At 36.9% G+C, this 72,089-nt stretch overlaps 1 protein-coding gene across 1 annotated transcript; it reads right to left on the reverse strand.

Moving 5' to 3' along the window:
- Positions 1-23,797: 23,797 nt before the first annotated feature.
- On the reverse strand, positions 23,798-51,996 carry LOC144762686 (uncharacterized). Its single transcript, XM_078647929.1, has 3 exons — positions 51,906-51,996; positions 47,461-48,417; positions 23,798-24,001 (listed from the first exon to the last, which is right to left on the reverse strand). The coding sequence occupies exons 2-3, from the start codon at positions 48,412-48,414 to the stop codon at positions 23,798-23,800; spliced, it is 1,158 nt and encodes a 385-aa protein (XP_078504055.1). The 5' UTR covers positions 48,415-48,417; positions 51,906-51,996.
- Between the last annotated feature and the right edge of the window lie 20,093 nt (positions 51,997-72,089).

Genomic DNA, 72,089 nt, shown 5'->3' on the forward strand with positions numbered 1-72,089 from the left:
CGGCCCGCGGCTGCTTATAAGTGTTGCTAACTCTTATTCATTTACAGCATGTTAACATACTATCACCATTCACTTTTTATGTACTAGTAACTATGCTGGTAATTTTGCTACTGATAATATGTGTACTTTTATTATCTAAGGTACTACGCCTGAGAAGACGGCATTAGTAAATAAACATTTCAAATACACATGTGTTCTTCTCAACTCCATGTTCTGGTTTCTAAGAAATATATAACGACCGACTGTTCATGAGTTCCACGTATCCTGAGGTACTATAAGTTCATATTCTGGATTGTCTAAACATTGAGAGTTTGTTATATCCAATGTGACACTGTACCTAGCTTGCTAAATAGTTTTTGATTACTAACGTGAGTTTTGGGACACCCTAATTCGCCGAGGTTCCAATCCTCTGTCCACAGTTCTGTGTGAGAACAGAAACCCTGCGACAGGGGCACCCCCGACCCTTGCTGGAGCTTCATCACACTTGCGATACAACTCCAGCAATGCGCCACCTTTACGGCACAGATACATCACGCATCTGTGCTGTTTTTGCCCCATGATGCGCCGCATTGTAAATGCAGCACACCATAGGTGACGGAACAGCGGCACAGAATGACTAACACATCCCTGGTGATGCGCCAGTCATCATAAATCTATCCCTATGCTTCTTATCTTGTTAGAGATGAACCGCCATATGTATCATCAAAGTTATTTGCATTTCCTAAATAGCGAACTTTAAGGAATAAATAGCGATTCTTTACCATTCCTAGTTTGCGATGAGCTATTTGCTAATTAGCCGAATGTAGCCCAATGAAGCCCAATGTAGCCCAATGTAGCCCAAAGATGGCCGCCAGACACACAAAAAAACAAATGTAGCCCAAATATCAGCCAGATGTAGCCCAACTATAGCCCAGTGACAGAATGACCAATCAGCTTCGCAAACCTACGTTACGCGAAGCGGAGCGCTGTTACAGATATATATCTTTTTTTGAACGTTAATTTCTCAAAATCCACTGGAGCACATATATTGAGACCTAGCAAAGGCACATCGGGCTACCAGTCCCTAATATTTTGCCAAGTTTCGTGCAAATCCATTCAGCCGTTCAATTATTATTTTAATTATTTTTTTTTGCCCCGCGGGGCCCTTTTAAAACCTCCACATCAAACCTAGGGGGTCAGCGAGGATCTACTATGCCCCCTTATAGTTATTTCCCCCTTTGTTTTGACCTCCTCTTGTCTCTCGATCCTACCGAGAGACAAGATGGCGGCCGCTACGGACTGTTTGGAATGTTGACAGACGCCGGAGAACCAATCAGCTTCGCTTCACAAAGCTCCGTTGCGCGAAAAGTCCGCGAACCAGAGCGCTAACCGGTCCGCTGTTACAGATATATATCTTTTTTTAAACGTTAATTTCTCAAAATCCACTGGAGCACATATATTGAGACCTACAAAAGGCACATCGGGCTACCAGTCCCTACAATTTTGCCAAGTTTCGTGCAAATCCATTCAGCCGTTCGGGCTAAAAGTGAGGCCAACCGCCCTATGGAAAACTCAATGTTAAAAACACGTTTTGGGACCCCCCTTTTTTCTCGGCCCCCACTGGACGAACCCCCCCCAAATTTTCAAGGGCTGCTCAGAAACAAAATGTGCCATTTTCCTGAAAATTTCAGCCAATTCCGTCCACAAACGCCAAAGTTATTAGACATAGAATTTTCAAAAAACCCATAGAGAAAAAATCCTAACTATATATACCTACTGGCGACCGCCAGTAGGTAATATATATTTATATATACATATATATATATATATTCACTGAAAAAAACATAGGTTTGGCACATGTTATAGTTAGGAATTAGCATTTAAAAAACCTTTGAAATTCACTGAAAAAACCATAGGTTTCATACCAGTTATAGTTAGCTGGACATTTCACTCATACAAAACCATAGAAATTCCCCCGTTATAGTTAGTTCAGTTAACTATAAATCGCGCGCCCGCAATGCACTGCTGATGACACTGTTAGTGTGTGTTTGGAAGACAGCATGTGTGCAGGACTGTATGGGTGGATGAGTGTGTGTATGGGTGTGTTAGTGAGTGAAAGACTGTCTCAATAGTGTCTTCATGAGTAACTACGTATGGTTTAATCTACTATATGTGAGTATTGATGTATATAAGTGTTTATATGTGAGAGTGAGAGATTGGAAGAGTTCCTGTATAAATAAGTATGTGTTTCTATAAGTGATTGTTTGAGAGAGTATGTGTACGTTTCTGTAAAAGTAAGTGTAGTGGTGTGTGTATAGCTGTATATGCAAATAAATGGATGTTCAATAGTTTATTTGCATGTGTGAGTATGTGTGTGAGTAACTCTATGGATGAGTGTTGGTGTGTAACAGGATGTATGGGTGTATGAGTACATATGATGAGTGAGTACATGTATGAGTGACTATATAGAACTGTTGGTGAATGAGTGGATGTGTATGTAGATGGTGGAATTACTGAATAGAATGTTGGAACTGGTATTGGTATCTCCATTTTTTTAAACATTTTAGTTTCTATTTTTGAATGTGTGTATCAAAGGTTATATTACGCTGAGAGGAGGTCTGCCACTCTTTCACAAGGTTGATGTAATCAGTTATGTCATTTGAGATGTCATCAGTGATGTAATGAGTGATGTAACTGACCACGTCATGAGTGATGTAATATGTGACGTCATCAGCAGTGCATTGCGGGCGTGCGAGTTATAGTTAGCTGAACTAACTATAACGGGGGAATTTCTATGGTTTTGTATGAGTGAAATGTCCAGCTAACTATAACAGGTGTGAAACCTATGGTTTTTTCAGTGAATTTCAAAGGTTTTTTAAATGCTAATTCCTAACTATAACATGTGTCAAACCTATGGTTTTTTCAGTGAATTTCAAAGGTTTTTTGAATGCTAATTCCTAACTATAACTTGTGTTAAACCTATGGTTTTTTCAGTGAATTTCAAAGGTTTTTTAAATGCTAAATCTTAACTATGACGTGTGTGAAAGCTATGATTTTCTAGTGAATTTTCAATATTTTCAAAATGCTAATTTGTAAATCATTATTTAGTTATAAAATTTCAACAACTTGCCTTTGTATATTGTAATACATTGACTGTATTATGTAATATGCAGCAGCACATGTAGTTTTTTATGATTCGCATAAAGTTGAACAGTATACTCTACATCTTCAATCCACATGTAAACAGTCAAATTTGTTATTTTTTTTTTTTTTGTGTTTTTCAAACGTGCGCGCACTTTTTTTTTTGCCCTTCGGGGTTCTTCAGGGACCCCCTGACAAGGTCTAGGGGGTCAGGGAGTCTCTAACCTGCCTCATTTTCATGTTGTCCACTATTGTTTTTGAGTGACTTTTGCTTCGGTGGTGCGTGCACCGTGCACGCACCTCGCGATTTATTAAAAAAAAAATGTTTTTTTTGCCTGTCGGGGTTCTTCAGGGACCCCCTGAGAGGGCCTAGGGGGTCAGGGAGTCTCTTCCTTGCCTCCTTTTCATGTTTAGAAACTTTTATGAAAATCGGGTAAAACGCCATTTTGATGCGACGTGCGCGCACCCGAGCGTGCACGTCAAGTCTTGTGACTCGAAAACAACACTTTTCATTGGTTCATAGTAGTTTCTGTTCTAGAATCTTCATAAACCCCACCCACTTCCCTCACTATATGTTTCACTCTCTTGGGAGAAGAATCTTTCCAGCTTTCCACAGAGATTTGAAAACATGGCACAAAGACAGGATTCCTCTTCAGAATCAGATGACCAAGAATATCAGACTCCACCTGCTGTGGCCAGCACATCGACAGCACCACCATATGCCTCACCATCCACCTCACAATTGGATATAAGGCCATTCCTGAGTTCCGTGCACATGAGATGCAACATGTGCAATGAAATAATCATCTACGGGGAGCAGAGCCTCAATCTGATTGAACGTAGAATTCGAGTCCACCAATGCTCCCAGAGGAGATGATTTTCTTATTTTTCATTTACTTTGTTCCTGTTGAACAGTTTTGTCGTTCCAGTTTCCTGTTCCTGTTTAAAAAATATATATATAAAACTTTCAAAAAAGAAAAAAAATATATAAAACAACAAAACAAAAAAAATGTTATTTTCAGAACTTACTCACTTCTCCAAAAAGAGCTGTATTTCTTACACACTGTGTCATTCATTTTTTGAATGAATGTGTAGTGTATAAATGAATGACTGAAATGACTGAGTGAAGGGGAGGAAGGGACTGAGGGAATGAGTGAGGAAAGGGGAGTATGGTGAGTGAAGAAAGGGGAGTCAAAGAGTGACTGAAAGAAGGGGACTAAGGGTAGGGGAGTGAGTTAAGGGGAGTTAAAAAGTAAGGGAAGGGCAGTAAGGAAAGGAGAGTGAGGGAGGGGGAGTGAGAGAAGTGGAGCGGGGGCGGGGACAGGGAAGGGGAGTAAGGGACGGAGCAGGGGAAATAGAGTAGGGTAAGGGGAGTGAAGGTAAGAGAAGTGGAGTGATGGTGAGGGAAGGGGTATGAGGATGATAAAAGGGAGGTAAGTAAAAGTGAGAAGTGGGGAGTGAGGGAGAGAGAAATTGAGTGAGGGAAGGGAGGGACTTAGGAAAGCGTAGTGAGGGAAGGGGACTGAGGATTTCAATGAGTGAAGGAGATTGAGGGACAGTGAGGGAAAGAGAGCGGAAAAGACAAGAGGGGTCAGATGCAGACAGGAGGAAATGTAGTGGGGGAAGGGGAATGACGGTGGGTGAAGGGCAGTGACAGTTAGAGAAGGGGTATGAGGGTGAGGGAAGGAGAATGAGGAAGAAAAAGTAAAATTAAGAGAGCAGGAAAGTGAGTGAGAAAGAGTAGGGGAATGGTAAAAAAACAGAAGAAAGGAGATTAAGAGTAAAGAAGAGAGAGGGAAAGAGTAACAGAGTGGGAGACCAAGGGACTGAGAAGGAGTAAGGCAGTTAGAATAAATGAGACAGAGGGAGAAAGGGAAAGAAACATATAGAAAAAAAGGAGAGAGAAGGAGTGAACAAAACGGAGTAAGTGAGATGGAGTGAGGGAGTCATGAAAAAATAGTGAAGGAAAGAGTGACGTAAGGGAAGTGAGGGAGTGAAGAATAGTGAAAGGCAGTAACAGTGAGAGAAAGGGTTTGAGGGTGACGAAAGTGAAATGACAGAAAAAGAAAGAGATTTAAAGAGTGGAAAAGGGACTGAGAGATAAAGGAGGAGTGAAGGAAACAGAAAAGGAAAGAGAGGAAGAATGAGTGAGAGAGAGAGAGAGACAAAGACAGTAGAGAGAAAAAGAGGTAGAACGAGTGATTGACAGGGAGTGAAGCGGTTAGACTGAGTGAGACACAAAGAGAGAGGAAGAGAAAAATGTACAGAAGATGAGTGAGAGACTAAAGGAATGGGAGAGAAGGGGTATAAGTTTGAGAAAAGGGGGGTAAGAGAAAGTGAGAAATGTGGAGTGAGGGAGAGAGAAGTGGAGTGAGGGGATGGAGGGAGTTAGAAAATGGGAGTGAGAGAAGGAGAAGGAGAGCGAGAGGGAGTGAAAGAGTGAGAATTACAGACAGAAGGAAGTGGAGTGGGGGAAGGGGAGTGACGGTGAATGAAGGGCAGTGACAGTTAGACACAATGAGAGAAAAGGAGAGCAAGCAACTGAGAAGGAGTGAGGCAGTTAGAATGAGTGAGAGAAAGGGAGACAGGGAGAGAAACATGGAAGAAAAAAGTGAGGGAAGGAATAAACGAAGGGGAGTAAATGAGATTGAGTGAGGGAGTGAGAAAAGATGAGTGAAGGAAGGAGAGTGAGAGAAGGGGAGTGAGGGAAAAGTATTGAGGGTGAGTGAAAGGCACTAGCAGTGAGAGAATGTGTAAAAGAGTGATGAAAGGGGAATGAGAGAGAAGGAAGGAGATTAAGAGAGAGGAAAGGGGACTGAGAGATAAAGTAGGAGTGAAGGAAACAGAAAGAGAAAGACAGAAAGGGTGAGGGAAAGACAGAGAGAGAGAGTGAGAGAGGAAGAGAGGGAGAGCAGGTGACTGACAGGGAGTGAGGTGGTTAGACTGAGTGATACAGAGGGAGAGAGGGAGAGAGAAATAGAGTGAAGGGGAGTGTGGGACTAAAGGAATGGGAGTTAGCAAAAGTGAATGCGGAAAGGGGAGTAAGTGAAGGGGACTGACAGATGGAGTGAGGGAAAAAGAGTGAGGGGGAGTGAGACAAGTGTAGTGAGTGAAAGAGAGTGAGGGATGATGTGAAAGAAAGAGAGTAAGGGGAGAGTGAGAAGAGACTGCGCAATACAGCAACACAAGGGTAGTGATGGAGGAAGATAGGAAAGAGAAGTGAGGGACAGAGAGTGGAAAGAGGGAGTTGGACAAGGTGAGTGAGGATGAAGGAAGAATACTGATGCTGACAGAAGGAGTGTAAAGGTGAATGAAGGGGAGTAAGGAGAATGAGGGAAGGGGAGTAACATGAAGAAAAGGAAGGCGAGAAAGAGAGAGAGTGAAGAAATGGAATGAGAGAAAGAGAAATAATAGAGTAATGAAAAGGTGATTTTTGTTTGTCAAACTTACCTTATAAATAATGACAAGATTTTAAAACTTTTTTTAAAAAACATATAGTATCTGTGGAAGAAAATTCAAAATTGAGTTATAATACATATTTCACAATACAAATAAAGTAGGAGTGAAGGAAACAGAAAGGGAAAGAAAGGAAGGGTGAAGGAGCGAGAGAGAGGGAGACAGTAAGAGAGAAAGAGAGGGAGAACGAAAAACTAACAGGGAGTGAATTGGTTAGACTGAGTGGAAGGGGAATAAGGGAAGGTGTAGTAATTGAAGTAGGGAGGCGGATACCAGTGTAGAAATGGTTAAATGGTATTTATTCAATGTTACAGAAAAGAACTGGTGTTCCCATCAGAAAGCCAGGGAGCTAACTGACAAGCCAGAATCTAGACAGTCTAAAGCACAATATGACATCAGCAATTGTAGAATATACATCTTAAAGAGATACAATGAAATACAAGTAAAGGAAATACAACATATCCTCTTCCCTTCCCATGAGAAAAAAAAACAAAAACAAAAAAACAAACTATGCCCATGCCCACTGCTACACGGAACAACACTCACTCACAAACAAAATCTTGCAAGTACCTCGGTGCTCTCCTTTCCCTCTGCTCCCTACCGACTTCTACTCCACTTCCGCCATCCTCTCTTGATTCCAAGCCATGGCTATACTGAGAAAAACCAACCCCCTTTACCGCTTTCTTGTACAGAGCCACCCGCCTCAAATTCCAATGCTCTCCATTAAACAAGGTCACAAACCTCTTATGTACAGCTTTGACCTTAAACGGGCCTCTGAACTTAGTCAACCCAACACCAACACGTCCTGGTTTCACTTTCACCCAATCATTCACCGCAAAACTACACCTACTCACCACCTCTCCATCATCCTCTTTCTTCTCCCAAACACCAGAACTCAAACACTCCTTCATCCATGCCGCAACAAGTTTAGTACCAGCCGAACGCCCCCTCATTACACAAAAAGGGATCACCCCAGTCACACCATTCTCAGTGGTTCTAAAGGCCCAAACTAAATCATTAACCAACTCTCTCACATTCTCCCTAGATGACAGGGCCATCTGGATAGCGCCCTTAACCATACGGTTCGCCCTCTCAACCATGCCATTACCCTGTGGGTTGTACAACGACGTCCTTGAATGCACAATCCCACATTTCTCTAAGAAACTGACCATCTCCACAGAAGTTAATTACGTCCCATTATCAGTGATGATCTTCATAGGAAATCCTTCCTCCCTGAAAATGTCCTTCAACAAATCAATCGTGCATCTGGTAGTGATCTCCTTCGTAAACTTGACTACCAACCATTTTGATGAAACGTCCACAACCACCAAACCAAATCTCATATCATGGTTCAGTTGATAAAAAGGACCAATGAAATCAAGGCATATAGTATGCCACGGTACTCCTGGGTCTTCAATTGTTCCACATCCACTCTGAACACCGACCTTAAGCCTCTTCTCACTCTCCAAACAATCCGTACATCTCTCTACCCACTCAGAGATCTCCCAATCCATACTTGGCCACCAGAAATGCTCCCTCACTCTCCTCTTAGTAAGAGACTGCCCCAGGTGACCTTCGTGAGCTATCTTGAATAGAGTGAACCTCACCTCCTGTGGAGGAATAAACTTGTCTTCTTTTAAGATGATGAAACCTTCCTTGTCTAATATCGACAATTGTTCCAAAACCTTCAGATATGGGCGAAGAGCAGGAGATACACAACTCTCTCTCCTTGAACCTTTCACAATCATTTCCTTCACCTCTCTCAGTACCACATCATTCTCCATACAACTATTCCACCGACACCTACTCACTGCCCCTGCACACATATCCACCACTTCATCCACAGCCGCCACAGACCCCTCAGAATTGAGTGATTCCACCCCCAACTTATCTACCATCTCCCAAGGTAGCGGAAGTCTAGAAAGATCATCAGCTTGGCTATTCCTCCATCCAGGAATGTACTCCACACGATATAAATACTCTTGAATCCTCGCAGCCAGTCTAGCTAACCTCGCTGATCCCTTCCCAGCCCCACCAGGTGACAACATTTTTACCAATGGCTTGTGGTCCGTCAACAACCTAAACTTGAACCCCCACAAATACATCCTATAGTACTCACAACCCCATGCTGCAGCTATAGCCTCCCGCTCGATTATAGAATAATTCCTCTCTGCAGCTGTGAGAGTTTTCGACGCAAAGGCAACTGTCTTTATTCCAGAATCATGCATTTGAGCAAACACCGCACCAATCCCCAATGCGCTCGCATCCACTGTCAAAACAGACTTGCGTTTGGTATCAAAAGGTGTTAATATACCAGCCTCACATATTTCTTTCTTGATCTTCTGAAAGCAATCTTCCTGCTCTGCATCCCACACAAACTTGCATCCCTTGCTCAATAGCACCTTGATTTTCTCCGTCTTCCCTGCAAAATTCCTTACAAATTTCGCATAGTACTCTATGAGACCGAGGAAAGACCTCAACTGGTCCTTATCACATGGAGCCGGTGCACTTCTAATGGACTCCAATAGATCCCTCTTCGGTCTCACCCCATTTACAGACAACGTATAACCAAGGTACTCCACCTCCTCCACCGCAAACCTACACTTCTCTTTCTTCAACGTCAACCCCGCTTGTTCCATCTTCTCCAAAACAGCCTTCAAAATTACATTGTGTTCTTCCACAGTCTCCCCAAAAATCAAAACATCGTCTTGAAAATATACCACATTGCTCACCCCCTTCAATACTGCACCCATCATTCGTTGAAAGACACCTGCCGCAGATGCAAGCCCAAAGGGCATGCGTGTGAACTGATAGATTCCCTCAGTTGTTATAAAAGCAGTCAGTGCCTTGGAGTCTTGGTGCAATTTAATTTGGTGATATGCACTACGGAGGTCGAGCTTCGAAAAATACCTCCCACCCTTCAGCGACAACACCACCTCATTGATATTCGGAAGTGGGAAGTTGTCTACCACAATGTTTTGATTCAAGGTGCGAAGGTCCACACAAAATCTGAATTTGCCGTCAGATTTGGTCGTGATGACGACAGGCGAAATCCATGGTGATGTCTCGATTTGCTCTATCACTCCTTGATCCAACATCTCTTTCAGCATTTTCTTAACCTCCTCTCGTGCAATAAACGGAACCTTCCTGACCCTGTGTTGCACGGGTACAGCATCATCACGCAACACAATCTTATGTACGTACCCTTTCAACTCTCCAATGTGTTCTTCAAACAAACTTGTCATCCCTTCAACTATTGACTCCGCAGTTATATTGTCTACCACCATCACCTGTTGTTCAGCTCTCGGGTTGATAATGATATGGAGGTCGTACTGTTGTCCCCATCCCAAGATGGCAGGCCCTGACTTTGCTACATAAACCTTCCCTTTTGTAGAGCGACCTTTAAACAAAATTTCGCAAAGCATGTAGCCAATCAATTCTATGTTCTCTCCCTGATAACCACAAGGACTAATATCGCTGGGTAACAAGTGCACCTCTTTCCAATTTTCTAAGTACATCTCATTTGGAATTATTGTCCAAAATGACCCGGGATCGACCATTAACTCCACCTCCCTCTTTTCAATAACAAACTTCGCTTTAGGTCTTTCCCTTCTACCTCGTTCATTTTGACAAGTGTCATCACCACCCAAACTTAATACCTTACTAGAACTCTCAACGCTAGCCCCACCTCTGCATATTTCTTTTTTCTCTACAACTGCCACCTTCTCACTATTCACCCCTTTGCACATTCTGAAAAAATGACCTTTCCTCCCACATTTTCTACACACTTTGTCCAAAGCAAAGCATTTCTTATACTCTAAGGTATGAAACGTACTCCCACACCTATTACACATCCTTCCCTGATTTCTACTCCTCTCCCCACTAGCATACCCGGGATTACATCTTTTCACATTTTTTTCCTCAGAATCCACAGCTTTCTTATTTACAGCAGCGACCTCTTCCTATTCTACACAAGAGACTCCATTTCCATGACCACCCTCCTTTACACTATCCTTTTTTTCCATCTCCTTCAGGCACGCATTCGATTCCTCCACCACCTTCGCTATATCAATAGCTGCTTGCAAGGTAGGGTTTTTCGCTGCCCATAGTTTCTCCTGTATTTTTTTGTTTCTGCACTGTACTATTAACTGGTCTCTTATCATTTCCTCTCTCATTTCCCCCGAAATTGCATTTTATGGACAATTCACACAATCTCGTTACAAACTGGTCAACAGATTCCTCTGCTCTTTGCGGTTGAGTATAAAATTTGTGTCTTGCCATAACAATGTTTACCTCTTTTGAATATTGTTTCTTCATTCGTGTCTTTGCTTCTGTGTAAACATTTGTTATCGTTCTCCCATCCTGACTCAACCCCACAGGTAAGTACTTGAAAGAGTGCTGACCCTCTTTCCCAAGTGCACTTAATAGTAGGGCTTTCTTTCTATTAGCGCTAAAATCTTTCCCATCCAGCGCCTCGATGTAATTCTCAAAAATGTCTACCCACTCATCCCACTCGATGGGTGGATCTCCGCTCGTTTGTAAAAACATAGGCGGCATGATAACATTTTGATTCTCCATCACTGTTTCCTCTTCTGTTGACTTGTCTGCTCTTTTTTTATTTTTTTAGAGATTCTCAGTACACTTCATTCAGTTCTTCATATGCTACCAGCCACTTGGTTGCACACAAAAACAAAAACACAACTTCTTTGCCATTAAATGATATTGTCTCTCTCCTTTTGTTGACTCTCCCTCTTTTTATTAGATGAGTAGATGCCACCACACAAAGTACAAGTTAATCCTTCCTCTTCACTGTCACTTAGTTTTTTTTTTTTTTTTAGAAAGTCTCTTCCCTTTTTTTTTTTTTTAACTTATTAAACGACACTCACTTCCTTATGAGACACCTCATTTTGTTTCTTTTACCTGTATACCTTGCTTTATCTGCTCTCTATTTTTCCCCACTCGGCAGAGTTGGACTTCAATTCTTCTCTCGTTTCTTTCTCGGGAGAGGTTGCCTAGCAACCCGATGTTTTATTTTTTTTTTAAATGGCCGCCACGTTTTCCTTCCTCACGTAGTTACGTCACTACCGCTTCCTGCAGTGACACTCACTAAATTCCATAGATGGCTCTGCTTCCCTCAGCGTCGTTCTCCAGGTTCAAAGAATGCACACTGCGCTGAGATTCTCAAGTGAGTCTGTTGTTTGCTCGCGCTTCACCGCTCGAGCTCCATTTCTCCTTAACTTTTAAATAATGCTTTGATTCGCCGTGTATGCTTGCGCTCCGATTTCTCCTTTAACAACAAGAAATACTCCTCTCACGCATTGCTTCTCACACGGTCTACACGCCGGTTAACGTTTTCTCTTTTCTTCCTTAAATCTTTAAATAAACATGGCGCCACTTCCATTTCTCTTCTGCATTTCCCTGATTTTTTAACTGTCTTTCATGCAAATTGCAGTGTAACTTCACTGCTCTCACACGCAGAGTCTTCTTTTCCCACTAACTCACCAGCTGTCCATGTTGGCGCGTCTCAATCATTAGCTGCTGACTCTGTCCGTGTTGGCGCGTCTCAATCATTAGCTGCTGACTCTTCGTATTATGTAGTTTCCACTTCAGCTTCCTGCTTTTTTTTTAAGCCGATTTCTTCCTCCTCTTTTCTTCTTTATTTTCCAGCCGAGTAAACAAATAAATGTCTTGCGTGGTTCTTTTCACACCAGTGGAGTTCTCCTCTCTCTGTAGCTGTTCAGCTCCGCTAGCTCATCATCGGATGGAGTAAGTGAAAGAGAGTGAGGGTGAGTGAGAGAATAGAAGCAAGAGAAAGGGAATAGGACTGATGTACAGTGAGGAGAACATGAAGTGGGGGAAGAGGACTTAGATTGAATATAGGGCAGTGACCGTGAGTGAAGGGATATAAGGGTGAGGGAAGAGAAGTGAAGGAAAAAGAAGCATATTAAGAAAAAAATAAAGTAAGTGAGAGAGAAGGATTTATGGAAAGAGAGAGAAAAGAAAAGGAAGACTGTTGGAGAGAGAGGGAGATAGTAAAAGAGAGAAACAGAGGGAGAGTGTTGGACTGTAAGGGAGTAAATCAGTTATACTGACTGACACAGAGGAACAGACTTTGAGACGGATGGAAGAAAGGGGAGTGATCGAAAGGGAGTGACGAAGTAAAAGAATTGAAGTGAGTGAAGGTCACTGAGGAATGATGTGAAGGAAAGAGAGTAAGGGGGCAGTGAGAAGAGACTGATTGATAAAGCAAGACAAGGGTAGTAATGGAGGAAGATAGAAAAGACAAGTGAGGGACAGAAAGGGGAAAGAGGGAGTTGGACAAGATGAGTGAGGGTGAAGGCAGTGTACTGATGGTGAGAGAAGGAGTGTAAAGGTGAATGAAGGGGAGTAAGATGAGGAAAGGTAAAGGAGTAAGAGAGACAGTGAAGAAAGGATAGAAAGAAAGAGAAGTAAGAAAGTGATGAATAAGTATTTTTTGTTTGTCGTACTTACCTTATAAATATAATATCAGTGGAAGAGAATAAACAATTGAGTTATAATATATATTTCACAATACAAAGTACAACATGATTTTTACAATATGTTATATGTGTTATTTTGCTGTTCTCAGAATATATTAAATTTCACTAAAACAGTGAGTTCAATACAACTCATCATATGACAGGGGGCAAAAAAAACACAATAAAAAAAGATTGTGTTTAAAAAACCCATTCAACATTTTCATTAACAATGTAATAATTAGAAAAATACATATCTTAAATGTCTTTTTCAAACAGGAATTTCTTACGTAAGTTACAAAACATTACTACTTCTTTCTTATACACTCTAAATAAAGTAATGTCCAAACATATACTAATAACATTTACCCGAAATAGTCATTTGTTTGTGATACTATTCCTCATGGCCAAATAGTATCTGCAAAATCCTTAGTTTGGAAGTTACTTAATAGTTCTCTTAAGCGTCCGTTTCCCGACCTTCTGAAACAAAAGCACCCACATCTTATGGACCATCTAACAATGTTCATACCTCCACTCGATGCTATTTATCATGAGCATAGAACCTTAAACAAATAGCATGCTATCAGAACCTCAACATCATCTGGTATGCCGATCACACTCTGCTCATCCTTTATCTTACCAAGGAGCTGTACACCATTAAAAGAAACCTCTACAAGGGAATAAAAAATGTCACCAACATCTCCAACAAGTACAACAAATCTAAAACACCTCTGCCTCACTCATGATCAACATTTCCTCTAATTCTCATATCACTCACTATGTGATACACTTACACTACCTCTATGACAAGTACAAGTTTTTTTTAATCTTGATCACCCTCACTTACAAAGTAATTCTCAACAACAGATTAACCTTTTTTTACATCACTAATCTTCCTCAACCAATTGTTTTCCCTAAAACTTGGGTTGTAAAAACACTAGGGAAGAATTTGGTAAGTCAAAAGGCAAACGTTGTTTAAAAGTCAATTGAGTGTCATTACAATGAGTCCAGCCTTTTGCACATTTTAAGTAAGCTGTATAATGTCCTGATGTTGTAGAAGAACCATCATGTAATTGCTACAGTAACAAAAGTTCTTCCTGAAGCCTGATATTTGAGAAGCCACAAACCTTTTAATTAAAGTTGTCAATTTTGTTCCATCAGGTCTGCATCGTTGGAGCATTAAAATTATATACTGTCTATATCTTTGTATAAATAATGTTGATAACATTTCTGAGTTACATTGGGTAAAGACCATGTTTTGATTTGCTTCTCTAACTAGATTATTAAAAGTCACTGATTTGCAGTCTGGAAATGTCAAATATATAAATCTTTCAGTGTCTATTTCAGTACTACTTAAAAACGAACAATTATCACAGTCATGTTGCCATTTATAAGAAACACCAAATATATTTTCAATATCTATACCTTCATCTTGGAATACAACAAGCATATACATAAGAAATTCCAGACAATCTTGCTGAATATTCTGCGAAAATTGATTTACTCCAGAACATATGTCTAAAACATTTCGAATATCAGAAACACTTTCTATTTTTGTTTTATCACTGCTAAATTTCTCAAAGACAGAATTCAACAAACAAAATCTTTGATCCTGATTTTCAACAATCTGTTGCTGTAAAGCTTGAAGAAAAAAACAACATTAACCACCACATTAGCTTAGCAGTTGACACCAGAACTATTTTTAAACTAAAACCCAACAACCTCTTCAATACTATCCTTTTTCTTTTTGCTTGCAATTACTGGATCATCTATTTTTTTTCTTTTCTCTACAACCTTACTACAATTTTTCTCAAATCTTCTTTTCCGACCTACCACAACCTTTTCAAATAAAGGATATTGAGGTAAATTTGGAGCATATTCTCTTCTTAACCTATTATACTCTTTCATGCAATTTAGATCTGCACTAATCTTTGTCTCATCAAAATCAATCAAATATAATCCAGATAAAGTTCTGACTCAAGATAAAGCAACATATGCCATACCCTCCTTGAACACAGTACTTCCAATATTCACCAAAGCACTATCTACACTTAAACCTTGAGATTTATGAATAGTCACTGCAATGATGACTGAAATCGAATAAAAAATCATGGGGCATATTATCAAGGGACTTTATCTCCGCTTTTTTGGCTTTAAAAGCCAAGAAAGCGGAGATAAAATTATCTCCCTATTACCAAGCTGTCGCTAACACCAGTTAGTGACAGCTAATAGGAGATAGTGACCATCTTGGGCCCCGCTTTGCATGTCAGTGATATTTATCACTAATGACATGCAAAGTGGGCGTGCCAAGATGTTAGCGACTGAAAACAGTCGCTAACATTGCTATCTCCTATTACCAACTTTTGGAGATATTCGCGCTAAGCGCGAATATCTCCAAAAGCTAACACTTGCCCAGGAGCAGTTCTTAGCCATGTTATCCAATGGGAGGTGGATAACATGGCTAAGAGCATTTGCTCGATAATGCATGAATATCGCTGACTTTTCAGCGATATTCATGCATTGTGGCCGTTTTTTATCGCATTTGCGATAAACCTTGCTAATAGCAAGGTTTATCTGCGATAAAAATCGCCGATTTGCGGCGATAATTTTTGTCTCTAAACAAGTTAGAGACAAAAATTATCTCTATTGGTTGGTAATATGCCCCCATGTTTACAAAGCAGAATTCATGGTTTACGTTCAAGATTGTATAGTTTGATAAAATATTCTTTAGAAAACTACAGTTAAAAAGTAAAACAGTATCATAAAAAGCAACAGTGCGCAGAGGTTGAGTGGCCAGACCACTTAAGTTTAGGTAGTACAGTGTGAGGCACGGTGTGCGGACATACGTGCCACCTCAGCTGCACGCTTGTAAATAAAAGAGGAATATTCACTAAGTTTTTGTTACTTGAGATTAACTAAATACAGGTGTGCTTCTCCAATCCAATTCAACTCATTTAGTCACTGCATATGCCAAACAAACAGGAAACTGTTTTCGGCGGACATATAAATCTTTTACAAGCAAAAATCGAGTTGAACAACGACACAATCGTTGTACTTCTTCAATTTCATCAAATTAGATTTGAATAATTTCAATATCATCTCTATTTGGGTAATTCACAAAATCAACAACATGACCCATTGCTCCATTTACTAAACCTCTTTTCACATCTAAATTACGTCGTAAAATTATCCGACAATTTAAACATACATATAGATTATTTTCTAAACCAGCCGTTTTAGATATTGATTTGTCTAAAGAATCCAATTTTGACTTGAACTTTTCTGACAAAATAATAGTAGCTCCTTCATGCTCCATTCTATCAATAGCTTCCAATTACATAATTTCTTGATTTTCTAACTTCAACATTTTTTCATTGAAGATTGCACATTCTTGCAGAGTTGGCATTAAGCATATCACTGATTTATTTTCTGCAATTTTTCTATATATATTCTCTGCACCAACATTTTCCTTTGGAAACAAATTTGAAAGTAATCCTGCCTGTAAAGCTTCTTTGCCATGTTCACTCACTTTTCCAATTCTTTTATCTTCAAGTATACTTTTATAATCAGCATGCTCTGCCTGTCGGATGTATGACGTTACAACGCATACTTTTACCACGCCTACCATTACCACGCAATTTTTACAACGCAGGATCCATTACAACGAAGTACCATTACCACGCATGTATTTACAACGCAGATACCTTTACAACGCATACAATTACAACGTAAGTATTGGTAAGTATATAATATTTTTTAAAATGTAATTTAATTAAAATTTATATAATGTAATTTAATTTAATTTAATTAATTTAATTTAATTTAATTTAATTTAATTTAATTTAATGTAATGTAATTTAATTTAATTAATTTAATTTAATTTAATTTAATTTAATCAATTTAATTTAATGTAATTTAAATTTAATTATATTTAATTTTTACCCTGTACCCTTTTACCCAAAAACCCCAAACTGACCCTGAACCCTAAAAATACCCCTTTACCCAAAAACCCAAAACTGACCCTGAACCCTAAAAATACCCCTTTACCCAAAAACTCAAAACTGACCCTAAACCCTTAAAATGCCCCTTTACCCAAAAACCCAAAACTGACCCTGAACCCTAAAAATACCCCTTTACCCAAAAACCCCAAACTGACCCTGAACTCTAAAAATACCCCTTTACCCAAAAACTGAAAACTGACCCTGAACTCTAAAAATACCCCTTTACCCAAAAACTGAAAACTGACCCTGAACCCTAAAAATACCCTTTTACCCAAAAACTGAAAACTGACCCTGAACCCTAAAAATACCCCTTTACCCAAAAACTGAAAACTGACCCTAAACCCTAAAAATACCCCTTTACCCAAAAACTGAAAACTGACCCTAAACCCTAAAAATACCCCTTTACCCAAAAACCCAAAACTGACCCTGAACCCTAAAAATACCCCTTTACCCAAAAACCCAAAACTGACCCTGAACCCTAAAAATACCCCTTAACCCAAAACTGACCCTGAACCCTAAAAATACCCCTTTACCCAAAAACCCAAAACTGACCCTGAACCCTAAAAATACCCCTTTACCCAAAAACCCAAAACTGACCCTGAACACTAAAAATACCCCTTTACCCAAAAACCCCAAACTGACCCTGAACCCTAAAAATACCCCTTTACCCAAAAACCCCAAACTGACCCTGAACTCTAAAAATACCCCTTTACCCAAAAACTGAAAACTGACCCTGAACTCTAAAAATACCCCTTTACCCAAAAACTGAAAACTGACCCTGAACCCTAAAAATACCCTTTTACCCAAAAACTGAAAACTGACCCTGAACCCTAAAAATACCCCTTTACCCAAAAACTGAAAACTGACCCTAAACCCTAAAAATACCCCTTTACCCAAAAACTGAAAACTGACCCTAAACCCTAAAAATACCCCTTTACCCAAAAACCCAAAACTGACCCTGAACCCTAAAAATACCCCTTTACCCAAAAACCCAAAACTGACCCTGAACCCTAAAAATACCCCTTAACCCAAAACTGACCCTGAACCCTAAAAATACCCCTTTACCCAAAAACCCAAAACTGACCCTGAACCCTAAAAATACCCCTTTACCCAAAAACCCAAAACTGACCCTGAACACTAAAAATACCCCTTTACCCAAAAACCCAAAACTGACCCTGAACCCTAAAAATACCCCTTTACCCAAAAACCCAAAATTGACCCTGAACCCTAAAAATACCCCTTTACCCAAAAACTCAAACTTATAATATTTTTAATAAAATGATATACTTACCAATACTTACGTTGTAATGGTATGCGTTGTAAAGGTACCTGCGTTGTAAATACATGCGTTGTAATGGTATGCGTTGTAATGGATCCTGCGTTGTAAAAAATGCGTGGTAATGGTAGGCCGTTGTAAAAGTTGCGTGGTAAAGGTTGTACACCCTGCCTGTCGCATATTTTGAGTGAGTTCTGTATATTTGAAATATAACCATATATTAACATTTCCAATGCTTCCCATGCACTTTCTGGTATCTTCATGTGTAACAGTTTGAAACACTGGTTGTCCTTTCACAGGAGTTAGCTGTAGCAGATCTCCAAAAACGATGATGTGTTTGCCTCCAAATAACACATCATACTCTGTTTTAAGAATTTGTTGCATTCTTAAATGCACAAAGGCAAGCATTACATTTGATACCATGCTTACCTCATCAATAATGAGAAGGTTCATTTTTTTCAGGACTCTGGTAACTTCACAACAAGCTTCTCCAGATAGCTTGTGGTATTCTAATTTATTTTCGTGCTCTACTGGCAGCATCAATAAAAGATGTAAAGTAATCCCTTTAATGTTATGTGCCACCAACCCAGTTGGAGCGGTAACAACACATGAGAGTGATGATTCAGTTCTTTTCTGTAGATAAGTTGTAATTGCTTTAATTAGAAAACTTTTTCCAGTTCCAGCTTCTCCACTCACGTATAGTCGGACAGGTTTAAATGACGTACATGAGCACTCTTTTTTTCTCATGACATAAACCATGCTCAATCTGCTCTGTCACTTCATTGTATATTTGTTTTTGCTCAACATTTAGTTGTTTTTCCAATTCTTCCAAGTTTATTACATCCTCCTGAGCTTGTTACATTGCTCTTTCCACCTCATCCATGGAAGTGGCTGCTTCATTTTGGATAATTGGTCCTCCTAGTGGATCCTGACTCAACGAAGGAAAACTTTGAATGTCTTGAGAAATGTCTCTAGCAATCTCTTCTGCAATTGTAGCTTCTTGCTGTATTTCCTCGTTCAACATTTGGAGATAATTAGTAAAAACAGGACATTCTATAGCATTTTTGGATGCGTTGAATGAATCTTCATAACTGAGAAAATCTCCAAGTAGTTCCTGTTCTGTACGCCATGCCTGAAAGAGTTGCAAAAGAGCTAAATAGTAAAATTCCCTTTTGTCAGGAGTTTCGCAACTCAGTTTTCAATGATTAATCAAATGTCCTTTTCTTTGTTTCACCAGACATCCTTCAGATCCAATCACAGCATATACTCCTTTAATGATATCTTCTGTAATGTTCTTCTTAAAAGTATAGCTTTGCAGTACTTCATAGAGAAAAACGTTCTCAAGATGATTACTTCTATTTGGATAGTATGTATCCAACATATTTGTCTTCAAAATATCTGTACTGTTTGGTTCTCTCTCTGCTAAATACTCAATTTCGTGTACAGATTTCAAAACTCGTTTTTGTGTTCTTGCAAGACCTAAACTCACCCAAATGATTGTTCTAGATTTGGCATATAGACTTGCAGATGATAAGCGATCTGAACATTCATATGCTCCGATTTCTCGATGAGACAACATCTTCAAACTGTAGCTGTACAATTTCTTGCTTAGGCTCTTTTCATGAGAAATTTCTTCCCACATTTCCTTTAGTTCTGTCTTTTCAGATTCCGTAATGTAAGAAGTTACATATCGAGCCACAGCAATGGAGTTGTCTGCAACATATTGAATATCCATGTTTGCATTCCACATGGACAAAATGACTGGGTTATAGTCATTTATGTACTTTGACTCTTTATTTCTTCTTAAGTTATAGGTATTTTTCGGTGATTTTCGTGTCACAGTATGTCGCAAAGATGACATAAAATTGTTCACTCTTCCTTTTGATTTTACTGGTCGTGGAAATCCAAAACGACATTTTGTGTAGAGCTTGTCCGTTGATTTGTACTTTCGACGACAGTGTTTTCCACAACGATGGGTTTGAAACCGCAACACTTGATGTTTTAAATTCTTTTGTTCTGTGTTTTTAGGAACAGCACATGTAGTATACTGTTCAATAAAACTCATCACTGTGTCATCCGAATCTGTTCCAAATTTGGGGGCATCTTTGATCCATAGCAGCATATGTATGTGAGGAGCACCTCTTGGTTGATACTCCTTTCTCCAAAAGAAATCCAGAACCTCTCCAAGAGGAGGATTTTTTTTGTTTGTGATACAAGACATCATAGCTTCAAATCTATGATTGAAATACCTGCATACATTAACTGGATCCAAAGAGCACAATTCTCCAGGTGTCTTGCATTCTATATTTTCTATGTTTGCATTTGCCTCTCGAAGAAATTGAAGTAAATCTTCCCAAGCATACTCAGCACAGCTTAGAGTAAGGAACCATGTAGGAGTTCCCAAGTTTCTTAGCATACATTTCAATTCCCCATGACAACGGTACCAATACTCGTTAGTACCATGCTGACATGCCATGAGATTAATTAGGTGAGATTCCAAAACAGTGTCTTTCTGTTGGACTTTATTCATAAAGTCCCTTGCCGAAACATTCTGCAGACGTACTCCACTTTTTAGTATGTGGTTCACTGCATAAGAAAGTCCAGACAAGTCACTCTCAAACAGAAGATGAAACAAATATGGAATACATTGACGAAACCTTGGATCTTCTGCATATAATCTTGATGTCTGGTATTCAGATGCTGGTATCTGCACAGGTCGGTCATCGTATCGTCCACCTTGACCTGTTGGAAATAACTGAGGAAAACAACGAGCTTCCAAGCTTTCTTCCCATACACTAATGGGACTTCCTCTTGCTTCTTTCATTTGGAATAACTAAATAGCATTCCCCATTACTTCTTTGGAATGCAGTGGATGAACACTATAATGTTCATAAATTTGTTCACTTCTGGACACATCCACTTTTTCAATTTGTCCAGCTGAAAAATCACTGTCTTCTTCTACAGTTGTTTCCTCTTCTCCTACATATACATTTTTGTAGTATTGATTGTTTTTTACCAAATACAACGTTGCCTTTTTGACTTTCCTAACATCCGCTAATTCCTGCCAGATTTTCTTACTCTTTGTAGGAACGCCATTAACTAGAATAACTAGAGGTTCCTCTTCCACATTTTCAACACCAATTGTTTTAATATTTTGCTTTAAATCTAGAGGCAAATATACAACTCTTCCCTTTAATCCTCTCTGTAAATCAGAAGGAGGCAATTTCCCTGTCTTAGGCTCCATACGAACAATAGCCTGAAATGGATGCACACATTGAATCAGAATAGACTCCTACGTATTTAAATCCATCAGTTCAGAAGGAATATTTACCAACTCGAGATTATTATGTACAGCTCTAGCTGGCATTTTGTTTTCATTTAATTTATTATAACAATATTTACAAATACGTTGATCAGAACCCAAATCAAAACAATTCTCTACCAACAAATACGTTGCAAATTCCTTCCACTCATTATTATTCTCCTTTTCACTTTTTAAATATAGATCAACTAACCTGGTCTGATTTTTATAATGAATTCTTCTACAACAAACACAAGAAAAATTGGGCCTTTCTCCTGAAATGACCTTAAACCTTGTAACTTCTTGGTCAAAACTTTCTATACAAAAATTTTGTACATTTTCTTCCACATTTTCTTCTATTACTGTATCCGTTTCTGCACTGTCCTCTTTTTCACAAAAGTAACTAACCTCAATTTCTTCACAAATGTTCTTTACATCTAATACAGATCCATGAAAAAGAGCACTGTTTAACTGTTTCAGCTTAAGTGCTGGACTTTTTGCATAATACATCCTTCTCACTAATTTCCTCACTTCAGTATGATGCACTGCTAACATCCTAAAATGGTGAAAAACACTCTGGCATACTTTTTTAGAAAGACAAGCTAGAGAATGACCTTGCAAACCTGTTTTTTCTCTCACTCGGCAGGGGTCTAATTCTTGCAACATCTTAATCTTCTGTTTAATACTTTTCTTAGTATACTTACATAAGAAATTGCGGAAAAAATCAATTGAATCCTGTCGTACACTACAAATACTACTACAATTCCAAGTGTACACTGGAGCCTTAGGACGTCTCCCTAAAACTTCATCAGCTAACACCTCTTCTGCATTGCGTGGGACAATTTTCTCTTTTTCAATCGGACAACCGTCCTTCACCTCATATGCTCGACCACTGGTGTCAACTGCATGCAACAAATCATTAGTCTGAAAGTAAGTCTCTTCATTAAAAAATGGCTCAGAACTTGAACTATGCTTCCATTCTCCAGGAAAAACATTACAAAAATTAGTTCTATTAATAAGTCTTTTCCACTTACTTTTCGCTTTCAAAAGATTAATTGCCTTGTCTAGTGTACGAAGTCTATTGATTACTAAAATAAACAATTTCTTTTTTAATTCAAACGCCTGATCAACAATACTTTCTATTCTTTTTTTTTGCTTATAAAAAGCTGTTTTCCTTTTAGAAGTCTTTCCACTTTTCAATAAATTTAATACAACTCTGTTATAAAACATTCTCTTGCGAATTTCAACAAACTGATTTTTTCATCTATTACTATAGAAAATTTGATCGCCACACTCTTTTCCAACATTTTTCTTTTTTAACTCCTTTTTCTTTTTCTTACAGATAATTCTTTTAACTTTTCCACATTGTCCACATTTTCTTTTCTTACGGTTAATTTCCTTATAAAATCCTTTGTTGTCTTACCAGGAGCATTCTTCTTTTTCTCTGTACAATGTTGTTTAGATACATCTTGTAATTGTGTTTTCTTGGAAAAGAAAGCCTGTTTATATTTTCTTCTTTTGGCATCCTTTGTAGGCATGTTGGTTTTTCTTTCTGTAGATAATAACAATCTATTGTGAAGAAAAAAAATCATGTTATAGACCACTACTAACATACTACATAGCAATTAGAACAACTATATGATGTAAACACTGGTTCACTGCATAAGTAAGTTTAAGGTACAGCAACAGTGTCTGAACAGAGTAGGAAATCATGCAGTGAGTGCTGTTTCTGACTTTATGGCAGTGCAGTACTGTTTCAACATTATATGGCATTCTAAATGACAAAAAGATAGAAATAGGCCTTGAAATTCACTGAATTGATTACTACATGTTACAGAAGGAGATGGTATGGTATTTCTACAGCACAGCCAGGATCTTCAGTACACAGCATGGAGACTATTTGCAAATTAAGAGGCCTGACAGACGTACTGCATAGCAGTTTCTAGTACTACATATCCTAAACCCTGACTCACTTCATCAGAACATGTATTCCCATATTTTTAAACACATCAATGAATCAAATTATTACAAGACTCACTTGAATAATTTTTAATTATAAATTATAAATTTATTCATCAAACATTTCATACTCCAATAAAACCTCCAACATCACTTCATCCGGTATTTCATTAACATTGCCCTCAATTTAAAACTTTTCATCTTGAAATTCAATATCTTCCAATGCTTCTAAAAATTCAATATCCAAACTTTCATCAAAGAAATCTGAATTTTCTTCATTAATATGCTCTCTAAAAGGTCCATTTAAGTCCTCTATTACTTCATATGAGATGTCAAATTTTGCAGCAAAGTTCTCCTGATCCTGATCCATTTGAGAAATATGATCATTTTGCTGCACTTTGCAAAAAATATAAACACTTAATTATATCACTTTCACTAATAGATAATAAAAAACTACCTTTATCAATTTCATAAGTACATGTATTCCCTACGCAAATTATTCTGGCACATTCCTCTGAAATGAAAACTGACTCACACTGTGATCTTAGACACATAACACTATCCCTTCCTAGTCAGTAAAATGATTACTACAATAACAATTGAGTCTTGCTGGGGATATTTTTTCAGGGTTTACAACACTGCAGTTGTGTTGCAAGAGTTAAGAATATTTTTCTAGGAATGGAGTTTCAGGGTTTAAGACAATAAAGTGAACTTAAAGCAGTGTAGTGAGTCAAGGTGGGACTGAGATTGGACAAATGAAATTCACTGAAATGATTACTATATGCTACAGACACAGTTGCTTTTGCATTTCAACAGCACACCAAGCATCTAAATTGCACAGCATAAACACAATTTGAAAATTAAGAGGCCTGTAACACATACTGCATAGGACTTTCTACAACTACACCACCTCTGTGTCTCTGCTTGAACTATTTCACCCTCTCTCTGCACCATCTTTTCTCTGACTGCACCATCTGTCCCTCTGCCTGCAACCCTGCACCATCTAACCTCTAATTGTACCAGTTTAGTCTCTGCCTGCATTATCTCTTTTGCTGTCTGCACCAACCCTCTCCCACTGCCTGCACCCTCTCATGTGCATCTGCAGAGGCCTATTAAGATATGACTGCTGGTGTGTATTACACAGCGCTACCATGTTAAATCTTTCCCTTCTCTTCCTGTAGTCTCACACCATGTATGTGTCTGCTTGCACTATCTGTGTCTCTGCTTCAACCATTTCACCCTCTCTCTGCACCATCTTTTCACTGACTGCACCATCTGTCCCTCTGCCTGTAGTCCTGCACCATCTATCCTCTAATTGTACCAGTTTAGTCTCTGCCTGCATTATCTCATTTTCTGTCTGCACCAACCCTCCCCCACTGCCTGCACCCTCTCATGTGCATCTGCAGAGGCCTATTAAGATATGGCTGCTGGTGTGTATTACACAGCGCTACCATGTTAAATCTTTCCCTTCTCTGCCTGTAGTCTCGCACCATGTCTGAGTCCGCTTGCACTATCTGTGTCTCTGCTTCAACCATTTCACCCTCTCTCTGCACCATCTTTTGACTGACTGCACCATCTGTCCCTCTGCCTGCAGCCCTGCACCATCTATCCTCTGATTGTACCGGTTTAGTCTCTGCCTGCATTATCTCAATTTCTGTCTGCACCAACCCTCTCCCACTGCCTGCACCCTCTCATGTGCATCTGCAGAGGCCTATTAAGATATGGTTACTGGTGTGTATTACACAGCGCTACCATGTTAAATCTTTTTCTTCTCTGCCTGTCGTCTTGCAACTTGTCTGTGTCATCTTGCACTATCTGTGTCTCTGCTTGAACTAATTTCACCCTCTCTCTGCACCATCTTTTCACTGACTGCACCATCTGTCCCTCTGCCTGCAGCCCTGCACCATCTATCCTCTGATTGTACCAGTTTAGTCTCTGCCTGCATTATCTCATTTTCTGTCTGCACCAACCCTCTCCCACTGCCTGCACCCTCTCATGTGCATCTGCACAGGCCTATTATGATATGATTAATTCTATTTTGGTGAGAGGAAAGTTACATGCAGAGGCTAATTTGAGCACACAAAGGGGGGGATAGTGAAGACAAAGATAAAACGGTAAAAGCAAAAGGTGTGAGACTACAGGCAGAGAAAGAAAAGATTTAACATGGTAGCGCTGTGTAATACACACCAGCAGCCATATCATAATAAGCCTCTGCAGATGTACATGAGAGGGTGCAGGCAGAAGATGCACCCAGAGAGAGAGGGATAGTGCAGACAGAAAATACATTCCCAATTTACAGCACTATCTCTATACCAGCATTTAATCAAAACATGAGACACAATATTAAAACAGACAGGGGAGATTATACAAAAAGGTGCAAATATAATTCTTTAATTTACACAGACACTCAGTGTGATCCTGGACAAAAAGTTTAAAACCAAACATTTTACCAAAACACATTTAACACACGAAAAAGTTTAAGAGACAGAACACAGCCTATCTATTTCAGCACTACAATACAGTGCAGAAACCTGAGTCATTTTCAAAATACATTTCCAATTTGCAGCATTACTTTTTTGCCAGCATTACATCCAAACATGACACACAATATCAGAAGAAAGAAGACAGTATAAGCAGAGAGAGGTAGACTGCGAGGAGAGACAGGGGAGATTAAAGAAAAAGTGCAAATATAATTCTTTAATTTACACAAGCACTCAGTGTGATCGTGGACAATAAGTTTAAAACCAAACATTTTAGCATAACACATTTACCACACGGAAACGTTTAAGAGACAGAACACAGCCTATCTATTTCAGCACTACAATACAGTGCAGACACCTGAGTCATTTTAAAAATACATTTCCAATTTGCAGCATTACTTTTTTGCCAGCATTACATCCAAACATGAGACACAATATCAGAAGAAAGAAGACAGTATAAGCAGAGAGAGGTACTGTGAGGAGAGACAGGGGAGATTATAGAAAAAGGTGCAAATATAATTCTTTAATTTACACAGGCACTCAGTGTGATCCTGGACAAAAAGCTTAAAACAAAACATTTTACCAAAACACATTTACCACTCGAAAAGGTTTAAGAGACAGAACACATCCTATCTATTTCAGCACTACAATACAGTGCAGAAACCTGAGTCATTTTCAAAATACGTTTCCAATTTGCAGCATTACTTTTTTGCCAGCATTACATCCAAACATGAGACACAATATCAGAAGAAATAAGACAGTATAAGCAGAGAGAGGTAGACTGTGAGGAGATACAGGGGAGATTATAGAAAAAGGTGCAAATATAATTCTTTAATTTAAATAGGCACTTAATGTGATCCTGGACAAAAAATTTAAAACCAAACATTTTACCAAAACACATTTACCACACTAAAACGTTTAAGAGACTACATTACAGTGCAGAAACCTGAGTCATTTTCATAATACATTTCCAATTTACAGCATTACTTTTTTGCCAGCATTACATCCAAACATGAGACTCACACTGTGACCTTAGACACATAACAGAAATCCTTCAATTCAGTCAACTGATTACTACAGTGAAAGGGGGAGGAGGGGGCCTTGCTAGTAGTGTTGTATAAAGAGAGCAAGGGTGAGGGAGAGAGAAAGAGAGAGACAATGAGAGGGAAAAAATAAACATAAGGAAGTAAATCACATGGAGAGAGGGAGTTAGAAAACAGGAGTAAAGGAAAGGGATAATGAGAGTGAGGAAAAAGATATGAGAGTAAGGAAAGGAGAGTGATAAAAAAAGCATATTAAGAAAAAGGAAAAAGGAGTCAGTGAAACAGAAAGATTTATAGAAAAAGAGAGGAAGGAAAAAGAACAGTGGTGGAGAGAAAGGAAGACAGTGAGAGAGAATGAAAGACAGGGAAAGTAAGTAACTTCCATATTACAACACATTTTTATTATTAACTTACAGTGCACAACATATATCCCCTTACAAATTAATAACTCACCTTTAAAAATGCTTTTGAAGATTTAGAACAGTGTCAATCACACACCAGATTTTTTTAAGCAGAATCTCTGAAATGTACCTCATACACTGCAACCACAAAATGGCCCTGGTTCCCTCTCATTTTTTATACACATCCATGTACATAACCAATTACATTTATTCCCACGCAAATTCAAAACCAAACTCACATTTTAATTGGTTGTACATTTCAACACTATCAACCTTCCCCCACTGCTCTCTCTGCCTGTTACCATGGTAACTCTCCATACAACACCTAACTGAACTCAAAAGATGAAAAATTCATCTCTCAGTGTTGCAAACCAAAGCAGCAAGTGTGTTTGACTTCTCAATATTCCAGCTTATCCTGTGCAATGTTCTTTTCAATTACTTTTTCTAAACCAATAGTATTATTTCTTTTAAAAAAACAGTAGTATGCACCCTAGCTTTCAATGTTAAATTATCAGAAACCACCAATCATTTCATGTTTTTCAAGTGCACTGAATCTCAACCACATTTGTTTCTAAACACCTATTTTTCAAACTGCTATTTCATCTCCAGAGCCCATCTGAGTACAACCAGATTTGCCTTCAAGATGCTTAGAGTATGGATTGTAGGGCATACCTATATTTTCTGGAGTGAAAGGTATGCAGCAAATAGATGCTTTCTCAACCTTGATTTACCAAATGTGGATATTATGTGGATTGGCCAGAGAGGATTGAGATATCACCAATTGATGCCATTGGTAAAATCCTTTTTGCATCTCCCATGCCCTGACCTCATAATTGTGCACTGTAGTGGAAATGACCTAGGCACTTTGACTGGGGTAGGTCTGGAAATGCTTTTAAAGGACACCTTTGGGCAATTGATGTCACTTTTTCCACAAACTGCCTTGGTATATTCTAATATAATCTTTTCTGGATCTTTCCATCTATGCCACTGATTCAGGGTTACAAAGTGAGCTATTCCGCAAGCCTATGGCTAAGAACTCTCTGCTGCTATATCAGAGCCATCATCCAAAGGCGCTCAGAGATAATCTGCCCTTCGGGCAATTTCTCCGAATCCGGCGCAATTGTTCAGAGAGAGAGTCCTTCACTAGACATGCTACTGAGCTAAGCCACCATCTAGCAGAGAGACAGTATCCGAAGAAACTTATCAAATGCTCTCTGAAACGGGCCTCCAATAATAACCGTCTGAGCCTACTAGAACCCTCGGTTCCCAAACCACCGACAGACCGCATTACCTTTGTGAGTACTTTCAACACAAAGTCCAATATGTTACAACAAATAGTCAGGCGCCATTGGAAGCTCTTGAATGCAGGTAACAACAAAATAGAGCCTCCTTTGTTCGCGTTCAAAAGGTCAACCAGTCTGCGTGACAAGTTGGTCCACACCAGACCCAGAACCACTGCCCCTAGATCTATTGGCACATTATGGGACCTCCCAGCGGTAACCGGACACCATCCCTGTGGAAACTGTTCAGTTTGTCCTCAGACTGCCCGCTCCCTCGAGGTGGATATAGGGACCGGGCGCCCATGGTTGCAAAAACAGTTCACCAACTGCATCAGTTCCAATCTAATTTATCTCCTTACATGCCCCTGTAAGAAAAACTACGTGGGGATGACCACCAGGAAGATACGCACCAGAATACTCGAGCACAAAAGTGTGTTCCGATGTAAAAAAAACTGTTTCTAAATTGTCTAAACATTTTTTGGAGCACAACCATCAAGAATCCGAGTTTAACTGGACAGTCCTAGAGAAACCCTTTGTTGCACCACACGTTGCCGATATCTCTAGATTCCTGTTCTTCAAAGAACAGAAATGGGTCTACAGATTGTCCTCTGATGTCAGAGGGCTAAACGACGAGATACCCTGGACTTCTTTGAACTAAAAGGCTTGGCTTTTCTCGAACTATATGATAGAAGGCTGTGCACTGTCTGTTGTATAGCTAAGATTATTAGTCTCATCAGACATCTTACATGTGTACCATGAGCTTAGCAAGACAGTATACATCCGATTCTCTGGCACTAGATGCACTTTATTCCACTCCACCATCTCTAATTAGCCGGGACGTCTTATACACTTCCATAGGTAAAGCTGTATGGAGGGTTGTAATAGTAAGCGCTGCACCTGGCTCTCTCATCCTTGAGATACGGTTTGGTCACTGCCTCGGTTACTGATAGTAACCTGTGGATATGCCTATGGTTTGCTAGAGACGTGCCCGCTGTTCATCTTTAAAATAAGACATTTTAACATTATTACAGTGTAGAAGTCAGTCTCTGGTGTTTGGCCTTTTACAACATGCAGAATATGGCTAGACCATTTTGCTCGTTTCATCGATCATACTGGCAGAGTCCAGGCGAAACATTATCTGCCGGCGGGTTTGAGGAACTACAATTCCCTGCTTTCTCAAGCGTTTTTGTAGTTCTCTGACTTTCCCGGCGTAGTTTCACGAGATTACGCGGTTTGTCAATCCCGATTGAATTTCGAATCAGGAAGTACCGGATATGCCCTAGCGCTCCTGAGGTGAGCTTGATCATAAGTTACATAACCGATTAACTCACATTGTTTATGTTACTATGGACATTGGGAGTGGGTCTTTACTTGCAACGATAGTCATCCAGACAAGCCCTGCCCACACCTGAACATTCTTTAGCGGTGCTGTTTCCTGCCCGCATTGCCTCCCTCTGAGCTCAGTTGGAAGCCCTGAGGCAACGACGGATAGGTAAGCCCCGAACCCTCTGCTACATTGGGCGAGTCTTCTGGTGACTAGTTTAGACCAAGAGTAGCTTTGCTTCCCTTCTTTTCTTTTTTTGTAAAAAACAGGGAGTGTCCCGTGACTCGAGTGTTTTTCCACTAGCTACCCTATGAATGTAGATACCGGGTGGGGCATTTTGCATTTTACATTATAGATTGCCATTTTGTGTAATTAACGTGATGTAATGACACAACAGTGAGCATTCTTTTTGGGCTTGCATTATCTATAATTAGAAACACTTATAAGATGGATCTATCAGTAGTCTTTTATCCATCAACACAGTGTGTATGCTTATTCAGATATCCTACTGTTTCTTGATACTAAGATTAGTAAAATAATCAGTTTAGATTATGATAACTCTCACTGTGTTTTATACAGCAGTGGGGACAGAGTGAGGGTTTCATTTGACTCGAGGAGGTCGGGGGCCTGATTGTTCCTTATTCAGAGACTGTGGGAGAGCTCGATAAGGTGTTGAATGTAGATGGAGTTTGTAGTAGGAAGGAGGTATACCAGGTTAACTGCGATCCTAAGTTACTTCCCCTATCTCTGCCCTTTTTCTCGCCTTCTCTAGAGCGTGGCCTCACATTATCCTGAGCTAGGATCCAGGTGAGGTGAGGTATGCTTCCTGTACAACACAGGTTAGTACAATATTGGTTATCTGAGCTTTTCCAATGTAGAATAGTGCCTTGATAGCATTTTAATTTTTAGGACTCACTCAAATATTTGTTTCTGTTTTGTTTTCACGAACAGATGAAATCGACACTGGTTGATACAGAGGTTTGAAAGACATTGATCAGGACATAGGTGTATCCTTTATATGATTTAGTCACTGTTTTCACCGTGTTTTGTAATGCAGTAGCAAACGTGAAGAACTGTGGCCCTGAAGAAAACCGCGGGATTTGGTTCCCCTTTGGTTGAAACATGTTGGCCGGAATGCAGTTATTTGTTTGAACTGCATCTTTGCACTGTTCTTTTACTGAGGGAGTGATCAAGTTATTAAAGCTTTGGTATTGATCAACTATCCTTTTTTAACCTCACTACACTACATTTATTTTGCACTGCACTAGATTCCATCACGATCCTTTTGCTCAATTGGTCTTCGCTACATCTGGAGATAAGACCCAGTCTATTTTAGGTTATGTATTTTTCCCAATGATCATGGGATATACCATTCCTATCTGGATGACCAAATGATAATATATGATCTACATCGGACGTTGATGGACATCCTACTCCTCTGTATGGGTCTGATCTTTATTTGAAGTGAGTCCCAATGCACAGGTCATGGTTCTAAATACTTTGTAAAAATCCCAATTACACAGTCTCGGCAAATACTTACTGATTTAGGTAGCGGCTTGTTTGTAAATTGGCTGTCTGGAGCACATTAGGTCCAGCTGTAGACCCCCAGTGTGTGTTTTTTGTTTCTTACATTCTAGGTAGGGGGACTCCACCCTGGGCAGGTCTTTAAATATTCTCCCTCTGACCCTCCTGTCTCCGTTGTGTTTATTATATTCTAATATATGCCAAAGGCAAAAATGGAACTGGTCCAACTAATATTGTCTGCAGATTTAGAAAGCAAGGAAACATGTGACTAAGTCTGTTTCTGCTTTCCTCAGAGACTATGGTATGGGTTCTATATATCACAACAACTTGTGTTACAACATGCAAGGCATCTATAGGAGAGATGGTGTACATTTCACAGATGACAGGAACAGAGTCTTTTAAACTTTAAACTTTGCATTGGTACTTACTTGTAGGTACAAAAACACTCAATGAACAAAACGGCTCTTTTTAGAGCCACCCAACATCTAAACACTCAAACTCTTTATTTAACTGTATTTTTTTTGTTTTTTCTGTCGACGTGCGCGCCTCGCACCGTGCGCGCACCTCGCGATTTAAAAAAAAGAATAATTATTTTTTGCCCTTCGGGGTCCTTTAGGGACCCCTTGAGAAGGCTTAGGGGGTTAGGGAGACTCTACCCTGCCCCCTTTTCACGTTCTCGACTTTTGTTTTTTACTCTCTCCTGCCTCATACACAAAATGGCGGCTAAAGGGTGCGAGCACCGTGCGCGCACCTCGCGATTAAAAAAAAGAAAAATGTTTTTTTTGGCCGTCATGGTCCTTTAGGCACCCCCTGAGAAGGCCTAGAGTGTCAAGGAGACTCTACCCTACCCCTTTTTCACGTTCTCCACTTTTAATTTTCACTCTGTTTTGCCTCAGGAGGTGGGAGCACCGTGCGCGCACCTCGCGATTTAAAAAAAATAATATTAATACATTTTGGGGCCTTTGGGGTCCTACAGGGACCCCCTTGGAAAGCCTAGGGGGTCAGGGACTCTCTACCCTGCCCCCTTTTCATGTTCTTCACCTTTATTTTTCCCTCTTTGCTGCCTCGCACTGACAAAATGGCGGCCAACATTTCCTGGTTTCCACGGATTCGAATGTTGACAGACGTCTAACAACAAATCAGAATTCTGCTCGCACACAATGGTGCGCGCACGGGTGCGCGCTTATAGATATATACATTTTTTCAAATACGATTTTCTCAACAACTACTGGAGGGATTTACACCATTTAAACAAAAGGGCGATCTGCGAATCAGACTTTAACATTTTGCCAAATTTCTTGTTATTCAGTTCAGCTGTTCGGGCTGTAGCCGTGTCTAATCGTCCTATGGAAAATACCATGGGGAAAACACGTTTTGGGACCCCCTTTTTACTCAGCCCCCACTTGACGAATCACCACAAAATTTTCAGGGAAGGAGCGGGCCATCTTCTTTGAGAAATTCGCGAAGATTCATCCACCGGCGCCAAAGTTATTCCCAATAGAATGTTGCGGATTTCCTATGGAAACTAGGTCCTAACTATAACTTCCTACTGGCAACCGCAACAGGGTGACTCAGTTTTTATTTCAGAAGTATGTGGCAGAATAATTTGCTTAGTTGATGTGTTTAAAAATATGGGAATACATGTACTTATGAAGTTGAGAAAGGTAGTTTTCTATTATCTATTAGTGAAAATGATACAATTAAGTGTTTTTATTTTTTTGCAAGGACCAGCAACATTGTACTATATATAATGGATCAAAATCAGGACAACTTTCAAGCCAATTTCGAAATTTCCAACAAAGTCATAGAGGACTTAGACATACTTTTGGAAAACAACATTGATACACAAGATAATGGAGAAGGAGATTTAAGCAGTGATTTTTTTTATCAAAGTTTGGACATTGACTTGGTAGAAGCAGTAGATGACATTGAGTTTCAAGTTTTGAAGTTAAGGAGAATGCAAACGAAATTACAGATTAAATCATTCTGGATGTTATATTACAGTATGAAATGTTTGAAGAATAAAGTTATGATTTAGAATTAAAAATGATTCAAGAGAGTCTTTTTGTACTATTGTAATAATTTGGTTACTTGATGTGTTTACAAATATGGGAATACGTGTTCTGATGAAGTGAGTCAGGCTTTAGGATATGTAGTGCTAGAAACTGCTATGCAGTACGTCTGTCAGGGCTCTTAATTTGCAAATAGTCTCCATGCTGTGTACTGAAGATCCTGGTTGTGCTGTAGAAATGCCATACCAACTCTTTCTGTACCACGTAGTAATCAATTCAGTGAATTTCAAGGCATATTTCTATCTTTTTTCATTTAGAATGCAAGTCAGTGTAATTTTTTAAATATTGTGTCAGAATCACTTGCTCGGTGTATGTGTTTTAAGACATGGGAATACATGTACTCATGGAGTGAGTTAGACTTTTTACTCATAGCTCTTGCTTGATACCATACACTGCCTACACACAACTGTATTGCTCCTAAGTCAGAAATATCAATCCCACCACAACCCCCTATACTGCCTAAACACCACTGCACTGTTCTGAACCCTGAAACACCATTCTCAGCTAATTCCCCTATAATGTTGAAACATCACTGCACTGCCCTAAACTCAGAAACAGCACTCACTGCATGATTTCCTACTCTGCTCAGACACTGTTGCTGTACCTTAAATTTACTTATGAAGTGAACAAGTGTTTACATCATATAGTTGTTCTAATTGCTATGTAGTATGTTAGTAGTGGTCTATAACAAAAAAAACCAACATGCCTACAAAGAATGCTAAAAGAAAAAAGTATAATCAGGCTTACTTTTCCAAGAAAACACAATTACAAGATTTATCTAAAGAACATTGTACAGAGAAAAAGAAGAATGCTCCTGGTAAGACAACAAAGGATTTTATAAGGAAATTAACCCAAAGTAAAAAAAAAGTGTGGATAATGTGGAAAAGATAAAAAAATTATTTGGAAGTACAAAGAAAAAGCAGATAAAAAAGAAAAATGTTGGAAAAGTATGTGGCGATCAAATTGTCTATAGTAATAGATGAAAAAATCAGTTTGTTTAAATTCACAAGAGAATGTTTTATAACAGAGTTGTATTAAATTTATAAAAACATGTAAAGAATTGTAAAAGGAAAACAGCCTTTTTTAAGAAAAAAAAAGAATTGAAAGTATTGTTGATCAGGCTTTTGAATTAAAAAAGAAGTTGTTTATTTTAGTAATCAATAGAATTCGTACACTAGACAAGGCAATCAATCTTTTGAAAGCGAAAAGTAAGTGGAAAAGACTAATTAATAGAACTAATTTTTGTAATTTTTTTCTGGGGAATGGAAGCATAGTTCAAGTTGTGAGCCATTTTTAATGAAGAGACTTACTTTCAGACTAATGATTTGTTGCATGCAGTTGACACCAGTGGTCGAGCATATGAGGTGAAGGATGGTTGTCCGATTGAAAAAGAGAAAATTGTCCCAAGAAGTGCAGAAGAGGTGTTAGCTTATGAAGTTTTAGGGAGACGTCCTAAGGCTCCAGTGTACACTTGGAATTGTAGTAGTATTTGTAGTGTATGACAGGATTCAATTGATTTTTTTCGCAATTTCTTACGTAAGTATACTAAGAAAAGTCTTAAACAAAAGATTAAAATGTTGCAAGAATTAGACCCTTGCAGACTGAGAGAAAAAACGGGTTTACAAGGGCATTCTTTGGCTTGTCATTCTAGAAAAGTATGCCAGAGCGTCATTCACCATTTTAGGATGTTAGCAGTGCATCATACTGAAGTGAAAAATTAGTGAGAAGGTTGTATTATGCAAAAGGTCCAGCACTTAAGCTAAAACAGTTAAACATTGATCTTGTACATGGATCTGTATTAGATGTAAAGAACATTTGTGAAGAAATTGAGGTAAGTTACTTTTGTGAAAAAGAGGACGGTGCAGAAACTGATACAGTAATAGAAGGAAATGTGGAAGAAAATATACAGAATTTTAGTATAGAAAATTTTGACCAAGAAATTATAAGGTTTAAGGTCATTTCAGGTGAAAGGCCAAACTTTTCTTGTGTGTGTTGTCGACGAACTCATAAGAATCAGACTAGGTTAGTTGATTTATATGTAAGAAGTGAAAAGGAAAATAATAATGAGTGGAAGGATTTTGCAACTTATTTGTTGGTATAGAATTGTTTTGATTTGGGTTCTGATCAACGTATTTGTAAGTATTGTTATAATAAATTAAATGAAAACAAAATGCCTGCTACAGCTGTACATAATAATCTTGAGTTGGTAAATATTCCTTCTGAAATGATGGATTTAAATACCTATGAGTCTGTTTTGATTCAATGTGTGCATCCATTGCAGGCTATTGTTCGTATGGAGCCTAAGACAGAGAAACTGAATCCTTCATATTTACAGAGAGGATTAAAGGGAAGAGTTGTCTATTTGCCTCTTGATTTAAAGAAAAATATTGAAACAATTGGTGTTGAAAATGTGGAAGAGGAACCTCTAGTTATTCTAGTTAATGGCGTACCCACGAAGAGTAAGAAAATCTGACAAGAATTAGTGGATGTTAGGAAAGTGAAAAAGGCAACGTTGTATTTGGTAAAAAAACAATCAATACTACAAAAATGTATATGTAGGAGAAGAGGAAAAAACTGTAGAAGAGGACAGTGATTTGTCAGCTGGACAAATTGAAAAAGTGGATGTGTCCAGAAGTGAACACATTTATGAACATTATAGTGTTCATCCACTGCATTCCAAAGAAGTAATGGGGAATGCTATCGAGTTATTCCAAATGAAAGAAGCAAAAGGAAGTCCCATTAGTGTATGGGAAGAAAGCTTGGAAGCTCATTGTTTTCATCAGTTATTTCCAACAGGTCAAGGTGGACGATATGATGACCGACCTGTGCAGATTCCTGCATCTAAATACCGGACATCAAGATTATATGCAGAAGTTCCAAGGTTTCGCCAATGTATTCCATATTTGTATCATCTTCTGTTTGAGAGTGACTTGTCTGGACTTTCTTATACAGTGAACCATATACTTAAAAGTGTAGTACATATGCAAAATGTTTCGGCAAGGGACTTTATGGATAAAGTCCAACAGAAAGACACTGTTTTGGAATCTCAGCTAATTAATCTCATGGCATGTCAGCGTGGTACTAACGAGTATTGGTACCGTCGTCATGGGGATTTGAGATGTATGCTAAGAAACTTAGGAACTCCTACATGGTTCCTTACTCTAAGCTGTGCTGATAATGCTTGGGAAGATTTACTTCAATTTCTTCAAGAGGCAAATGCAAACATAGAAAATATAGAATACAAGACATCTGGAGAACTGTGCTCTTTCGATCCAGTTAATGTATGCAGGTATTTCAATCATAGATTTGAAGCTATGATGTCTTTTATCATAAACAAAAAAAATCTTCCACTTGGAGAGGTTCTGGATTTCATTTGGAGAAAGAAGTATCAAGCAAGAGGTGCTCCTCACATACATATGCTGCTATGGATCAAAGATGCCCACAAATTTGGAACAGATGCAAGTGACACAGTGATGAGTTTTATTGAACAGTATTCTACGTGTGCTGTTCCTAAAAGTACAGAACAAAAGAATTTAAAACATCAAGTCTTACGGTTTCAAACCCATCGTCAAAGGACAAGTTCTACACAAAATGTCGTTTTGGATTTCCACGACCAGTAATATCAAAAGGAAGAGTGAACAATTTTATGTCATCTTTGCGACATACTGTCACAAGAAAATCACCGTAAAATCCCTACAACTTAAGAAGAAATGAAGAGTCAAAATACATAAATGACTATAACCCAGTCATTTTGTCCATGTCAAATGCTAACATGGATATTCAATATGTTGCAGACAACTCCATTGCTGTGGCTCGATCTGTAAAATCTTACATTACGAAATCTGAAAAGACACAACTAAAGAAAATGTGGGAGGACATTTCTCATGAAAAGAGCCTAAGTAAGAAATTGCACAGCTACAGTTTGAAGATGATGTCTCATCGAGAAATTGGAGCATATGAATGTTCAGATCGCTTATCATCTGCAAGTCTATATGCCAAATCTAGAACAATCATTTGGGTGAGTTTAGGTCTTGCAAGAACACGAAACCAAGTTTTGAAATCTGTACAAGAAATTGAGTATTTAGCAGAGAAAGAACAAAACAGTACAGATATTTTGAAGACAAATATGTTGGATACATACTGTCCAAATAGAAGAAATCATCTTGAGAACGTTTGTCTCTATGAAGTACTGCAAAGCTATACTTTTAAGAGGAATATTACAGAAGATATCAATAAAGGTGTATATGCTGTGATTGGATCTGAAGGATGTCTGGTGAAACAAAGAAAAGGACATCTAATTGATCATCGAAAACTGAGTTGCGAAACTCCTGACAAAAGGGAATTTTACTATTTAGCTCTTTTGCAACTCTTTAAGCCATGGCGTACAGAACAGGAACTACTTGGAGATTTTCTCAGTTATGAAGATTCATTCAACGTAACCAAAAATACTATAGAATGTCCTGTTTTTACGAATTATCTACAAATGTTGAACGAGGAAATACAGCAAGAAGCTACAATTGCAGCAGAAATTGCTAGAGACAGTTCTCAAGACAGTACAAGTTCTGCTTCGTTGAGTCAGGATCCACTAGGAGGACCAATTATCCAAAATGAAGCAGCCACTGCCATGGATGAGGTGGAAAGAGCAATGGAACAAGCTCAGGAGGATGTAATAAACTTAGAAGAATTGGAAAAACAACTAAATGTTGAGCAAATTCAAATATATGATGAAGTGAGAGAGCAGATTGAGCATGGTTTATGTCATGAGAAAAAAGAGTGCTCATGTAGGTCATTTAAACCTGTCCCACTGCACGTGAGTGGAGAAGCAGGAACTGGAAAAAGTTTTCTAATTAAAGCAATTGCAACTTATCTACAGAAAAGAACTGAGTTGTCACTCTCTTGCGTTGTTACCGCTCCAACTGGGTTGGCAGCACATAACATTAAAGGGATTACTTTACATCGTTTATTGATGCTTCAGTAGAGCACAAAAATAAATTAGAATACCACAAGCTATCTGGAGAAGCTTGTTGTGAAGTTTCCAGAGTCCTGAAAAAAATGAAACTTCTCATTATTGATGAGGTAAGCATGGTATCAAATTTAATGCTTGCTTTTGTGCATTTAAGAATGTAACACATTCTTAAAACAGAGTATGATGTGTTATTTGGAGGCAAACACGTCATCGTTTTTGGAGATCTACTACAGCTAACTCCTGTGAAAGGACAACCAGTGTTTAAAACCGTTACACATGAAGATACCAGAAAGTGCCTGGGAAGTATTGGAAATGTTAATATATGGTTATAGTTCAAATATTCAGAACTCATTCAAAATATGCAACAGGCAAAGGATGCTGATTATAAAAGTATTCTTCAAGATATAAGAATTGGAAAAGTGAGTGAACATGGCAAAGAAGCTTTAAAGGCACGATTACTTTCACATTTGTTTCCAAATGAAAATGTTGGTGCAGAGAATATATATTGAAAAATTGCAGAAAATAAATCAGTGATATGCTTGATGCCAACTCTGCAAGAATGTTCACTCTTCAATGAAAAAATGTTAAAGTTAGAAAATCAAGAAATTATAAAACTGGAAGCTATTGATAGAATAGAGCATGAAAGAGCTACTAATATTTTGTCAGAAAAGTTGAAGTCAAAATTGCATTCTTTAGACAAATCAATATCTAAAACGGCTGGTTTAGAAAAGAATCTATATGCCTGTTTAAATTGTTGGATAATTTTACGACGTAATTTACATGTGGAAAGAGGTTTAGTAAATGGAGCAATGGGTCATGTTGTTGATTTTGTGAATTATTCAAATAGAGATGACATTGAATTTTTGAAAATCAAATTTGATGAAATTGAAGAAGTACAACAATTGAGTCGTTGTTCGACTCGATTTGTGCTTGTAAAAGATATATATTTCCTCCGAAAACAGTTTCCTGTTTGTTTGGCATATGCAGTGACTATTCATAAATCTCAAGGTTTAAGTGTAGATAGTGCTTTGGTGAATATTGGAAGTACCGTGTTCAAGGAGGCTATGGCATATGTTGCTTTATCTCGAGTCAGAACTTTATCTGGATTATAATTGTGTGAAGGAGTATAATAGGTTAAGAAGAGAATATGCTCCAAATTTACCTCAATATCCTTTATTTGAAAAGCTTGTGGTAGGTCGAAAAAGAAGATATGAGAAAAATTGTAGTGAGGTTGTAGAGAAAAGAAAAAAACTAGATGAACCAGTAATTGTAAGCAAAAAGAAAAAGAATAGTATTGAAGAGGTTGTTGGATTTCAGTTTGAAAACAGTTCTGGTGTCAACTGCTATGCTAATGTAGTGGTTAATGTTGTTTTTTTCTTCAAACTTTACAACAACCGATTGTTGAAAATCGGGATCAAAGATTTTGTTGCTTGTTGAATTCTGTCTTTGAGAAATTTAGCAGTGATAAAACAAAAATAGAAAGTGTTTCTGATATTCGAAATGTTTTAGACATAAGTTCTGGTCTAAATCAATTTTCACAGAATATTCAGCAAGATTGTCAGGAATTTCTTATGTATATGTTTGTTGTATTGCAAGATGAAGGTATAGATATTGCAAATATTTTTGGCGTTTCTTATAAATGGCAACATGACTGTGACAATTGTTTGTTTTCAAGTAGTACTGAAATAGACACTGAAATATTTATATATTTGACGTTACCAGACTGCAAATCAGTGACTTTTAATAATCTAGTTAGAGAAGCAAATCAAAACATGATCTGTACCCAATGTAACTCGCAAATGTTATCAACATTATTTATACAAAAAGATGGACAGTATGTAATTTTAATGCTCCAACGATGTAGACCTGATGAAACAAAATTGACAACTTTAATTTAAAAGTTTGTCGCTTCTTAAATATCAATTCCAGGAAGAACTTTTGTAACTGTAGCAATTATTTTTCATGATGGTTCTTCTACAACATCAGGACATTACACAGCTTATTTAAAATGTCCAAAAGGCTGGACTCATTGTAATGTTACTCAGTTGACTTTTAACACCTTGCATGCTCATGACGAGCTCAGCTCGTCATGAGCCACGGTGCTCCGGTGCTCATGACGAGCTGAGCTCGTCATGACAGTTAGAACGCTCGCATGCTGGGCTAATTCCCCTGCTGTGCGAGCGTTCTAAAGAAACGGGTGTGGTCATGACGAGCTCAGTGGGGGAATGTGCCCAGTAGGGAAGGGGTTAAACAACGTTTGCCTTTTGACTTACCAAATTCTTACCTAGTGTTTTTACAACCCAAATTTTATGGAAAACAATTGGCCTAGGAAGATTAGTGCTGTTAAAAAGGTTAGTCTGCTGTTGAGAATTACTTTGTAAGTGAGGGTGATCAAGATAAAAAAAACTTGTACTTGTCATAGAGGTAGTGTAAGTGTTTCACATAGTGAGTGATATGAGTATTACAGGAAATGTTGATCATGAGTGAGGCCGAGGTGTTTTAGATTTGTTGTAGTTGTTGGAGATGTTGGTGACATTTTTTATTCCCTTGTAGAGGTTTCTTTTAATGGTATACAGCTCCTTGGTAAGATCAAGGATGAGCAGAGTATGATCGGCATACCAGATGATGTTGAGGTTCTGATAGCATGCTAGTTATTTAAGGCTCTATGTTCATGATAAATAGCATCGGATGGAGGTATAACCATTGTTAGATGGTCCAAAAAATGTTGGTGCTTTTGGGTTAGAATGTTGGGAAACGGACGCTTAAGAGTACTATTAAGTAGCTTCCAAACTAAGGATTGCACACATACTATTGGGCAATGAGGAATGGTATCTGAAAAAAAATGACTATTTCGGGTAAATTTAGAGTGTATAAGAAAGAAGTAATAATGTTTTGTTACTTTGTGATTGTTGGTGACATTCCTTACTTACGTAAGAAATTGCTGTTCAAAAAAGACATATAAGATATGTTTTTTTTCTAATTGTTACATTCTTAATGAAAATGTTGAATGGGTTTTTTTAAACACAATCTTTTTGATTGTGGTTTTTTTGCCCGCTGTCATATGATGAGTAGTATTGAAATCACTGTTTTTATTGAAATTCAATATATTCTGAGAACAGCAAAATAAAATATATAACATATTGTACAAATTATTTTGTATTTTGTATTGTGAAATATATATTATAACTCAATTGTTTCTTCTCTTCCACAGATATTATATTTATAAGGTAAGTACGACAAACAAAAAATACTTTTTCATCACTTTCTTACTTCTCTTTCTCTCTATCCTTTCTTCACTCTCTCTCTTACTCCTTTACCTTTCCTCATCTTACTCCTCTTCCTTCATTCTACTTACTCCCCTTCATTCACCTTTACACTCCTTCTCTCACCATCAGTACTCTTCCTTCACCCTCACTCATCTTGTCCAACTCCCTCTTTCCCCAGTCTGTCCCTCACTTTCTTTCCTATCTTCCTCCATCACTACCCTTGTCTTGCTGTATCAATCAGTCTCTTCTCACTGCCCCCTTACTCTCTTTCCTTTACATCATCCCTCAGCGACCTTCACTCACTCTACTTCTTTTACTTCCTCACTCCCTTTCACTCACCCCCCTTTCCTCCATCCATCTCTAAGTCTCTTCCCCTGTGTCAGTCACTATAACTGATTTACTCCTTCACAGTCCGTCACTCTCCCTCTGTTTGTCTCTTTTACTGTCTCCCTCTCTATCCACCAGTCTTCCTTTTCTTTTCTCTCTCTTTCCATAAATCCTTCTCTCTCACTAACTTCTTTTTCCTTTCTCTTAATATGCTTCTTTTCCCATCACTCCCCTTCCCTCACCCTTATATCCCTTCCCTCACTGTCACTGCCCTTCATTCAATCTGAGTCCTCTTCCTCCACTTCATGTTCTCTTCTCTCTGCATCATTCTCATTCCATTTCCCCTGCGCCCATTCCCTCACTCTTCCTCACACTCTTTCGCTCACTCCATCCGTCAATCCCCTTCCCTTATTCCCCTTTCTTCAATCCCTTTTGGTAACTCTCATTCCTTTAGTCTCTCACTCCTTTCACTCCATTTCTCTCTTCCTCTCTCCCTCTGTCTTACTCAGTCTAACCACTTCATTTCCTGTCAGTCACTCGCTCTCCCTCTCTTTCTCCCTCACTCTCTCCCTTTGTGTTTCTCCCTCACCCCTCCTTTCTTTCCCTTTCTGATTTATTCACTTCTACTTTCTTTTGTATTATGAAATATATAACTCAATTTTTTCTTGTCTTCCACGGATACTATATTTATAAAAAAATATTCTATTAAGTTGTCATTATTTATAAGGTAAGTATGACAAACAGAAAATACTTTTTCTTTACTCTCTTACTTCTCTTTCCCTCTTTCCTATTCTTTAATCTCTCTCTTACTCCCCTTCCTCTACTCATCTTACTCTCCTTTTCTCATTCTCATTACTGACCTTCATTCACTTTTACAGTCTTTCTGTCACTATCAGTACTCTCTCTTCACCCTCACTCACCTTGTCCAACTCCCTCTTTCCCCTGTCTGTCTCTCACTTCTCTTTCCTATCTTCCTCCATCACTACCCTTGTGTTGTTGTATCGCTTAGACTCTTCTCACTCCCCCCGTACTCTCTTTCCATAACATCAACCCTCACTCACCTTCACTCACTCCACTTCTCTCACTCCCTCACTCCCTTTCGCTCAGTTCCCTTCCTTTATTCCCTCCCTCACTACCCTTTCCTCCATCTGTCTCTAAATCTCTTCCTCTGTCTCAGTCACTATACCTGATTGACTCCTTCACACTCCCTCACTCTCCTTCTGTTTGTCTCTTTCACTGTCTCCCTCTCTCTTCACTACTCTTCCTTTTATTTTCTCTCTCTTTCTATAAATATGCTTCTTTTTCAATCACTCTCTTTCCCTCAATCTTATATCCCTTCCCTCACTGTCACTGCCCTTCATTCAATCTGAGTCCTCTTCCCCCACTTCATGTTCTCCTCACTGTGCATCTGTCCCATTCCCTTTCTCTTGCTTCCATTCCCTCACTCACCCTCACTCTCTTTCACTTACTCCATCCGACAGTACCCTTCCCTTATTCCCCTTTCCTCATTACCTTTTGCTAACTCTCATTCCTTTAGTCTCTCACTCCCCTTCACTCCTTTTCTCTCTCCCTCTGTCTCACTGGGGAACATCCATTACAACGCAAGTATAACAACGCAGTGCTATTACAACGCAGGTAATACAACGCAGGTTCTTTTACAACGCATGTTTTTACAACGCATGGTATTACAACGCAAATGCTATTACAACGCATGCTTTTACATCGTAATTTATATGGTTAATTGTTAAATATTATTTTGTGGGTTATTTAATAATAATAATAATATTTAATATTTTTTTTACATGTGATCAAAATTTTGATTTTAAATAATATTATTTTTATTATTTAATTATGTAATACTCAGGCATTTAAATATAATAAATATTAATAAGTATATAATAATTAATAATATTCAGGTATTTTTTGTAGCAATATTTTATTATTTATTTAAATTAAATAATGTTTGAAAAAATAAGTATTAATAATTGTATTATTTATTTATGTAATATGTAATACTCAGGGACTTTTGTATAATTTATTTAAATATAATAAGTATTAATACTCAGGTATTTTTTGTAGCAATTTTGTATAATTTATTTAAATTTAATAAGTATTAATACTCAGGTATTTTTTGTATAATTTTTTTATTATTTATTTTAATTAAATAATGTTTATAAAAATAAGTATTAATACTTTGGTAAATAATGTTTATAAAAATAAATATTAATACTCAGGTATTTTTTGTAGGAAATTTTTATTATTTATTTAAATTAAATAATGTTTATAAAATAAAGTTTTAATACTTCGGTAAATAATGTTTATAAAAATAATTAGTAAGTATTAATACTCTGGTATTTTTTTCACAATTTGTTAAATTTATTTATATAAAATAATGTTTAAAAAAAAGTAATATTAATACTCCAGTATTTTTTTGATATTAATACTCTGGTATTTTTTTTCACTATTTGTTAAATTTATTTATATAAAATAATGTTTAAAAAAAATTAATATTAATACTCCAGTATTTTTTGAGAAAGAATAGAGATTATGATTTATTCAAACATTTTTGCACAAATAATTATTTAAATTAAATAATGTTCACAAAAATAAGTATAAATACTTTGGTAAATAATGTTTTTACAAAAAATATTAATAGTCTGGTATTTTGTAAGTAATTTAAAAAATTTATTTATATTAAATAATGTTTAAAAAAATTTAATATTATTACTGCAGTATTTTTTGAGAGAATAGAGATTATGATTTCAAAAAATAATACTATAATAATAATTAGATGATTTAGAAGGTAAAAATTATTATTAATAAATATTTTAATAATAAGTTATGTTTAAAATAATATTTAAATAATTTACAAATAATTTGGAATATTAATAGATGTATTTTTAGAAACTTTCTCACGCTTTTGCATTGGTTTCAATGAAGGTTTTAGTCCTTTATTTATTTCTATGAATACTCCATTGGAATCCGCGGAACGGTTTAGTATGGATGAAAAAGAACAGAAGCAGGATGGAGAAGAAGGATACAAGGGTAGCATAATGGTAAGTGATTAAAAACTTTATTTTTGGTATATAAACATTATTTTAAAACGTTATAAATTAAGAAAAATAATTGAAAAAGTCTTTGTGTTTTCAAAAATATTTTATTATTTAACGAAAATAACATGTAAAAAAAATATATAATATTTATTTCAAATTTACAATATTTTTTAAATTTTTTAACTTTTGAAATGATTATTATAATGTATTATAACAAAAAAAATTACATTAGATTAAAATAGTCCTTTTTTCATTTTGCGGCTTTTTGATCACGTCGTTACGTTAACGTCGACGTTAGACGCCATCTTGGATTTCATCGATTGCTGGAAGCAGCTGGAAGCTGATCTGCGCTCAAGGTAGGAAACTTTTACAACTTAATTAACAGTAAAACATATTAAAAAAAGTATATATATTGTATTGAGAGGATAATGAGAGGTTGCGTTTTAAACTAATATTTGTTTTTGATTGAAATTGAACATGTCGCCGAACATTTCATTTGTATATGCCTTCGTCGGGTAATGTATCGGAACAAGTCAAGGGTAAATATTTTTCAATAAAGTTATTTTACAAAAAAAGTAATCATTTTGAATGTTACATGTTTTGTGTTGAGAATGGAATGTATTGCTTTTGTAAGTTTGTTCAACATAGAAAGGTTATCAACGTTAATTTGAAAAATGATACTTTAGGGCTTGGATTGTTGAAAAATAAACTGGTTTTTGCATTTACGATTGTTGAAATCGAAGCAACATATGTGCGGTATTCTTTGCTGATATTTTGAAATAAGGGTCTTGATTGGTTGTTTTGGATAAATATTTCAAAAAGAAGGAATTTCATGGCATTGGTAATGCTTTTTTTCGAGTGGTTTCATAGATGCAAGATATGATTACGAAAAATGGGTTTAATTGTTTGTTTTCTTTTCATATTTCAAAAAGCAGTTTTACAAAATACATGTTTTGCGTGTGTATTTTAAAAATAGAAATATTTGAAAAATGAAAAGATTTAGTCAGCGAGAAAAATTGCAGTTAGGATGTGTTCTTGGCAAAATCATGAAAAAATCTAGAGGGAAGAATTTATAAATATATTTAGTAAGTGAGATTATATTTAGTTAGGTTGTGAAGTTACTTAACCATAAAAAAATTATTTTAGGTTGCGTACGTCACATTTTTTAATGAATAAATTGTTAGACAAATAGAAGAATGGGTAATATTTCAGTAAAGGTGCTTTTTTGTTTGTTTTCTGTTTGAAATACAACAGAAATTTGTCATATAAACTAATTTTTATAAAAAAATATTTCACAAGCCAGTATCATTTTTGAAATAGTGAGTGGGGAAAAAAATATTTCAAAATAACTTTAAAAAAAAAACGTTCAAAATGTTTACTTCTAGGAAAAATATTCCATTTCTGAAATCATAACTAATTTTTAATAGTAGAAAAATAATTTCTACATGCCTTTTATAGGTTTTTATTTGTAAAAAGAAAGGGGATGGATTTTTCCATTTTTCAAAAATGTATACCTGAAAAGGGTAAGATTTCAAAAGGTAAGGGAACCCGACGATTTTAAATTTTAAAATTTTTTACAAAAAAGCCAATTGAATTCAATATATAAAAAATAAATTTAGGGCAAAGCAGGAAAGTAAGTTTTGGATTACATTTTAGAAATGTAATATGTTAGCAACATTTTCAAGGTAGTCTGATGCCACACACAACGAAAATTGTTGTAGTACACCCAATAGTCTCCTGGACATTTCCTTCGTTTGTCTTGAAGGTCGTGGATTTAGGCTACCTGAAAATGCTTGTGCAAGTCTAATTTCTTGAAAACGTTGCTCCTTCTTCAAAGTTTTCAAAAAAGAGTAAAAATTAGGATGATGTTTGCCAATTGTATGACTGAAGGAGTTGTGCCATCCCTCTATGGCATTATTTGTTTTAGCACCACCTTCCAAGCAGGTTGAGTAGCAGTTCCACCACTGCACATGGTAACGTGGCTTCCTCCTGCGACCTGATCTGCTTAGACGCCCAATCCATGTGTCCTCGAAATAATTTAAAATTGGAGCCAATTTTTGTTCATTTTCTATAAAATATTCAGATTCTGAAATTGCAGTGTAGTATTCATCTACACTATCAGGTGGTACAAAACAAAGGGCAGTTAATTTTTTTAATTCAACTTGTAATTTGCTATCAGAGCAGTAATCTGCAACCAGGGATGTTTTTTGAAGTTTACGCCAATATGCCTGGGAAAAATGAAAAAAACATCCCTGAATTTGGGTATCCACGTACAATTTGTTGATGACATTCATCATAGTCAATTCAAAATCTAAAATGATTTTCCTAGGACTTTTTCCTGATGTTTTCTCTTTAATTACTGATAAAAATTCAGTATAGGTTGCAGATTGCTTGTCTGGTAGTAAACTATATACTAAGGGAACTACATTATTGTTTATTTGTGCATGAATGCTGTAAATTTGGGTGAAAGGATGGGGCGTACATTTAAACGTACCATCCATCATCCAAATTTCAGTATTCTCTAATTTATAAAGGTTACGGGGAGTGCTAAATATTAATATGCGTTTGAGAGGGTTTTGGTTATCATAGAGAAGGAAAGGTTCATTAGAGAAAGAAAGAGTTAATTCGTGTGGAATTACAATGTCAGCAAAAGTTTGTGGAGTAACTGTTTGTGTGTTACTTGCCTGCTTTTTACGTTGAATAATTCTACGCAAATTAGGGATTGTTGGCATATTACAAGCAACATGTCCAGGGACATGTTGTGCAACCTCTCTTAAAATTTGACCAGGAGTTGCATTGGAGGTGGATGCAATATCTTTCATTTGGTTGATTGTATCGCGTATTTCTATTTCCATTGCAGAGGCAGAGTGGTTATGTTCAGTGGTTTTGATTATGTTGTCACCAACAGTAACTGCTCTGCCGCTGCAACGAGAAGAATAATATTGAACACACCTCCAATGTCTCCTTGGTTCACTTATCCTCTCATTACAATATATATACCCACAGTGTTTTAGAAGTCTGTTTCCTTTTCTTGATTTTGTATAAATTGCTGTGGTATTGCTTGCCATTTTCTGTGGAAAAAAGGAAACATGAAATATAATTTATTATGTTGGTTCTGTTTGAAAAAGTAAATTGCACTTAAACATTTTTCAGCACTTTCATTAATCATGCATTTACCTGGACTTGGAATTGTAAGTTGAACTTGAACACTATCCAGTAATTTCTGTAATCATGGACTTATCTGGACTTGGAATTGTAAGTGGCACTTCAACACTATCCAACACTTTCCCTACTCATGCACTTTCTAGGAGTTAGAATAGTAAGTTGCACTTCAAAACTATCCAGCACTTTCTCTAATCATGCACTTATCTGGACTTGGAATTGTAAGTGGCACTTCAACACTATCCAACACTTTCCCTACTCATGCACTTATCTGGAGTTAGATTAGTATGTTGCACTTCAACACTATCCAGCACTTTCTCTAATCATGCACTTATCTGGAGTTAGAATATTAATTGGCACTTCAACACTATCCAGCACTTTCCCTAATCATGCACTTTCCTGGAGTTAGAATAGTAAGTGGCACTTCAACACTATCCAGCACTTTCTCTAATCATGCACTTTACTGGAGTTAGAATAGTAAGTGGCACTTCAACAGTATCCAGCACTTTACCTAAAATGCACTTTCCTGGAGTTAGAATAGTAAGTTGCACTTCAACACTATCCAGCACTTTCTCTAATCATGCACTTATCTGGACTTGGAATTGTAAGTGGCACTTCAACACTATCCAACACTTTTCATACTCATGCACTTTCCAGGAGTTAGAATAGTAAGTTGCACTTCAACACTATCCAGCACTTTCTCTAATCATGCACTTATCTGGAGTTAGAATATTAATTGGCACTTCAACACTATCCAGCACTTTCCCTAATCATGCACTTTCCTGGAGTTAGAATAGTAAGTGGCACTTCAACACTATCCAGCACTTTCTCTAATCATGCACTTTCCTGGAGTTAGAATAGTAAGTGGCACTTCAACACTATCCAGCACTTTCCCTAAACATGAACTTTCCTGGAGTTAGAATAGTAAGTTGCACTTAAACACTATCCAGCACTTTCCTTAAACATACACTTTCCTGGAGTTAGAATAGTAAGTGCATTTACTTGGAGTTGCAATTGTAAGTGGAATTTCAAAACTATCCAGCACTTTATTTAATTATGCACTTTCTGGAGTTAGAATAGTCAGTTGCACTTCAACACTATCCAGCACTTTCCCTAATCATGAACTTTCCTGGAGTTAGAATAGTAAATTGCACTTCAACACTATCCAGCACTTTATTTAATTATGCACTTTCATGGAGTTAGAATATTAAGTGGCACTTCAATACTATCCAGCACTTTCCCTAATCAAGCACTTACCTGGTGTTATAATAGTAAGTGACACTTCAACACTATCCAGCACTTTCACTAATCGTGCACTTTCCTGGAGTTAGAATTGTAAGTTGCACTTCAACACTATCCAGCACTTTCTCTAATTATGTACTTATCTGACTTTAAAATAGTAAGTGGCACTTCAACACTATCCAGCACTTCACCTAAGCATGCACTTTCCTGGAGTTAGAATAATAATTTGCACTTCAAGACTATCCAGCACTTTCTCTAATCATGCACTTATATGGAGTTAGAATAGTAAGTGCCACTTCAACACTATCCAGCACTTTCCCTAATCATGCACTTTCCTGGAGTTAGAATAGTAAGTGCATTTACTTGGAGTTGGAATTGTAAGTGGAACTTCAACACTATCTAGCACTTTATTAAATTATGCACTTTCCTGGATTTAGAATAGTCAGTTGCAGTTCAACACTATCCAGCACTTTCCCTAATTAAACATTTTCCTGGACTTGGAATTGTAAGTGCCACTTGAACACTATCCTGCACTTTATTTAATTATGCACTTTCCTGCAGTTAGAATAGTAAGTTGCACTTCAACACTATCCAGCACTTTCCCTAATCATGTACTTATTTGGAGTTAGAATAGTAAGTGGCACTTCAACACTATCCAGCACTTTTCCTAATCATGCACTTTCCTGGAGTTAGAATAGTAAGTTGCACTTTAACACTATCCAGCACTTTCTATAATCATGCACTTATCTGGAGTTAGAATATTAAGTGGCACTTCAAAACTATCCAGTACGTTCCCTATTGAAGCACTTACCTGGAGTTTCAATAGTAATTGACATTTTTCACTATCCTGCACTTTTTCGGTTTTAAAATTATATTTTGTATGCAATGTACGCAGAAAATGAAATGTGTTTATTTGACAGTTACCTTTGAGTTTTGAAGGTTGATTTGTGGGTTTCTTTCAAGTCTTGCAAATTGTTTTGATGTTGGCTGAGCTTTCCTTGCTTTTTCGGTTTTGGTTTATCTTGTTTGGCTGTAATGAAAAGATTTAAAAAAGTGTTATATGGTTTGATAATGTTTTATTTATATATCTTTTCTAAACGTTGAAAAAAATAATCTATATGTATTGATGATTAGAAATTTGTGACATGTTAACAATAACCAGCACTTTATTTGCTCATGCATTTATCTGGACTTGGAATTGTAAGTGGCACTTCATCACTATCCAGCACTTTAGAGAAAGTGCTGGATAGTGTTGAAGTGCCACTTACAATTCCAAGTCCAGGTCTGCAGTTAGAATAGTAAGTGGCACTTCAACACTATCCAGCACTTTCACTAATCATGCACTTATATGAAGTTAGAATAGTAAGAGCATTTACCTGGACTTGGAATTGTAAGTGGCACTTCAACACTATCCAGCACTTTAGAGAAAGTGCTGGATAGTGTTGAAGTGCCACTTACAATTCCAAGTCCAGGTCTGCAGTTAGAATAGTAAGTGGCACTTCAACACTATCCAGCACTTTCACTAATCATGCACTTATATGAAGTTAGAATAGTAAGAGCATTTACCTGGACTTGGAATTGTAAGTGGCACTTCAACACTATCCAGCACTTTCCCTAATCATGCACTTATCTGGAGTTAGAATAGTAAGTTGCACTTCAACACTATCCAGCACTTTCTGTAATCATGCACTTATCTCGAGTTAGAATAGTAAATGACACTTCAACACTATCCAGCACTTACTCTAATCGTGCATTTATCTGGAGTTTGAATAATAAGTGCATTTACCTGGACTTGGAATTGTAAGTGCCACTTCAACACTATCCTGCACTTTATTTAATTATGCACTTTACTGGAGTTAAAATAGTCAGTTGCACTTCAACACTATCGAGCACTTTCTCTAATCATGCACTTATGTGGAGTTAGAATATTAAGTGGCACTTCAACACTATCCAGCACTTTCCCTAATCATGCACTTTCCTGGAGTTAGAATAGTAACTGGCACTTCAACACTATCCAGCACTTTTACAAATCAAACATTTATCTGGAGTTTGAATAGTAATTGACATTTTTCACTATTCTGCACTTTTTTGGTTATAAAATTATATTTTGTATGCAATGTAAGCAGAAAATGAAATGTGTTTATTTGACTGTTACCTTTGAGTTTTGAAGGTTGCTTTGTGGGTTTCTTTCAAGTCTTGCAAATTGTTTTGATGTTGGCTGAGCTTTGCTTGCTTTTTCGGTTTTGGTTTATCTTGTTTGGCTGTAATGAAAAGATTTAAAAAAGTGTTATATGGTTTGATAATGTTTTATTTCTATATCTTTTGTAAACGTTGAAAAAAATAATCTATATTTATTGATGATTAGAAATTTGTGACATGTTAACAATAACCAGCACTTTATTTGCTCATGCATTTATCTGGACTTGGAATTGTAAGTGGCACTTCATCACTATCCAGCACTTTAGAGAAAGTGCTGGATAGTGTTGAAGTGCCACTTACAATTCCAAGTCCAGGTCTGCAGTTAGAATAGTAAGTGGCACTTCAACACTATCCAGCACTTTCACTAATCATGCACTTTCCTGAATTCTGAATAGTAAGTTGCACTTCAACAATTTCCAGCACTTTTGCTAATCATGCACTTATCTCGAGTTAGAATAGTAAGTGGCACTTCAACAATATCCAGCACTTTCCGAATCATGCAATTTCCGGGAGTTAGAATAGTAAGTTGCACTTTAATACTATCCAGCATTTTCTCTAATCATGCACTTTCCTGGAGTTAGAATAGTAAGTGGCACTTCAATACTATCCAGCACTTTCCCTAATCAAGCACTTACCTGGTGTTAGAATAGTAAGTGGCACTTCAACACTATCCAGCACTTTCCCTAATCATGCACTTTCCTGGAGTTAGAATAGTAAGTGGCACTTCAACACTATCCAGCACTTTCCCTAATCATGCACTTTCCTGGAGTTAGAATAGTAAGTGGCACTTCAACAGTATCCAGCACTTTCCCTAAACATGCATTTTCCTGGAGTTAGAATAGTAAGTGGCACTTCAACACTATCCAGCACTTTCCCTAAACATGCACTTTCCTGGAGTTAGAAAAGTAAGTGGCACTTCAATACTATCCAGCACTTTCCCTAATCAAGCACTTACCTGGTGTTAGAATAGTAAGTGGCACTTCAACACTATCCAGCACTTTCCCTAAACATGCACTTTCCTGGAGTTAGAATAGTAAGTGGCACTTCAACACTATCCAGCAATTTTTTAATTATGCACTTATCTGGAGTTAGAATAGTAACTGGCACTTCAACACTATCCAGCACTTTTACAAATCAAACATTTATCTGGAGTTTGAATAGTAATTGACATTTTTCACTATTCTGCACTTTTTTGGTTATAAAATTATATTTTGTATACAATGTAAGCAGAAAATGAAATGTGTTTATTTGACTGTTACCTTTGAGTTTTGAAGGTTGGTTTGTGGGTTTCTTTCAAGTCTTGCAAATTGTTTTGATGTTGGCTGAGCTTTGCTTGCTTTTTCGGTTTTGGTTTATCTTGTTTGGCTGTAATGAAAAGATTTAAAAAAGTGTTATATGGTTTGATAATGTTTTATTTATATATCTGTTGTAAACGTTGAAAAAAATAATCTATATTTATTGATGATTAGAAATTTGTGACATGTTAACAATAACCAGCACTTTATTTGCTCATGCATTTATCTGGACTTGGAACTGTAAGTGGCACTTCATCACTATCCAGCACTTTAGAGAAAGTGCTGGATAGTGTTGAAGTGCCACTTACAATTCCAAGTCCAGGTCTGCAGTTAGAATAGTAAGTGGCACTTCAACACTATCCAGCACTTTCACTAATCATGCACTTTCCTGAATTCTGAATAGTAAGTTGCACTTCAACAATTTCCAGCACTTTTGCTAATCATGCACTTATCTCGAGTTAGAATAGTAAGTGGCACTTCAACAATATCCAGCACTTTCCGAATCATGCAATTTCCGGGAGTTAGAATAGTTAGTTGCACTTTAATACTATCCAGCATTTTCTCTAATCATGCACTTTCCTGGAGTTAGAATAGTAAGTGGCACTTCAATACTATCCAGCACTTTCCCTAATCAAGCACTTACCTGGTGTTAGAATAGTAAGTGGCACTTCAACACTATCCAGCACTTTCCCTAATCATGCACTTTCCTGGAGTTAGAATAGTAAGTGGCACTTCAACAGTATCCAGCACTTTCCCTAATCATGCACTTACCTGGTGTTAGAATAGTAAGTGGCACTTCAACACTATCCAGCACTTTCCTTAATGATTCACTTTCCTGGAGTTAGAATAGTAAGTGGAACTTCAACACTATCCAGCACTTTATTTAATTATGCACTTTCATGGAGTTAGAATATTAAGTGGCACTTCAACACTATCCAGCACTTTCCCTAAACATGCACTTTCCTGGAGTTAGAATAGTAAGTGGCACTTCAACACTATCCAGCACTTTTCCTAATCATGCACTTTCCTGGAGTGAAAATAGTAAGTGGCAGTTCAACACTATCCAGCACTTTCTCTAATCATGCTCTTACCTGGAGTTAGAATAGTAATTTGTATTTCTATTATATCCAGCACTTTACCGTATCAAGCACTTACCTGGAATTTAAATAATAATTGACATTTTTTCACTATCCTGCGTTTTTTCTGCTTTAAATTTATATATCGTATGCAATGTAAGCAGAAAATGAAATGTGTTTATTTGACAGTTACCTTTGAGTTTTGAAGGTTGGTTTGTGGGTTTCTTTCAAGTCTTGCAAACTGTTTTGATATTGGCTGAGCTTTGGTTGCTTTTACAGTTTTGGTTGTTCTCCTTTGAATGTAAAAAAAAAATTAGAAAATGTGTTATATATTTGGATAATGTTTTAGGAGTGGGTGGCGCACTTTTCCTCGCTCTATAAGGCTGTGGAACCAGTCCTTGACATAAGTCAGGACTTTATGTGCCCAAACATAGACTCAACCAAAGTCCTGGTCGTAACCCTCCCCGAAGTTCTGGCGAGCTTGAAGGCAACCAAAGGGGGTAAGGCGGCTGGACCAGATGGCATACCAGCAGACCTCTATAAGGCCAATACTGAATTATGGGGGCCTTTGCTTGTCCAGCTTTTTAATGTTGCTCTGGCAAAGGGCTTAGTTCCCACCTGGATTACATCGATTATAGTCCCAATATTTAAGAAAGGGGACAGGCAGAATTGCATGTGTTATAGGCCAATTTCTTTATTGGACTCCTCTATAAAAATTTTAGGGAGAGTTGTTTTAGATAAATTGCGAATCTGGTCAGAAGAGAATGGGGTGTTATGTGATTTCCAATTTGGGTTTCAAAGAGGCTTAGGGACTATAGAGCAAGGATTGAATCTGCTCATCCTGCAGCAGAAGTATGTAAGGGTTAAAAAACAACGTCTATACCTCACCTTTGTTAACTTATCGTCAGCTTTTGACTGTGTTTCACACAATAAATTGTGGTCAATTATGATTGAGTTGGGGGTAGACAATGCCATTATTTGATTCTTGCGAGATCTATATTCCGGGGCCAATGCAAGTGTCCGTTTTGGGAAAGATGGTGAATGCACTAGACAATTTGGGATTGGTCGGGGTGTACGCCAAGGGTGTGTTTTAGCTCCATTTTTATTTCTGCTATACATAAATGGCTTGGAGAAACGACTCGTGCAGGAGGGTAGGGACATGCCTATTGTGGGTGGAAGGCCTGTCCCTGCCTTGATGTACGTGGACGATGCCGTTTTGATGGCATGAACCCCAATGGCGTTACAAACCTTGGTTACTTCTTTTAACAGTTTCATGCTTGGTTTAGACTTAAAGATCAACTGTTCAAAAACACTGTCCATGTATTGTGGGCCAAGATCAAACAAGCATTTGAAACCCATTTTTATAAATTCCAATCCCCTGGAAAAGACCTCCACTTTTCCCTATTTGGGAATTCTGTTTCATGAAAGTGGCTCATGGACTAGTGCAATCCAGGCTAGATCTTTGCTGTTTTCCAAAACTATTATGGCCTTAAAATGTTTTATGAGAAAATTAGGGAAAAAACCCATAAAAGAGATTTTAACTATTTATAGGGCATCCTGCTTAGCAGTAGCCACCTATGGATCAGGGCTGTGGGGTTACTCAAATGTTAGCACAATCCAAAACATGGAAAATAAATTTTTACGCCACATCCTGTCTGTACCTGAAAGTACTGCAACTATGATATGCCATGTTGAATTGGGAGTAATTTATGTTACTGACACGATTAAGATTCAGCCAATCCTTCTCTGGCATAGGGTGTGGACAAATGATGAATGTCTGGTTAATCGGGCTATTTTAAAGGACATTTTAGTATTAGACAATATCAATGATTCCAAATGGATATGTTATGTCAAGAACTTTCTCAGTGAAATAAATTGTGTCCAATACTTTGAGGACCCACCAACTATGGCATACATATCGAGAAGAGACTTGAAAAATTTGTGTATTGCCCATCTCAGGGACAAAAGACATTTAGAGGAGGCAAGAAAAAAGACTGTCTCTGCTCACCAGGATATTTTATGCGGAGATAAATTACAGCCATACTTGTCCTTATATATGTCTAATCATGAACGTTTCCTTTTAACCCGGTTTAGACTCAATATTGTTTTTAGAGTCTTGTCTTTTCCCGTGATGAATTGCTGGTTGAAAGAATTACCCTTTTGTCCATGTGATGATGTCTCCCCACAGTCTGATATTCATATCTTATTTTTTTGTAAATTTTATACCTTTTCTCGAAAGAAACTTATCATCCCTATTCTCAAAGACTTAAATATACGAAGATGTCACTTAGCGTTTTTAGAGTGCCAGAAAATGGAAACTGTTTTTATGGTAGCCTCATTGGGTGAATTTTTTAAATCTATTTTTAAATGTCGTAAATCGATCTTAATGAATTAATCTCCTTATTGTACATATGTATTTTAAATAACGAATACATGACTCCCGTGTAAACTGTATTTTCTTTATGCTACTTTTATGGTTATTCTTGTCTTTTTAACCGAATAAAGTATTTTGAATTGAATCGAATCGGATAATGTTTTAATTATTTATCCCTTTTGTACGTTGTCTTGAATAAAAATATGGTTATTAATGTTTACAAATTACTGAAATGTTAACACTAACCAGCTGTTTCTTACATCATGCATTTACCTGGACTTAGATTACTTAGGACCCGATGTAGGTAAAATAGATTTACTGATTTTTAATTACCGAATCATACCGATTAGGTAATTAAAAATCGGTAAATCTAAGGGGTCGAGATGTAGGAACATCCAGATGTTCCTTTTGCCGAATTGGTAAATATCTTTATTTACCGATTCGGTAAATACCGACCGGTAATGCCCCATTCATTCCTATGGGCTTTGAAGCCCATAGGAATGAATGGGGCATTACCGGTCGGTATTTACCGAATCGGTAAATAAAGATATTGACAAGGGTGCAGGGGGTGTCACTTTGACACACTCTAGCACCCCCAAAAAAGGTTTGGGGACCACTAAAGTCATGCACTTTCTCAGAGTGGAAATAATAAGAGATAATTTCACAATATCCAGCACTTTTCTTAGTTTCTATTAATATTCAGCATTTTTTTCAGAATATGCACTTACCTAGAGTTCGAATAGAAATTTACATTTTTTCGACTATCCTGCACATATTCAGCTAAAAAAATATTTATGATTTCCAATGTATTCTCAAATAGAAATGTGTTTATATTTAAAAGTTACCTTTGAGATTTGAATGTTAATTTGTGGTGTTATTTTGCAAATGGTTTCGATATTGGCAGATTTTCGGTGGCTTTTTCAGTTTTGGTTGTTCTCCTTTTGCTGTAAAGAAAACATTTGAAAACGTGTTATATGTTCCTTCATAATACATGCGAGTTTTATTACTATGACATTTTTTGTAGAAAATAATCTACTTCTTATACTAATTCATATTTTTTTAAAACGATATTCTACTGGTACATTAAAACTGTCAAGTATTTACCTTGCTGATAGTCCTTTATTCTTCTTATATTTTTAAATCTTTGGTTGAATCGATTGTTGTTTCAGGTTTTTTTCACAATCTATACTGCTTCACAACATACATTGAAGTATCTAAAATTAAATGTTGATTTGCATGAGATGCAAAGCAAATAAATACATATTCTATTTTTTATTTTTAACTATTCTGACATTTAGTTGTCATCCATTTTTACGCTGTATTATGTGTCTGTCTTATTTTTTTTAACATATTACATTTACGATTAATTTTCGAAGGATGTGGGGGAGAGGGAGAGAACGTTTAGTAATGTTGCTTGTTTATTTTGGTTATGGTAATGTATTTCTTCATTTATTTATTTAAATTGAATACGTTTAAATATAAGCTTTTTTAAAGTATTCAGCAGTTACCTTGTTGACAATGCAATTATTGGTTAAAAAAAATTTCATCAACCTTTGATTCGATTTCTTAAAAGTATTCTGTTTAATAATTATAAAAAATTTAACACATATAAACATTGCTATCAAACGTTTTAATACTTTCTTTCTAAATGCTTATTATTATATTAAATAATCTATTTAAAAAAATATTTTTTAAATATATTGGTGCTGATATGTTAGCACTACATAATTTTAATTCTTATTTCATTTGACTTACTTTAATGTGAAAGAGAAATGCGTCTATATTCCTTTTCCTTCACAATTAAATCAAGAGGTCAGAGGGTCAGGTTTTCACGTCTGCTCACTCTGTTAGTTGATAATCAACTGCCTTCAAAATGGTGGGTTTCTTCTATTTATAACTTTTCGTAATTATCATTATTTTTGGAGTAAATTATACCGTTCCGTTTCTAAATTTATTTAAAATCATTTGATGTGGAAACATATAATTTAAAATACGTTACGTAGAAGTAAACTTTTCATACTTTCGTTCCATTTTGGCATCCATCTTGAAAGTCTTGTTGATATTGTAGGTCATGGAAATCGTAGATGGACTTCATTTTAGTTTGCTGTGTGTAAAATGGCGCAACTTTGCACGTTAATGTGTTATTTTTGATTAAAAAGTTTAAAAATCAATTATTTATAATCATTTATTCCTTATTTTTTCAATACGTCGTTATTTTCTTGAAATATAATATTTTCCTTACTATGACTACTTTGTAAAATATATCGAGTACGTTTTTTATTACTCTCGTTTTAATTAGAATATTTCTATGCATTGAATTGTATCTGTGTTGTTTGAATAATAGAAATATAGGTCGATTATTTATGGAAATAGTTTACTACCAACACGTCGTTTTTTTTTATTTTACTTAAATAATAAAAATTATTTATTTATTTTATTTAATTAATAAATATATATATTAATTTTTAACAATCTAATTTTTTTTTAAAATAATTGTTTACAGATAATGTAACAATATGAAATGATTTAACGACATTATTTTGTTAATTAATGTAAATTTTAAAAATTTTAATATATTTATTGTTACTCAAGTATTTATTTTAATACTCGAGTATTAAATGTAATACTCTTATGATTATACAGTGTTTCCGTATGATTTTTGGCTATTATTTTATTTATTTATTTTTATAATTTATTTATTTAATTAATTTAAAATTATAATATTTTAAGCTAATTTATTAATTTATTAAATTTTAAACAAAAAAAGTAAGTTTACGTGGAGATTTTTTATAGATTTTAATACACTTCCCCACCCAAAACCCCTATTTTCCCTGCATCCCGTGCCAGATTTTATGTTACAAAAAAAAAACGATATACATTTAAATAATTTATTAAAATATTGTTACTTGTACGTGTAGTTTTTCACTATATTTTAATACACTTCCCCACCCAAAACCCCTATTTTCCCTGCATCTCGTGCCAGATTTTATGTTACAAAAAAAAATTATATATTAAAAATCGATGTAAATGTATGCGTTGTAACAGAATGCGTTGTATTGGTACTTTTTCATTAATAACACTATATTGCGATGTAGTGGTATGCGTTGTAAAAAATCGCGTTGTAATAGACTTTGCGTTGTAAAAAATGCGATGTAAAAACATGCGTTGTAATAACATGCGTTGTAGTGACACCAATCCTCCTCACTCAGTCTAACCACCTCACTCCCTGTCACTCACTTGCTCTCCCTCTCTTTCTGTCTCACTCTTTCCCTCTCTCTCTCTCCCTCACCTTTCCTTTCTTTCCCTTTCTGTTTCTTTCACTTCTACTTTCTTTTGTATTGTGAATTATATATTATAACTCAATTTTTTCTTGTCTTCCACAGATACTATATTTATAATAAAAAGTACTCATAACTTTTCATTATTTATAAGGTAAGTATGACAAACAAAAAATACCTTTTCATCACTCTATTATTTCTCTATCTCGCATTCCCTTTCTTCACTCTCTCTTTTACTCACCTTCCTTTTCTTCATCTTACTCCCCTTTCCTCATTCTCCTTTCTCCTCTTCATTCACCTTTACACTCCTTCTCTCACTATCAGTACTCTTCCTTCATCCTCACTCACCTTGTCCAAGTTTGTCTTTTCCCTCTCTGTCCCTCACTTCTCTTTCCTATCTTCCTCCATCACTACCCTTGTCTTGCTGTATCGCTCAGTCTCTTCTCACTCTCCTCTTACTCTTTTTCCTTCATATCATCCCTCACTCTCTTTCACTCACTCCACTTCTCTCACTCCCCCTCACTCTCTTTCCCTCACTCCATCCGTCAGTCCCTTTCCCTTACTCATAGGATACAAGGTGGTCTCACCTGCGATCCCCAATATTAAATCAATTCTATCTCTGGTGGTCTTAGTACAACCAACTAAATTCACAAGTATTTATAGTACTGTTCTAACACAAAAGATAACCAGTATCCCTGGTTACAAAAGTACACAATTACTATTCCTCAAATCCTGGTCTAGGATATCAACAATTATCCAGAATAACATAAATTGTCCAAAATAACAGTCCACAAAGTATGCTGAAAAGTGTAGAGTTCTTCTTTATTCACTCGAGATCATGAGGTGATGTATCAAACTTCATACAACAGTCTTCAACAGCCAACACGTGTTTCGTCCGGCTTATCACATTAGCCATAGACTTCGTCAGGGCTGTTATATAAACATCAAATAAATAACAATCAATATACCGTCCTGCTACACTTCATTTACTAAAAGCAGCAGAAAAAAAGGAAAAAAGAAGAAAAGGGTAAAAGATACAAAGTACTAAAAGTACCTTTTTATAGCCAAGTGATTTTATGAGGAATATAGTTTAAGATGATGTTTCTCAACGCCACCGGGGCCATCAGGTCACCTTTATGCACACCCATTGTGGTACAATTTGATATTTAATAGTTAGAAGTACCTTGCTATGCAAGTAGGGTTAATCACATATGGGGTATATTTCATCCCCTCAATTCCATATTCTTCATCCTCTTATTCTCTATATTAAACAAGAAAACTTTCGTTCAGTAACAATTCTATTTAGACTTCAATACCATCCTCTACTGTCTCGACTGTAATCCGAGTAAACTTTATATTCAGTCTATTCGATCTGAACCCAAGTCTAGGGAATCTCTACTTTGATGTTTTGTTTGAAGATACAGTTCCTACTGACTCACCGACTGAGTTATTGCCATCAACTCCAAATCCACACGGCAAAGATATATGACGATATCTAACTGCACGCCACTATTTAGTCACTGTAACAAATAAATGTTCAGTATCAAACACTAAAGCATCTAAAAAGAAGAGCAATGTTTATCTAAGCTACCTATTTTCCCCTTACCTATAAATGTGCCACTTGGTCTAAGTTATTTTCACAGTCACAAAAATATTCGTATCGGTAAAGGGAGACATAAATATGTCGTCTCTAACATCACATATCTCGACAGTCAATAATGGGGACTGAGATAACATTAAAATATTTATATGTTACCCACCTATAGTCTTTTATCCTAAATGTCAGTGACCTGTCAAGTTAAAAAGTATAAGAAAGTGGTTCACTACAACAGTTCAAATTACCACGAGCATACACCATTATCCTCGCTAGTCCTCAAGTAAAAAAGCAATACAAAATCACCGAATATCTTCGTTCGTACGTACGATCTATTTTGACATGTAGGAGACGAACAAAATACAAAATGTATTTACGAAAGTAGGTATTATTATACATTCAATCTGAATAATCAGTTTTGCTGAAATAAAGTTAATCGGGGTAGTGTCCCTCACCAGACGGGAGTATATCCTTGTCCTTCGTGAAAACGGCGTGCAGCACGGTCGCCATATTGAAATATCTTTAAATACCCTCTATTCGTAAGCGCCATCTTGTAACGGTCACTAATTCTCAAAATCGTTTGGTTATTTATCAAATTATGTGTATTGTATAATTGTAATAGTTTCCATGTATACACAATTAGTCTTCCGATCTCTACCGAGCCCTCGTACAGTCCTCACATTTTCCTTATCCATTTCTTAAACCACATCGTGTTGATACCACCATTCGATAGTGTGTAGTTGTTCATGGTATATATAAAAAGACGCAACTAAGTAAAAATAACAGTATTCTGTCCCAATTCAGAAAAAAAGAGATCTTTCTAGAACCTGCATTTAAATACTAAAGTTCTTTCCAAAAGTGATATGTGAAAAGAATGCCGCAGCCTCGAACCCTCTATTCTCAAATCTTCACTCTATCTATCACTACAATTGTTTTTCCTCTTTGTGCTACACGGGAGTCTACATGTTGACCCCTTGTAAGGGAATATCTAAATCTATCCAAAAGGCTCAGTATATTCGGGGTTGTTAGTACCTTGAATTTGTTATTAGAAAGGTAAAAAGAGTCGCGAAGAGAGAGTAAGTTTCAGGTAGAGTCAAAGATAGATTAACAGTCCATATTAGAATAGATCCTGTACACCAGATAAATGATGGAAACATTAGAAAAGAGAGAAGAGAGAATATTCAATCATACTAATCTTAAATTAGTAAACAGTTCAATTATATCGCTAGTCATCAACTGTCCATTCTTTTTGATCGCAGATTACATTTATATATACAATTCATTTCCATTGGATTCAATTGCTTGCACCAGACATATGGGCCTAAGTAGTACTCTATACATAATTGATACATAAAGTTTTTAACTCCATAATTGGCCCATCATATATCATAATCAATTGCCTAGAAAGAACTGTAATTCTGAATCTATGTTAAGGCCATCCTCAACATCTCTTAGTTTCATTATCTACATACATTCCCTGCGTCGCAGTTGGAGGATTCTATCCCCCCCTCTTTTATTGGCTTTCACTACATCTATACCATGGTATTGAAATTGGTGTTTAATCCTGTCATTTTGGGTCCTGATGTAATGAGCAGCTGTAGGATACCGCGTATCTCCATTCTTTAGTGGCCTAAAGTGTTGCATCATCCTATCGCATACTCTTCTAGTGGTACTACCTACATAAATCTTAATGCAAGAACATACAATTACATAGACTACAAACGTAGTTTCACAGTTAATAAAAGAGGTAATTTTGAAGGTACCCATTTGGTTGTAACTAAACTCTTTTATTCTTTTGACCGCCCATCTACAGGCGCCACAGTTACCGCAGTAGTGAAAACCTAATGGCTGTTGGCTAAGCCAGTTAGATTTTCCAGGAGTTTGATGGTAGCTTGGACATCATTTGTTAGATAAGGATGTTCCTCTCCTATATGTGATACTGGGTCTAGCATTTAACATCCCATTAATATCCAAATCACTCAATAATAAATGCCAATATTTCTTTAGAATGCCAAACAGTTGATGACTCCCTTCCCCGTAACTGGTCACCAGTCTTATCAGGTTTTTTGTATCCTGTTTAGTCTGAGGATTGGGTTTGGGTTTCAGTGTCTCTGATCGTTTAATATTCCTCACTTTTTTCATGGCTGTATAAATCACCCGATCTGAATACTCTCGGGCTTTAAATCTGTTAGTCATGTCAGTTAAGTTATTTGTTAAAGTCTATATCCTCTGAACAGTTTCTAAGTACCCTTAGCATTTCTCCATAAGGGATGGAGTTGATCTGACATGCTGGGTGGCAACTGTCGGCTGACAAAATTGCATTACAACTTGTAGCTTTACGAAACATCCTACTACATAATTTGCCATTCTTAATAAATAATTCCACATCTAGAAAAGTTAAATTTTCACAACTGTATTCCATCGTGAATGTCATGTACACTTGATTATTATTAAGATGGTCAAAGAACTCTTTCAGTTCTTGTATAGTGCCTCTCCAGATCATCAAGCAATCGTCTATGAATCGACTCCAGTAGTACAGGTGATCGATCCATTTACTGCCCTTCGGGCCCCAGATCCACTCCGCCTCAAACCAACCCATGAAAAGGTTGGCAAAAGACGGAGCAAATCTGGAGCCCATCGCAGTTCCATCTCTCTGTATGTACCACTTCTCTTTAAAAAGAAAGTAGTTTTTTTCTAGAACAAGTCTTGTCATTTCTAATAACATCAAGGTGTGCTCATATTGCTCAGCTGGTCGTCTCATCAGAAAACTTTCTACAGCTTTTTCCCCAGATTATGGTCTATATTGCTGTATAAAGAGACAACATCCAATGTTACAAGGATCATACCATTTTCCCATGTTATGTCATTCATAAGATTCAAAATATGCCTAGTATCCTCAATATGAGATGGCAAATTATGCACAAATGGTCGCAAATAAACATCTATAAACTGTGACAGTCTTTCCGTAGGTCCATCAATTCCGGAGAAAATGGGTCTCCCCGGTGGTTTCCTTTTATCTTTGTGGTTTTTTGTTAAACAGTAAAAACAAGGTGATCGTGGTGAGATGATTTTTAGATATGTATACTCATCAAAATCCAACAGAGATGTGTCATACCAAGTTCTCAGTCTGTAATTAATCGAAGGAATAATCGTATGCAGCGGGTTTGAGACCACCCTCTCATAATAATATACATTATTCAGTTGTGATAAGACCTCATTTTCATAATCAATAGTATCCTGGATAACTATGTTACCCCCCTTATCAGCCATTTTAATGACTATATTAGGATTCATGGTCAAAGTTTCAATGCTGTACGTTCTTTTATGGTTAGATTATTCCTATTAAGATATCTTTTTTTGTCTCTGATATCCTTGTCAATCAATTTGTCGATGTCTAGATTAACTGCCTTAAAGAATGGATCAATCACATTACCCGAGGATAATTGTGTGGTCCATCGTGACTTGTTTCTCAAGCCACTTGGTTCAATAGTGATCTGATTGATCTCTAAATCAATTAGTAATTTTGACATAGTCACTGGGTCATCTTCACTCTCTGTTAGTGACAGTAACAGTTTAGTATCTTGTACATTTTGGATTGTAAAATTCGACAATTCAGGTCTATTTACAGAATTAACTGCTTTAGGATGGTTCACAAAATGTTTCTTTATTTTTAACATCCTCGTGAATCTATATAGATCAATTTTTACCATATTCCAATCTATTTTACTAGATGGACAGAAACCCAAACCTCTTTTAAGCAAAGAAATCATATCTGCAGTCAGTTGAAATGAAGAAAGATCAACAATATCAATTGTATTCACATTATGTCCAGTCTCTTTGGGTTCTTCCAGGACCGGGTTCTCATGCCTTGCCATATTTTTGTTTCTCCCTTTGTCTCTGGTTCCTCTCCTGGTCTTATATTTCCTGGTTCTCGTCTGTTCACTATCCTTATCCGCCGGACCTCCTCTAAAAAACTATTCCCTCCTGTCGCCATACCTGTATTTTCTGTCAGATCTTCATTCTCACTTGTTGATATATTACTGGAGGAGGAGTAGGGGTCACTAGTGCTCGAGGTTTCTCCCTTTTTCTTACTAGAAGATGGTTTATTCATTAAGTGTTAAAAGCGGCGTGCAAAAGTAAACACATGACCTTTGCTTTGCTTTTCTTCTCTTAATATCTGTCTGCATCTCTGCTAGAATCTCGTCCAAAATAGCATAATTTTTCATAGTAGCCTCTGGAATATTAAGTACCTTAATCTCATCTTCTAAAGTCTTAATCTCCATCAATAGTTTTTTAATTTTCCTTTCAGCGTTTTCAATTAGAATATTTATTAGGTTCCTCGAGCTACTAGACAACTCCTTCTCCCAAGTATCCAATAGGTCTGGCTCAAGATCCTCATAGGTGGGCATAATTTGAGACCGTAGTCCCCTTGGAATTCTGTCCAGCACCAAATACTGTTTCAAGGTGGCAGCATCCCACCATTTATTAAGTCCTGCTTTTTTGAGCCGTTCATGTTTAACGAACTTGGCTCTTAGACCTTCTTGTTTTGGCTCCTTACTCGCACCCACAGCAGTACCTATGGAGGAGCCTGCATTAAGGTTGGAAAATAGGTCCTGTGCTTCTTTGTCCCTATTCATTGTAATATATAGGTCTCCCTGTGGCCGCTCCTTAAGCTAAATTAAGTAAAACTTAGAGTTTGGTAACACTGCTAGATAGGAGCGCTCATAAAGTCTCCAGGGATAAGTATTAGTTTACAAAGTTATTAGTTGGTGCTGCTGGGTGAGAAGAGGGTGGTTACCAAAAAGACCCCCAACAACCATACTAGAGTGTGGTATTAAACATAGGATACAAGGTGGTCTCACCTGCGCTCCCCAATATTAAATCAATTCTATCTCTGGTGTTCTTAGTACAACCAACTTAATTCACAAGTATTTATAGTACTGTTCTAACACAAAAGATAACCAGTATCCCTGGTTACAAAAGTAAACAATTACTATTCCTCAAATCCTGGTCTAGGATATCAACAATTATCCAGAATAACATAAATTGTCCAAAATAACAGTCCACAAAGTATGCTGAAAAGCGTAGAGTTCTTCTTTATTCACTCGAGATCTTGAGGTGATGTATCAAACCTCATACAACAGTCTTCAACAGCCAACACGTGTTTCGTCCGGCTTATCACATTAGCCATAGACTTCGTCAGGACTGTTATATAAACGTCAAATAAATAACAATCAATATACCGTCCTGCTACACTTCATTTACTAAAAGCAGCAGAAAAAAGGGAAAAAAGAAGAAAAGGGTAAAAGATACAAAGTACTAAAAGTACCTTTTTATAGCCCAGTGATTTTATGAGGAATATAGTTTAAGATGATGTTTCTCAACGCCACCGGGGCCATCAGGTCACCTTTATGCACACCCATTGTGGTACAATTTGATATTTAATAGTTAGAATTACCTTGCTATGCAAGTAGGGTTAATCTCATATGGGGTATATCTCATCCCCTCAATTCCATATTCCTCGTCCTCTTATTCTCTATATTAAACAAGAAAACTTTCGTTCAGTAACAATTCTATTTAGACTGGAATACCATCCTCTACTGTCTCGACTGTAATCCGAGTAAACTTTATATTCAGTCTATTCGATCTGAACCCAAGTCAAGGGAATCTCTACTTCGATGTTTTGTTTGAAGATACACTTCCTACTGACTCACCGACTGAGTTATTGCCATTAACTCCAAATCCACACGGCAAAGATATATGACAATATCTAACTGCACGCCACTATTTAGTCACTGTAACAAATAAATGTTCACTATCAAACACTAAAGCATCTAAAAAGAAGAGCAATGTTTATCTAAGCTACCTATTTTCCCCTTAGCTATAAATGTGCCACTTGGTCTAAGTTATTTTCACAGTCACAAAAATATTCGTATCTGTAAAGGGAGACATAAACATGTCGTCTCTAACATCACATATCTCGACAGTCAATAATGGTGACTGAGATAACATTAAAATATTTATATGTTACCCACCTATAGTTTTTTATCCTAAATGTCAGTGACCTGTCAAGTTAAAAAGTATAAGAAAGTGGTTCACTACAACAGTTCAAATTACCACGAGCATACACCATTATCCTCGCTAGTCCTCAAGTAAAAAAGCAATACAAACTCACCGAATATCTTCGTTCATACGTACGATCTATTTTGACATGTAGGAGACGAACAAAATACAAAATGTATATACGAAAGTAGGTATGATTATACATTCAATCTGAATAATCAGTTTTGCTGAAATAAAGTTAATCGGGGTAGTGTCACTCACCAGACGGGAGTATATCCTTGTCCTTCGTGAAACCGGCGTGCAGCACGGTCTCCATATTGAAATATCTTTAAATACCCTCTATTCGTAAGCGCCATCTTGTAATGGTCACTAATTCTCAAAATCGTTTGGTTATTTATCAAATTATGCGTATTGTATAATTGTAATAGTTTCCATGTATACACAATTAGTCTTCCGATCTCTACCGAGCCCTCATACAGTCCTCACATTTTCCTTATCCATTTCTTAAACCACATCGTGTTGATACCACCATTCAATAGTGTGTAGTTGTTCATGGTATATATAAAAAGACGCAACTAAGTAAAAATAACAGTATTCTGTCCCGATTCAGAGAAAAAGAGATATTTATAGAACCTGTATTTAAATACTACAGTTCTTTCCAAAAGTGATATGTGAAAAGAATGCCGCAGCCTCGAACCCTCTATTCTCAAATCTTCACTCTATCTATCACTACAATTGTTTTTCCTCTTTGTGCTACACGGGAGTCTACATGTTGAACCCTTGTAAGGGAATATTTATATCTATCCAAAAGGCTCAGCATAATCGGGGTAGTTTGTACCTTGAATTTGTTATTAGAAAGGTAAAAAGAGTCGCGAACAGACAGTAAGTTTCAGGTAGTGTCAAAGATAGATTAACAGTCCACATTAGAAGAGATCCTGTACACCAGATAAATGAGGGAAACATTAGAAAAGAGAGAAGAGAGAATATTCAATCATACAAATCTTAAATTAGTAAACAGTTCAATTATATCGCTAGTCATCAACTGTCCATTCTTTTTGATCGCAGATTACATTTATATATACAATTCATTTTTATTGGTTTCAATTGCTTGCACCAGACATATGGGCCTAAGTAGTACTCTATACATAATTGACACATAAAGTTTTTAACTCCATAATTGGCCCATCATATATCATAATCAATTGCCTAGAAAGACCTGTAATTCTGAATCTATGTTAAGGCCATCCTCAACAGCTCTTAGTTTCATTGTCCACATACCTTCCCTGCGTCACAGTTGGAGGATTCTATCCCCCCTCTTTTATTGGCTTTCACTACATCTATACCATGGTATTGAAATTGGTGTTTAATCCTGTCATTTTGGGTCCTGATGTAATGAGCAGCTATAGGATACCTTGTATCTCTATTCTTTTGTGCCCTAAAGTGTTCCATCATCCTATCGCGTAATCTTCTAGTGGTACTACCTACATAAATCTTAGTGCAAGAACATACAATTACATAGACTACATACGTAGTTTCACAGTTAATAAAAGAGGTAATTTTGAAGGTACCCATTTGGTTGTAACTAAACTCTTTTATTCTTTTGACCGCTCATCTACAGGCGCCACAGTTACCGCAGTAGTGAAAACCTAATGGCTGTTGGCTAAGCCAGTTGGATTTTCCAGGAGTTTGATGGTAGCTTGGACATAATTTGTTAGATAAGGATGTTCCTCTCCTATATGTGATACTGGGTCTAGCATTTAACATCCCATTAATATCCGAGTCACTTAATAATAAATGCCAATATTTCTTTAGAATCCCAAACAGTTGATGACTCCCTTCCCCGTAACTGGTCACCAGTCTTATCAGGTTTTTTGTATCCTGTTTAGTCTGAGGATTGGGTTTGGGTTTCAGTGTCTCTGATCGTTTATTATTCCTCACTTTTTTCATGGCTGTATAAATCACCCGATCTGAATACCCTTGGGCTTTAAGTCTGTTAGTCATGTCAGTTAAGTTACTGTTAAAGTCTATATCCTCTGAACAGTTTCTACGTGCCCTTAGCATTTCTCCATAAGGGATGGAGTTGATCTGACATGCTGGGTGGCAACTGTCAGCTGACAAAATTTCATTACAACTTGTAGCTTTACGAAACATCCTACTACATAATTTGCCATTCTTAATAAATAATTCCACATCTAGAAAAGTTAAATTTTCACAACTGTATTCCATCGTGAATGTCATGTACACTTGATTATTATTAAGATGGTTAAAGAACTCTTTCAGTTCTTGTATAGTGCCTCTCCAGATCATCAAGCAATCGTCTATGAATCGACCCCAGTAGTACAGGTGGTCGATCCATTTACTGCCCTTCGGACCCCAGATCCACTCCACCTCAAACCAACCCATGAAAAGGTTGGCAAAAGACGGAGCAAATCTGGAGCCCATCGCAGTTCCATGTCTCTGTCTATACCACTTTTCTTTAAAAAGAAAGTCGTTATTTTCTAGAACAAGTCTTGTCATTTTTGATAACATCAAGGTATGCTCATATTGCTCAGCTGGTCGTCTCATCAGAACACTTTCGACAGCTTTTATCCCCAGATTATGGTCTATATTGCTGTATAAAGAGACAACATCCAATGTTACAAGGATCATACCATTTTCCCATGTTATGTCATTTATAAGATTCAAAATATGCCTAGTATCCTCAATATGAGATGGCAAATTATGCACAAATGGTCGCAAATAAACATCTATAAACTGTGACAGTCTTTCCTTGGGTCCATCAATTCCGGAGATAATGGGTCTTCCCGGTGGTTTCCTTTTATCTTTGTGGATTTTTGGTAAACAGTAAAAACAAGGTAATCGTGGTGAGATGATTTTTAGATATGCATACTCATCAAAATCCAACAGAGATGTGTCATACCAAGTTCTCAGTTTGTCGTTAATCAAAGGAATAATCGTATGCAGCGGGTTTGAGGCCACCCTCTCATAATAATATACATTATTCAGTTGTGATAAGACCTCATTTTCATAATCCATAGTATCCTGGATAACTATGTTACCCTCCTTATCAGCCATTTTAATGACTATATTAGGATTCATGGTCAAAGTTTTCAATGCTGTACGTTCTTTTATGGTTAGATTATTCCTATTAAGATATCTTTTGTTGTCTCTGATATCCTTGTCAATCAATTTGTCGATGTCTAGATTAACTGCCTTAGAGAATGCATCAATCACATTACCCGAGGATAATTGTGGGGTCCATCGTGACTTGTTTCTCAAGCCACTTGGTTCAATAGTGATCTGATTGATCTCTAAATCAATTAGTAATTTTGACATAGTCACTGGGTCATCTTCACTCTCTGTTAGTGACAGTAACAGTTTAGTATCTTGTACATTTTGTATTGTAAAATTCGACAATTCAGGTCTATTTACAGAATTAACTGCTTTAGGATGGTTCACAAAATGTTTTTTTATTTTTAACATCCTCGTGAAACTATATAGATCAATTTTTACCATATTCCAATCTATTTTACTAGATGGACAGAAACCCAAACCTCTTTTAAGCAAAGAAATCGGTGTGTATCACTTACAACGCAACTTTTACGTCGTAATGCTGTTACAACGCAGCTATTACAACGCAGGATCCATTACAACGCATGGCATTACAACGCATGGCATTACATCGCAGATGCTATTACAACGCATACCATTACATCGTAAGTATTGGTAAGTATATAATTTATTTTAATTTTATTTAATATTATATAAATGATTTAATTAATATTAATTATAAATAAAAATAAATAAAAATATTTATTTATGTTTTTAAATATTATAATTTAATAATTTAATAATAAATTTATTAATTTAAGTAATTTTTTAAATAAATATGAATATAGGAGTATATGTATAGGTGTACTGAGGTTTTAGGGCAGGGTTTGGGTTTTGGGGTACAGGGGTGTTTTTAGGTTTCAGGGCAGGGTTTGGGTTTTGGGGTACAGGGGTGTTTTTAGGTTTCAGGGCAGGGTTTGGGTTTTGGGGTACAGGGGTGTTTTTAGGTTTCAGGGTAGGGTTTGGGTTTTGGGGTACAGGGGTGTTTTTAGGTTTCAGGGTAGGGTTTGGGTTTTGGGGTACAGGGGTGTTTTTAGGTTTCAGGGTAGGGTTTGGGTTTTGGGGTACAGGGGTGTTTTTAGGTTTCAGGGCAGGGTTTGGGTTTTGGGGTACAGGGGTGTTTTTAGGTTTCAGGGCAGGGTTTGGGTTTTGGGGTACAGGGGTGTTTTTAGGTTTCAGGGTAGGGTTTGGGTTTTGGGGTACAGGGGTGTTTTTAGGTTTCAGGGTAGGGTTTGGGTTTTGGGGTACAGGGGTGTTTTTAGGTTTCAGGGCAGGGTTTGGGTTTTGGGGTACAGGGGTGTTTTTAGGTTTCAGGGCAGGGTTTGGGTTTTGGGGTACAGGGGTGTTTT

Source organism: Lissotriton helveticus, chromosome 6, assembly GCF_964261635.1.
Source record: "Lissotriton helveticus chromosome 6, aLisHel1.1, whole genome shotgun sequence".
Taxonomy (NCBI): domain Eukaryota; kingdom Metazoa; phylum Chordata; class Amphibia; order Caudata; family Salamandridae; genus Lissotriton; species Lissotriton helveticus.

Bases quoted from the DNA above. Each gene is read 5' to 3' on its own strand.
- LOC144762686 (XM_078647929.1), bottom strand. From the start codon at position 48,414: ATGGCAAGCAATACCACAGCAATTTATACAAAATCAAGAAAAGGAAAC. The intron at 24,002-47,460 runs GTAGATGAATAC...TGCAAAGTGCAG, and splicing joins GTTTTGTACCACCTGATAGT to CAAAATGATCATATTTCTCA.